This window comes from Hipposideros armiger, unplaced genomic scaffold, assembly GCF_001890085.2.
Source record: "Hipposideros armiger isolate ML-2016 unplaced genomic scaffold, ASM189008v1 scaffold_139, whole genome shotgun sequence".
Classification (NCBI taxonomy): domain Eukaryota; kingdom Metazoa; phylum Chordata; class Mammalia; order Chiroptera; family Hipposideridae; genus Hipposideros; species Hipposideros armiger.
Genome location: NW_017731489.1, coordinates 2,925,543 through 2,985,251, shown reverse-complemented (window position 1 = coordinate 2,985,251; position 59,709 = coordinate 2,925,543). Strand labels below are relative to the sequence as shown.

The following is a 59,709-nucleotide window of genomic DNA, read 5'->3' as shown; positions in this document are numbered from 1 at the left end:
AATAGCAGTCAGGAATGGGTAGGCTATGTTGAGGTAATAAACAAGCAACCCTTAAAGAGAGGGAAAAAGAGATCCCAGGGTCAAGCCCCAGCATATGCCAATCTTTAGAAGTTACATGGAGGCAAAAAAAAAGCCAGGGAAGCCGGTCAAAAAGGGGTTTGGCCAGTGAAATGCAAGGAAAAAAGTAGAGAGTGGTGTCATGGAAGTCTGGAAACGATAGTCTTTCAAACAGAGTGTGTAGGATACTATTGAGAGTTCAACAGGATAAGAACAGAGAAGAACCCATTTGACGTGACAGCATACGATGCTATGGAAATCTCATCAGGGTTCATATTGGTGTAGTGGGAAGAGGCTGAAGCCATACTGGGGCACTTGAAAGGCATAAGGGCAGCAGAAGGAGAAGACAGCATGAGTAAACAGCCACAGAGACAAGCAGACAAGTGCAGTTGTTAGGATCTGGGAGGTGGGGCGTTTTAAAAAATATTGTCAACACTACAGCACTGTGTATGCTGCTGAGAATCTTCCTATAGAGAACTCACAAGTTGTTGATGAAGCAAAATGGGGAGAGAATTCCGAGAGGAACGTGTCTGAGAAGGTGCGAGAACGGAACCCGGAGCACAGAGGAAAGAGGCAGCCTGTCACAGGGTGAGCGACAGTCTCCAACGCAAACGGAAGATGGGAAGATGCGCGCAATATTTGAGGGCAGGAACACGAGGATTAATCTAACAGCTTCTATTTTCTCAGTGAATTACGAAGGTCGGTAACTAAGAGTGGGGGCAGAAAAGTCATCTTCAAAGTGGGGAAGTGAGTTTACCAAGAGACAGGGTAGAACTACAAAGCTGTATCGACAGCCACGTGAAGCCTGGGATCAAAAATGTAAAAAGTCAATCAATCCATGTATGTGGTTTTTCTCAGGTAACATTCACCTGTTCAAGCAAAGCCTCAGAGGAAGAAATGGAAAAGTTCAATGAGAGGTTTTTGCCAGGCAAACACCTTTTCTCTCTGAAGGAAAGGCTGGCATGCATTATCCAAGGTTATACTTGCGCTACACATCAAAACAGTTCAATTTGCAAACTATGAAGTACCTGGCAAATATAAGTGCTCTGCTAATGGATTAACACTTACAATCTTTTATTTTGACTTGGTTCTCAATGTTATATCAATATTTCATTCTGCTCACCAATCTTCCTTCCAATGGTTATCTCAATTTGAACCTATGAGGTGTGATCAAAAAATGTGGTGAATGTTTAAATTAAAAAATTTTATTACAGTGCAAGACACATTGCCACTTAATCCCCCTTAAAATACCCCCCTTCACTTTGAACACACTTATCCCATCATTCTTGCCACTTTCTGAAGCAGTTCTGGAAGTCCTCTTTCGTGTCTTTACCTCATCCTCCATCATGACAACACTCCGTGTCACACATCATTTCTGGTACATGGCAATTTCTGTCAAAAAACATTACAGTGTGTCCTCATCCACCTTATTCACCATCTCGGGCTCCATGCGACTTCTGGCTCTTCCACAAAGTCAAAATGGCCATGAAAGGTAAATGTTTTGAATCGATTCAGGACATCAAGGCAGCCACGACAGCACAACTAAAGACACTCAAGAAAAAGGACTTCCAGAACTGCTTCAGAAAGTGGCATGAATGATGGGATAAGTGTGTTCAAAGTGAGGGGGATTAATGACAATGTGTCTTCTACTGTAATGAATTATTTAAACATTCACCTTATTTTTTTATCATAGCGCGTATATTGTATTTCCTTTTCTATTAGTACATTTTCTTAAAACACTTTAATGAGATGTACAAAAATACTGCAATGATTGCTGCTCTAGATATAGTTTAATATTTTATTTGAGAAAACTAGGTAAAAAGTCAAATATACCTTTTTCCTAGAAAATAAAGGAATTCATTAATAGTAAGGCAACAATCTTTCTTCACAGTAGAAATAAGTTATATATTAATAAAATGTAAGCTCTTAATTTATATCACACTTTATTTTCTATCTTTTATATATCACATAAACTCATTGGAGGAAAAAGACTAAAAATACAGATTTATACCAAAAGAGATAATATATAATCTTCTTGTACCAAAAGAATCACATTAATAGATAACTATAAATCTCAGATAGATGAATAGGTCATGTTCTGTAAATATTAATTTATTACATAAATATTAATTTCATCTTACTACTTTTCAAAATATCTGAACCCAGTCAATTTTTTCCTTATGCCTCAGTTTTCTCCTTTATAATTTAGGGACTTACCTCTTTGGCTTTATCGGAAATTAGACATTTTGTTAATAAGAATTGTCCTCAAAATCTGACCAACAAAGAAAGTCACATGAAACACACTGAGATTTATTAAAAAAAAACAAAAAACAAAACAGTGATTTTGAATATTATTACAGGTAAAGTTCTAAAGTCAGAACTCAAATCATTCTTTAAGGGGCCACCATGGAGACAAACAACAATTAGTGTCAATTGGCAATTGCTACTTGGGCCTTTTCCTTCCAGTGTTAGGGTAGATCATTATTTCTTTGATTTGAACATCAGATAAAATTTGTACTTGGTTGCATTAGAGTCCTCCTTGTATAACAAATATCCATCTTGAACCACTAGATTCATAAGCAGGACAGGATGCCTACACACCTGAAACCCATCGGAAGTGCTAAACTTCCCCTTGAATTCAGTCCAGGGCACACAGAGTGGAATCCACCCTGTTTAAGTTACTTCTCTCTTTTCCCCTTTTTGCTGAGTGTATATTTCTGCTCCTCAGTTTAAGTACACCTAGTCACACTAATAACAGGAAAAAAATCGAATCTTTAGATAAAGAGACATTTATTAGGGCATATCCTCATACTAAATCTTAAACTTTTTATGTCTAGTTAATTTAGAACTAACCTTGTAGAAAATCCCTCAAACGCCTTGTACTACTTTTCCCCCCTGCACACACTAATACTCCAGAATAGCGGGGGAATGCGAACTGGAGGGTCGGCTAGCAGAGAACAGAGCATCTCCACACAGGGAACAGCGCAACGCTAACTCAGGTCAACACACGCCACTTCCACGTTACCGGGGCCAAAGCAGAACAATTGCTGGGACTTACAATCTTATGAGGCAATGACAACTGTAACCATCACATTTCAAAGTCAAGATTCACAGACTAAAACCGAAGAAAACCTTCAGCGTTTGGGAGATGCGATGTTTGGTGCCACAGGCAATAGCATCCTCAGGAAAGAAGCGTCTGCACTTGCTGAGGCAATCGGTGGAGGATGCTCTCTGGATCTTTGTACCCATTGGCTGGATTCATCACGGCAGCATACACTTCACTGTACGCCCTGCAGACTAGCTCCGTAGACTGCTTTATGATCTGCTCTCTATTGACAAACAGACAAAACGTGAAAACACAATCTGAAAATACTAAGAACTGTAAGAAACCTTCAAAATTGGACCCGTGCATCTCATTTTCATAATTATCACAGATACTATTAAAAAATCATTGTGCTGCTACACAAGTTACTTATCTTGGTTTTGAGATAAGACATTTTATATTTACTATTTATTAAATCCTCCCCATTGTATGAAGGTGGCAGGAGGGCAGGGACTGTTTTTTATAGATAGCACAGCTGGGCTATGCTTTTTCAACCATTCTAACTAGCTTTGCATTTTAATTGGAGTGTATATAATTACTTACATGGCTGAATTTAAGTCTATCACCCTGTTTTACATTTTCTCATCTGTTCTCTTCCCTCATTTTTTGCCTTTTGATATAATCGTTTTTTAACATTCTACTTTATCTTGTCTATAGGCATTTTAGACAATTTTTGTTTGTTTCTTCTGGCGCTTGCTGTAAAGTTTATAATCTACCTAAAAGAATATTATATATTTCATGGATAATTTAATAAACTTACACCATCACAACAGTATATTTCTCCCTCCCTCTTACTCCATCTTTTTTTTTTTTTAAATTGGGGTGTTGGGAGAGGGGAACAGTTTTGGGGAGCTGTGGAGGGGACCAGCCAAGTTGTTGTTCTTCAATCTTAGTTGCGGAGGGCACCAGTCACCATATGACTGCCCGTAGGCAGCTCGTGGCCTCTAAGCTCAAGATGCTGAGTTCAGTCTTAGTTGCGGGTGGGTGTAGCCACCATCCTATGCAGGAGTTGAACCAGCAGCCTTGTTGTTAAGAGTGCACGCTCTATCTACTGAGCCATCCGGGCGGCAGCTCAGCTCCAGGTGCCGAGTTCAGTCTTAGTTGCGGGCGGGCGTAGCCCACCATCCAACAGTCTTGTTGTTAGGAGCATGTGCTCTCACCAGCTGAGCCATCCTGTCACCGGTTGGCAGCTCAACAGCAGCTGAGCTCGGGCACAGTATCACTTGCTCATGTGGGAATCGAACTGGCGGCCCTGCTGCTCAGAGCCTGCGCTCTTAAGCTGACTCTTAACCAACTGAGCCACTCGGCCGGCCCCCTCTTACTTCATCTTTTGTATTTTGTTCTCATAAACTTTATTTCTCTGTTAAAAATTCCACAATTCACCATTAGTATTTCTGTTTTAAACCGTCAATTATCTTTCATATTTAGTATTTCCTGTGCTTGTCTGCCCTCTGTATGGATCTGAGTTTTCTGCTGGCATCATTTTCCTTCAGCCTGAAGAACTTCCTTTGTCATTTCTTGCAGTGCAGTACATCGGTGATAAAGCCTTTCCACTTTTGTTCATCTCAAAATGTGTTTATTTTGCTTTCGGTTTGAAAGATACGTTTGATGAATACATAATAAAAGCTGACACTGTTTTATCATTCAGCTTTTTAAAGACGGTCTACTACTATCTTCTGGTTTGCACTGTTTCTAATAAGAAGTCAGTAGTATATAGTATACTTATCATTGTTCCCCACAAATAATTTTTGGTTTCTTTCCTCTGGCTGCTTTTAATATTTTATCTCTTTATCATTGGTTTTTAATAATCTGATTATGGTGTGCCTTGATATGGCGTTTTGCTTGATATGGCTTTTTCTGTTGGAGTTTATTTACCTTCTTAGGTCTGTGAGTTCATGTTTTCCATCACATTTGGAAAAAAATATTTTACTTCAAATTTTTTCAGCCTTAATCTCACTATGCTACTCCAGTTATACACCTACATTAGATTTCCTAATATTATCTTGCAATTCACTAACTGACTTCATCTTTATTCCAGACTAATTTCTTTCTACCTGTGCTTCAGTTTGGACGGTTTCCATACTCCCTGCAAGTTGACTGATCTTCCCTCTTAGCGTGTCCAATGGGTGGGTGAGCCCATCCAGTAAATTTTCAGCAATACATTAACAAGATCATGCACCATGATCAAGTGGGATTTATTCCTGGGATGCAAGGTTGGTTCAATATCCACAAATTAATTAAGGAAATACACCACATAACTAAAATGAAGGGTAAAAATCATATGCTCATATGGATACAGAGAAAGCATCTGACAATATCCAGCATCCATTTATGATAAAAACTCTCAGCAAAGTGGAAATAGAGGGAACAACACCTCAACATAAGAAAGGCCATATATGAAGAACCCACAGCTAACATCATACTCAATGGGGAAAGGCTAAAAGCATTTTCTTTAACATCGGGAACAAGACAAGGATGTCCACTTTCACCACTTTTATTCAACATAGTATTGGAAGTCCTTGCCACAGAAATCAGAGAAGAAAAAGAAATAAAAGGTGTCCAAATTGGAAAGGAAAAAGTAAAACTGTCATTATTTGTGGATGACATGATATTATACAGAGAGAACCCCAAAGATTCCACCAAAAAATTATTAGAACTGATTAATGAATTCATTAAAGTAACAGAATACAAAATTAATATTCAGAAATTGGCTGCCTTTCTTTACACAAACAACAAATTATCAGAAGGAGAAATAAAAAATAATAATCCCATTTACAATTGCATAAAAAAAAAAATACCTACGAATAAATTTAACCAAGAAGGTAAAAGACCTGTACTTGGAAAACTATAAGATAACTAAGAAAAAAACTGAAGAAGATACAAATAAATTGAAGGACATACTGTGCTCATAGAAAAAAAGAACAAACATTGTTAAAATGTCCATACTACCCAAACTATAGATTCAATGCAATCAAAATACCAATGGAATTTTCCCCATAACTAGAACAAATAATCCTAAAATTAATATGGAACCACAAAAGACCCTAAAGCCAAAGCCATCTTGAGAAAGAGGAGCAAAGTTGAAGGTATCATACTACCTGTTATCAAGCTATAGTACAAGGCTATCATAATCAAAGCAGCACAGTGCTGGCATAAAAACAGACACATAGATCAATAGAACAGAACAGAGAACCCAGAAATAAATCCACACCAATATTGTATGATCAATTAATGTATGACAAATGAGGCAAGAATATACATTGGGATAAAGAAAGTCTTTTCAAAAAATAGTGCTGGGAAAATTGGACAGAATGGAACTGGATCAATTTCTTACACCACATACAAGAATAAACTCAAAATAAATTAAAAACGTAAATGTAAGACCCCAAACCATTAAATTCCTAGAAGACAACATAGGCAGTAAACTCTTTGACATTGCTCTTAGTAATATATTTTTAAATGTGTCTCCTCAGGCAAGGGAAACAAAATAAAAAATAAATAGGACTACATCAAACTAAAGAGTTTTTGCACAGTGAAGGAAACTATCAACAAAAAAGACAACCTACTGAATGGGAAAACATATTTGCCAATGATACATCATATAAGGGTTAATACCCAAAATATATAAGGAACTCATATAACCTAACACCAAAAAAACAAGCAACCCAATTAAAAAATGGGCAGAGGACCTGAACAGACATTTCTCCATGAGGACATACAGATGGCCAATAGACATATGAAAAGATACTCCATATCACTAATCATCAAGGAAATGCAAATAAACCACAATGAGATACCACCTCACACCTGTCAGAATGACCATCATAAATAAATCAACAAACAACAAGGGTTGGTGAGGATGTGGAGAAAAGGGAACCCTGGTGCACTGTTGGCAGGACTGTAATTGGTGCAGCCACTATAAAAAATTGTATGAGGTTCCTCAAAGAAATTAAAAATAGAATTACCTTATTACGCAGCAATTCCACTCCTGGGTATTTATGCAAAAAAAAAACAAAATGCTAATTCGAAAAGACACACGCACCTCTTTGCTCACTGAGGCAGTATTTACAATCTCCAAGATATGGAAGCAACGTAAGTGTCCACTGATAGATGAATGGATAAAGGAGATGATGTGATACACACACACAATGGGATATTACTTAGGCATAAAAACGAATGAAATCTTATCATTTGCAACAACATGGAGGGTATTACGCTCAATGAAATAAGTCAGACAGAGAAAGACAAATAACACGTGATCGCATTTACATGTGGAATCTAAAGAACAAAATAAGTGAATAAACAAAACAATCAAACTCATAGCTACAGAGAGCAAATTAATGGTCGCCAGGGAGGGGGGTTGAGGGATGTGTGAAAAAGGTGAAGGGATTAAGGACAAATTGGCAGTTACAAAAATTGTCATGGGGATGTAAAGTACAGTATAGAATATATAGACAATAATATGGTAATAACTTCGCATGGTGCCAGGTGGGTACTAGACTTGCTGAGGTGATCACCTCATAAGATATATAAATGTCTAACCACCACGTTGAGCACTGAAACTAATATAATATTGTGTCAACTGTAACTGAACAATAAACTTAAAAAAAAAAAAAAGAAAAAAGAAAATGGGTGTCACTGAGCCTAAGGACATGTACTTTTAAATTCTGATCTTCTCATATATTGCCAAACTGCAGCCTAAAAAATTGTACTACTTTGTACTCTCAACAACATAGTATGAAAATTCCCATTTTCCCAGCTCCTGTCCATCAGCATACGATAAATGTTTGTCAGAAATCTGAAAGGGAGAAATTCTCATTGCTGTTTTAATTGGCATTTTTTGATAATTATTATCTTCTCAAATCTTTATTCACCATTTGCTTTTCTTTTGTGAATTGTTGAATCATATGGTGCCTGGTTTTCTACTGTTTTGTGCTGATCTGTGAGATCTCATTCTATATTAAGGATAATATATTAAGGATAATTGTTACATAATCTGCAAATATCTTCCCACATTATTGTCTATATTTTAACTTAGTTTAAATTGTCTTGTTCTGCAAAAAACTTCGAAGTGTTATGCAGCCAAATTTGTCCATCTCTTCCTTGTGGCATCTGGCTACATGCCATTCCTTAAAACGCATTAAAATTTCCCCTCAGCTATTATATTATGAGAAGGGTAATGACATGTTTTATATTTACTGATGCTCCAAACAACTCAACATTCAAACACTACACATTAAAATGTGGTTAAATCTAAAACAATTAAATGTATTTGGTTAAAAATGAAATGATTTAAGAAACAAATAACTTGAGACATAGCAAAGTGGAGTTCCTTTTATAATCTCTCAGGTCTTTAGAATCCCGGTTGTGTAGATAGTATGAAATCTTTTAGGATAATAAAACAATATGAAAATCATTTACTCTAACCACACCTAATATGCGAATTCCTTAACTCTATGTCTGAGAGGAAAATGGTCCACCCATTTTCAGCCACTTCTAACCAATATCCAATTCTCCTGCATGTTAAGCCAAAATCTACCCGCTTACCCTGTTTATAGCTGTAGGCCTTCCCTATGCAATGACAGAAAGCTACTGGGCCACCTCTGCGCCAGCACACCCTTTCAGACATCTGAAGTATTGTCTTCAAGTCTGACAGTTCGTTCCTTCTGCACTTTCTAATGTAAATATTTGTTCATGTGTCTAATTGACCCATCAGATTATAATCTCCATGAAGACAGTGCAAATGCCTTTTAAATCTCGATCCCAAGTAACTATTACAGAGAAAGCACTTAATACACAGATGACTGAATAGAAAGGGAAAAAAATGTATAGCTGTTAACTAACTTCCTACTTGTAGACAATTTTGTCGATATTTTTCTTAAATCAAGAGACTCAGATAATATGCTCTGTTTCCTCAAACTATAATATTCTACTGTTTTCATGTGTATAGCTCTCTGTTCTAACCACCTTCCTGATAAATATGAGATGCTGACCTACTTTATAATACATCTCCAGGAACTGCCCAGGTCCAAACCCGTCTTTCACGTGGCTCATCGGCACTGTGCAGCGAGGATGTCACTGCTGTTCTGTGACATACTCCGTGTCATTCCGACATGCTTGTTCATGTAGGGGATTTGGTATTACAGCTATACGGCTCCAATTATATTCATGTTAATTAGAAGAATCACTCACTAAACAGAGATTTGGGGGCTATGTACAAGCAAGGAATAAATACGAACAGGGTAAGATCAGGTCTCTTAGAGGTGCAGAGGCAGGAAAAAAGGGTGGTAACTATAGATCTTCAATGGGAAATCTGCTATTTTTGAAAATGAATTTTTTTCAAAGAAATGTACTTGGTCTTTAAAAACACTTGACTCTTTACGAACTAATTGGGACTAAAATGCACTTACTTCACTGTGGCACTTAGGAGGAGGTTCAGCTGTGGCATCAGCAGGTTGTCTGGGGCTGACAGGTAACGATCAAACTGAACCTAAATGAATCAGAGAAATGTAAAAAAGTGCGGTTATTTGCTAATAGACATCTCAAATTTAACCATCTCTCTTAGGGGCTGCATCTCAGGCAAGAGAGCCCATGTTCCAAATAACAAGTTCTTTGTGAGAAAAATGAGTTATTTCTTAAACACTCTAACTACACTCCCTGCAAGTGTCAACTTTTTAAAGTAGTCAATCTCAGCAATAATTACTTTTAAAATTCCAAATCTAAGTTATTCATCTCATCTCCTTCAACAAGCTTCTGAGTAATAATATTGGGCTGCCGGAAAAGTCATGACGCATTTTTGCAACGAAAAACATAGAAAAAATACGTCATGCCTTTTCCGACAACCCAATATTAACAAGAAGTCATCAGATTTCAAGTCTACCTTACTTTCTTAAACCCACTGTATTTTTGTTAATTATTCATGCATCTATTCATTCAGCTAGTATTTGTCAAGCCCCTGCTATTAGAAAGATGCTGATATTGGTAACATCAGGTAACGTAAATACAATGGTGAGCCGCTCCCAGCACCACAGAGCTTATGGCCTAGTGAGAGAGGTAGTAAACAAATAATAATGTAAAGAAACACATATTTACAAACTGCGTTAGGTGCTACGAAGAAAAAAACCAAGGGACTATCAAGCATAAATCGGGAGGATGGGCCGAGTCTGTGTGTTGGCAAAAGCATCTCTGCAGAAAGGACATTTGGAGTGCGATAGAAGGATAAGCAGACAGTAAGTGATGCGTGTGCAGTGGGGGTTCAGGGAGTGGAGACAGCATGGTGAAGGCTTGAGGTGAGAAGGAGAATGGCTAATAGTTAATGTATAACTTATATGCTTTCTAAAAGGATTTTAGTTCTTACTGTAAAAGCACTAGGGGGCCACGAGGTAGGGGAATAATCTGACTTAAATTTTAAGAAGCTCAATCTGGCAGCAGCAAGAAGAATGGAATGGAAGATTGTCCTGGTAACTGCGAGGAAACCAAATAGGTAGCTACTGCAGCAAAACAGATAACAAGGGCAATATAGGCAGAGAAGAGGAGATATCTGAGAGAATGAGAGTAAAATCATTGAAATCTGGTTAGTGACAGGATGAAGGGAGTGACTCCCAGATTCTGGATCTGTGTAATTAAATTCACGCATTATCACAATTCACAACTGTCGTTTTTAGACATTCATTTAGTTGTGTATTAATAATAGTGGCATCCCTTACTAGGGCACGCCTACTTTCATCTCAACTCTTAGTACGATGCCTAGAGAACAGCAGCTAAGTGGTCAGTAACTGCTGAAATAATAAATGGACAGATGTGCTTATCACTGTGCGTGAAGACCACAGGGAAGGACCTGGGGTGGGGGCTGGGGCAGGGGTAGGGAGAGCTATAGAGATCAGTTTTGCTGAGTTGAAGCGCCTCGGAATCATCTGAGAGGCAACAGACAGTTATAGATAAAATGATCACATACAAAACTCAGTCAAGATTTTCTTTAGAGAGAAATAAGATAGTCAAGTTAATTGTTTTTAAAGTTTAAGGCAAGTAAGAATTTGCAAGGGTTTCAAATATCTTTTGTGGGTTTATATGATGGACTGGATATGTGTCAGGTGGAAGGAGAAAGAGAGGGAGGAAACACATTTATTGGGCACTAAGGTTACTGATCTTTGTATGGACATAATGTCCTCATTCGGGAGGTAAATATCTTGAAGTGTAATTACTGGGTAAAATGGTGAATGTGTATTTGACTTTCTAAAAAATTTGTCTCAATAAATCTAAAATTTATTCATTTTCACTTATTTTTATTTGAACTTTTTAGAATCAAATCTTTGCATTCTAAGAGTTTGCTGTGATGTCTGACATATAGAAGTTATGACTGTTACTTCTGTACATATTGTCTTTGATCATGACACAATGCTCCTTATTTATCCTGTTTAATGTTTTTACAATCTACCTTGTCTGATCGTAATACTGCCAGCTGTGCATTCTTTGCATTTGTTAGGGATCTTGGGCTTCTCCCTTTTATGTTCAGTTCAGTTTAGCTCTGGAAGGTGATAGAGAGGAAAGCCCTAAGAGAACTATTTATTACAGTCAAACCATTGTGGTGGTGAGAATTGAAACACCAGGAGAGAGGACAGCAGTTAGGAGAAAGGACTGGGTTGAACAGGGTTTTAGAAGAATTAAAGAGTTAACCCGAGAACCGCTTAGCGCGCTCAACAAATGCGAATGGCGTTATTATTCATTGTTGGTGTTATTACTACTACTGTTATTATCATAAACCTTCCTAAGGGGACTGTTCCTATGACGGCTAAAGGCGTGGCATCCATCTGATGAACACACACACGTGAAGTACATACTAAAACATGGAAAGAAGCTATAAACAGGGTGGCATGCAGAAAGGGGTGTGCAAGCAAGGTCTGCACTTGAAACGAGCGACCATGTGCAGCTTCGGGTGAGTCTAACACTCAAGAATAATGTACTATTTTAAGACTCAAATCCAATTTCAGGTATCATCTCAGGAGGAAATCAAGAATGGTAAGCCAGGGCTCACGGACAGTCGGTAGGAAGTCTGGAATGAGCTATAGCCTCACTTTGTCGTGTCTCTCATTCCTGTTTCTCCGTGAAGTTAGCAGTAACACTGAAAATGAAGACAGCCTACGCAGGAATGAGACTACCAGGGCACGGTGGAACAGTACTAGTGTTATGTCTCGGTCGGACTGCCTGACTTACAGTAACATATATGCGATCATTATTACTGGACCCAATGTGAATACAGCATGTCAAGCGATAAAAACGTCACCCAGTACAAAACGATCAATTCAGGAAAAATTAAGAATAACGCTCCACACATAGGAAATCTATATTGAAATGCTTTGCTATGCACTTACCATCGCAGCCTTCAGTGCCACAGAATCTAGGTTGGGCAAATTAGCTAAAGAACCCTAAAAAAACAAAGAGAAAAAGGCAAGACCGAGAGGTTAGAAACGTGCCATGCGTTTCAGTTCTTCTATGAAACACGGTCCGTTAGTGGACTGCCCCCATTTGGAAGTGGAGCTCATCTCCAAAGAACTCAAGTGCCACCTCTTTAGCCTCACTTCGAGCTGCTCGCTTTTGTTTACGAGCATGACGGCACTCGGTAATATTGGAGTGGGTGGGAAGCACCCATCAACAATTTAAAACCAGCGTATTTCAGGTTTACTGATAAGCAAGAAAAAAAGGCAATGAAGCACTTAGAAAATGGCAGTGAGACATGGAGGCGTTACGGGTTAAACTTTGAGATTTTTAGATCGTGTAAAAAGACAGAACTGTTCCTGTTGGTAAAAATGTGTTACTACTTTATCAAAACAACAACTGTGGAACTTGTGCTTTTTGAAAGCTTCATTTAAGAGTTCCTGGGCTATAAATATTCATGTTAATATCATTCAAAAGAGTTTTTTGCTTTTTGAAGAAAGATGTATGGTTTTCTAGGGTTCCCACCACTCCCTTATCTATTTCTACTGGAGTTCTAGAATTTATCAAGATCATACGCTGGCTCCAGAAGCATTTATCTTTCCAAAATGAAAGACCATGATCTGCTAAATTAAAATGGGTATGACAGCTATTTATACAGTAATCTATGCATTCAATCAACTGACGGTGATATAGGACTCAAAGTTTTATCTATTTTCATTACTTTTAACCCAAACTGTCTGTGGTAACAAGGACACTTCATATTTTGCGGCACTCTACTATATCCCAGGTAATCATCTAAGAACTATATAAGCATCATTTCACTCACTGTTAGAACAACCCTCTGATACACATATCTACAGACGAGGACACAGACAGATAGGTCCCTTTCCCAGTGAAAAACAGCTATTAGGTGGCAGAGCGAAGATTCAAAGCAGAGCCTAGCTGCAGCCACACTCTAAACTGGTGTATGCCTCTAATTGGGAACAGCCCCGTGCTTACCTGTTCAGGTTTATGTTGCTGTACGGTGTTATAGATATAACTCAAGCCCGCTCTAGTTAAAACATAAGAAGCTTGCTCATTTATAAGTGTGTCCAAGTGCGCTTCGATCTAAAATAAAACACAACAGAGAGAAAACATTTTAAGAGAGGAATAAGGCTGACGAGAGAAGAAGACTGTCTTAAATCTTAGCTCCCCATCACAGGGTCTCCTCACAGAGGCCATGAGGCCAGACTCCAAGGCGCACACCGCCTCAATAATGAAGACCTTTCCTTCCCCTACAGAGAAGTCCTTCCACCAAAGGGGGAAAAGTCTTTCTTTCAAAGGTGGTAACGAAAGAGGATTCCAGGACTAGTCAAGAATGTGAGTTGCTTCTCAGCTCTTTGAAACGCTGGTGACAAGCAAACCGCAAGCAAAGAAACAACCGAAACCACTAATAACAGCAGCAGTGTAAAATAAACTACTTAGGATGACTTCCGGGAAGATGGCCCGACATCCTGACTTCCTCACTCCCTCACGCTCCCAGCTTGCTGAGCTGGCTCAGCCAGTGGACCGTGCCCCCTGGAAGGGCCTGACGTCAACGCTGCTGGGGCTGCGGCGTGAGTTCTCCTGAGGAGAAGGCAGGTCTGCGACAACCAGGGCAGAGTTGAGGAGCCAGGAGAAGGCTGGCCAGATTCAGGTTCAGGAACTGGGGGCCCGACTAGCAGAAATGCGTTGTATGCGTCCGCCCGCTATGCTCTTCGGGGAGGCCGCCTAATACTGATGGGGCCACATCCACAGAAGGGAGCTACCCTGCTGGGCGGAGGCGTCTCCAAGTAGGAGGAAGTCCGCTGCTCCCGTCTTTTACCAGCACCGGTCTGGGAGTCTGGAGGCCTGCTTCTGTTCCTCACCACAAAGTCCCCTCCGTTTGGCCTGTTTGTCAATGGCACAGAACACCACAGGCTGTGCTGCTACCATCTGAATGCTTGCCCTGTTCAAGTAATGCCCATAGCTGAGCCCCTCCTAAACAATTTATACCTGATTTTAAAAGAGGTCAGTAGGTTCTAAGAGTGTTACCTGTTCCTGAGGTAACACCATTGAAAGACACAGGGTACTTTATTTTTTGTAAGTGAATGCCCAGGACAGTACAATTAGGGTCCTTACTTACTAGACTTACTAGAAATCAAAGACAATCAACATGTACAAATATAAACATTTAATGAAAGAGTCACTAATAAGAACCAAATTAGCACCTGAAAGAAAAATGAAAGCAAAGTAATACAGAATAAATATCAGAGAGACAGATTAAAGTGAAGAGATTTACAAAGAAATTAGAAGATAGATTCAGGAGACAAAGCCAACTAAGGCCAGGAGCCTCAGAACATGAAAAGTAACAGACGGAGAAGCAGTAATTAACGAGAACAGAAAGCCTTACTGAGCAAAAGAGAGTTGAATGAATCTTCCGGCTGAAATGGCTCTGAAAAGTCCAAGATGGAAACAATGGAAAAAGAGACACCCCAAAAAATATCCCGAGGAGCTATCTGAACGCACAGGAAAATCCTTACAAGCCTCCAGGTGGACAGACTAGGCGACCACAAACCAAAGAGAATCAAACTAGCCTGGACTTCTTCCTTGAAACACTAGAAGAACCTAAGTGAGAGTGGAAGAAAATGAATACGATGCATAAGGAGTGAAAACCAAGGACCTCTCACACGCGAGGTGAACTGGTGCTTTGGGGCCTGCCGGCACCACACCCCGTACACCCTCGCTCACACTGCTGATTGGCTGGTCCACGCGGCGAGCGCTGGCCCACAGCCCAGCGGCAAGCGTGACGCACTTACGGGGGGGCCTGCCCTCTTGAAACACAGGAAGTGTCTATGGGATATTTAAGAAATGCAGGTAATTGGTGATAAAACAGATTGACAAACACCTGATATATCTGACATCTTAGATTTAGAAAAGGTTTAGACAAATGGCAGAATCTGTAGTTGAATTAGTGATAAATACAGTAAGAAAATAAATTTATTCTACATAAAACAAAGTTATGCAAGAAAGGAGACTTAATCATAGCTCATTATATTTCTTTTAAAAAAAAGGAATTAGAAAATATCACAAACTCATTTCTCAGAAATCCCCAAATCTTTACAAGTAAATTTTTACTACAGTCTCTGCCATATTATTTATATACTTGTGGTAACACAGAACATCCAGGGATTTTTGTGTTTTGTTTTTTGGATTTTTTTAATGATGTCTATCAAAAATAACTATGTCAAAATCAGAACCCACGCATCTGGTAAATTTTATAAAAGGCTTTGTTTTAGCCATTATACAAACTCTTAAGTGATATCACTTGGTTTAAGGACCAGAGTGATTGGTTTAACAGGTGGTAATGTTTTGCCTGACACTGGTTTACACACAGATAAAAGTATATCTGTCCTCTGTAACACCTTCTATACCAGTTACACAGCTTGAAAAATACAGCATATTATCCACAGTTCAGAAACCAAAATCTGCGTACAGAAGAATTATTCAGATTAATCAGAACAGCTTCATCCTCCCATCACATACTACAGTTTGAATACGATATCTTATTCATTATATATTCTGACTTCTCCAAAACAAAACTGAAACACTGAATGTGTGTGTGTACATGTGTGTGACCTTCCTTCTGACTATAACAAGGGATTTATAGGAATTAGGTCTTAAGGCCAGTAACTGAGATCTTATATAGAAAAAGGTTCCATCACAGTGAGCAGTCATTTTATGGCAAAATTAACCTGAAACTGTAGCATTTCCAGACGTTTGTCAGTAAATTCAAACAGAGCTAATGTTGTCTTCATCATATATAGTGAATTGACCATGAAAGTGGCCATGTCAGCTGTGCCTAAATTGCTGGCTGATACAGTACACATCTGGAGGAGAGGATCCAGGATACATGATAAAACCTATAAAAGAAAAATAAAGTTAAATGTAGTCTGTATTTCCCAGTCAGTGATATAGGACTGGGCTAAGGGCACTTCAGAATGAATGCCGAACTAATCAGAAGGGGATTAACTTACAGAAGCACATAAGAAAAAACTTAAGTGGTATAGTAATCCTAACAGTTCTTAAAATGAGCATCACTGATTAAATACTTTTTAAAGAGACGTAGTTTAATACTTGAAGGAAAAGTCAAAGAGAGGGATTGTCAGAACACATGGGTCATAAAATGTCAGAATGTCAACAGGATGGACAACAGAAGAGCAATAAGCAACCGTTAAAAATAAACTTCCAACAAACCTGCACAAAATCAGCCTGACGGGCATCTAACGGCACGACCGAAGAATCGTGAGACGCCAAAACTTCACGCAACAACATGAGTGTCTGATTCAATGCAGAGCTCGGTCCGAGATCAGGTGGGGGTAGTTCAACCTAAAATAGAGTATGGTTTATCAGACACTGTTTATTATTTTGCCACTAAATTTTAACGTATACATAAATGCCAGGTCACCATAAAATAATACATACAAAAGATGCAAAGCATTGGCAGACACATTAGGAAAATCAATAATTTAACAATAGCTTATTTTATATTAATCAGCACAGAAAGTGACACAAGAGTTTTTTGTTAGGTTATCTCAGAATTAATACATTACAATTAGAAGAATTTGTACTTCTAAAATTCAAAACATTGTAAGGAAACTTAGTGGTCTCTGAATTGTAGAATTATATTTTCCTATGGATTTGAAATGGCCTACTGTTTTGTTTTTCAGCCCAAGTCATAAGAAAAAAGCATCCAGAGACCAGCACTTCCCCAGCTATAATATTACTGAGAATCATCACCCACCCTCAGGTCCAAATCTCAAAGTTCTGGATATGCACAGGTTTGTGGTCTAGGAATCCATTTTTCAACAAGGACCCCGGCGATTTTCTGGAGACTGGTCCATGGGCGACACATGTCACAGAAATAGTATAACACTGCCCTGCCCTGCCCTGCCCTTCACCGGGGGTCAGAAAGGAAACTCCTGTGAAGGCATCTGAGTTTAGGAATGTAAGAACTGACCAAGTACTCCAGATGGGACAGCTACTGACTGTTCTCAATAGATTACAAAACCTGTGCCTAATATAGCGAGGCTGTTAGATACAATGGTATGATTTTAAAAAGTTAGCATGGTGATCATGATGCATCCTTTAAAAACTTGAATCCTTAATAATCAAACAAAAATAAAGAAGGATGTGATCATTGGAAACCCATTCCTTTCAGTCCTGCCACAATTCACTGCTTAATTTAAAATATTAGCTCTCACAGGACTCCTTTAGGTTTTTGTTGTTGCTTCTTATTTATTTGGTTTTATGTGGGGGAGGGGCAGGGATTTGTTATCTTATTTTTTTTCATATTTGTAGTATTCAACTCATAGGTGCATAAATTTCATAAGACAAGCTGGACCATCAGAGAGTAGAAATATAAGTCAACTGTTTACAAAAGCATTTAGTAAGAGTTCCAGTTTTCTAATCTGTATGTCATTTTAGCCCTGACCCAAACATAGTAAATCTGATTCAGTTACAAATTTTTGGTCATAGAAAAATGAAAGTGAAACTAGGGTTTGATCCACTGTTACACTGTTCCAAGAACACAGCCCTAGATCCAGTAAGCACCAAATGAATTTTGCTGTTTATAGGAAGAACCCAAAAGAACACTGTATAGAGCGGGAAAAATCGCCACCAGCGGAAAAACAGCACACCATTTGTAAACATGAAAGATACACATTCACACAGTTTAAGAGTTGCATTTTTCAAACATACCTTGTCCATTAATTTACTTGCATGAAGACTCAGGCTACTGAAGAATATTTTTTTGCTTAGCAGATGCATTTCTTCAATGGTAGTCAGCAACGTAGTTGCACTATTTCCAACAATGCCACTAAAAAAAAGAATATTTCAGGTTGCAGAACAGGCTAAAATAATTCAATTCTTTAACTGAGTACAATTCTTTAGAAAGATTAAGCTTTAAATAAAAATTTTCATGTAGAATATAACCTGTGAATTAAAAACAATTACTCCAGTTTCATATAAAAATGACGGGGTTTTTTTTTTCCTTTTGAGTTAGGTAATGAACAACTGGAAAAAAAATTGTTTTTAACACTTCACAATCTTTTAGAAAAACATATGTTAGAACACTCATAATATGCAAGCCCATATTTATATTTTTCCTCTATTACAAACAAATGTATGTCTTGTTTATCCAAGATCTAATTTTAAGGAATCCATTTCATCAATAGCTCTATTGATAAAACATTTAAAATTTATTAATACTGAGTTATTCTTTTAATTAAAAAAACTGTTATACAATATCAATAACACACCTGTAAGTTATAAAGTTTCCCAATTATTATACAGCTGCCTAAATAGCAGTATATTTACACGAATTACAAAAAATCTGATAATATATTGAAATAATTATTAGCACATTCTGTAATTCTCAATACACTATTACAAGGATATTTCTTACATCCAACCAATGGGGTTTCCCATTTTTGCCAGGATGTAAGACAAGCATGTATACAAAACAATTCCTAATTTTATTTCCTAATTCACGTACTGAAAGTGATTTTAAAGTGTTTTTAGGGGGAAAGGCATTTGTCGATGCAAAAATACATTGTAATCCAGTAGGAAATCATAATTTCTAAAGACACAATAACATCTTACTTACTATACCTAGAAATTTTTTTAGATTGCTAAATATAAGTATAATGGTATTAATAAGTAACGGTAGATAGTAAGCAAAAAATACAGCAAATTTACTGGGAACTGATATACTACATATGGTATTTAATAAGAACAAAAACTAATACTATATATAGTATTTCATCTTCATCTTCCCCAGCCTTCCTAATACAGTTATATCACAGGGTTCAGGTACATAAATATTCAACGTTTACATTATTACAAGCACAGAAATCCTATTCAGAGCCGACCAAGAAAGGAAGGACCCCGTCACAAGGGAAGGAGCAGGCTTGTGAAGAGGACGAGCCCCAGGGTGACCGTCACACAGCAGGCCTAGAGGGCGAGCAGTCTAGCTGGGACAAGCACGAGGCCACCCAGAGGGACGGGAGGGAGGTATCGCTTGATGTGCTTGACCACACGCTGAGAAAGTGCAGTCCACTTAACGTGTGGACCTGGAACAGTGAAAAGGGCATAGAAAAGGAAGCCAGGACAGAACCAGGCAGCAACTAACTACAGAAAGACAGGTTCTCCAGGAAAGGAGAGTGATCACAGTGTGCCGGGTCCCACATCTCCTCTTTGGGGTTTACTGTGGCGTTTTGATGGAATTCGTCCTCCAGCAGCTGTAACCTACAGGAGGCACACTTTTCTGAGAACTTGCATAGGTCCTATTTTTTCCTTTTGTTTTATTTTTTTGCCAATTTCCAGTTTTATCTGTGGCTGTCTTCTTGTCTTGGTTGAGAAGAATACCGGAGCTTCCGAGGACTCAGTCCTACCCTGTTCTTCCTACACTCAGCTCCTAAGTGATCTTACTAGTCCTCACGGCTTCAACTCTCAACTAGATCTGCAAACCACCAAATGTATAGTTCTAGCCTTGATTTCTCTGTATGATCTGCTCAGCCAGCATCTCCTGTACGTTCATAGGTACATCAACTCTAACATGGCCCACGTGGAATTCTTCATGACACACCCCCTCCCATCAACCTGTACCTCCCCAGCATTCCCCATCTCAGCAAACGACAATACGGTTCAACCGCTTGTTCACACCAAGAGCCAAGGGTTCATCCTTGATTCCTCACCTTACCCCATATTGTCCATATGTAAGTCCTAGTGGCTGTAAAACATATCATCTCCAGAGCCAACTACTTTCCACCACCTCCAATACTGTCACCCTGGTCTCACGTGTCATCTCTGTTCAGAACCACGAACTGCTTCCTAAAGGCCTTCCTTGTCCCGCTTCTGCCCCATACATTACATCATCCACCTTCATCATCCATCAGCTCAGGCCACTCAAATCCCTCCCCCATCTTCCCCAGCCCACTCAGTGGAAAATCTACACGCGCACCATGACCTCTGTCGCCATGACGAAGGCCTACAGGATCAGCCTTGCCTACCTGTGACTTCACCTCCTACTGTTTTTAATCCACCCCGCCCCAGCCGCTGGCCTTCCTCCTGGTCCTCTGTAACACAAGCTTTTCGCAGCCTCAGGGCCAGAGTCTACCCTACACAGGACACTCTTCTCCAAGACCTTTCAATCCCAACGCCTTCACATTCTTCAGGTCTCTGTTTAAACATCACCTCCACCAAAGGGGCCTCCAAAGACAGCAGCACACATGCACCTGTAGGGGCTCCGTCTGTACTTCCTACTGCCTTGCTCCTGCTTTCTTTTTCCTCAGTGCCCTTATCACACCATCTAAAATGACTTTACACTTGTTTGTCTCCGTCATTACAGTGTAAGTTTAAGCTCTGTCCTGTTCACTGCCGTTTCCTTAGCACCTAGAAGGGTGACATGTATAGTCAACTTTTTAATTGACTAAATGAGCAAATGTGTGAAAAAGTACATGCAAAAATGTATCAAATGATCCAATTTTATCATCCTTGAAATTATCATCTTCAAAGACAGAAAAAGTATAATTCTCAGAGCTTAAAAAACCTACTATCATGTTCAGAATCCAAATGATTTTACTCTTAGCATTCTCCACATTAGAAACTGAGTTGTCATTATGTTCAACTAACAAATTCCATGCAGCACCATCATGGCATCACTGAAGAGATAGTTAAACATTTCACCTCCATTGCTGCGTAATATAGCATTAGCTATGCGTTAGCTGCTTTCAGCTGTTGTTTTCTAAGTACGTATCATTCTCTTCAGTTTAGGAAGTCTATACCATTACAATTGGAACTAATTTACTGCTCTTGAGTTGTGGCAAGTGGTAATAAATTTATATTTAAAATTTTAGAGGGCTAAGCCAAGTCCTGTCTCTGATCAGTTTTGTGGCTTATTAGTTTTGTTTGAAAATCTACCGACAGGATATGGAACCCATCTCTTCGCTGTGAAGTTTGGGTGCTTATTCTCAGCTGCGAGGAGGTACATGACACCACTGCCGTGGTCTCTTGTGCTTTGCAAACCAGTGATCCCTGCGCCTGTCCTGGGTCTGTTAGTTATGATAATTCTGTTGGATTTTAACAATTGGCCTTCTGTTCCTGATATCGTCATGCTGAATACTAAGTATTAATAATTTTTAAGTCATTTTTAATGGATTAATATGGAAACCATAAAAAATAAAGCTTGAAAGGACATTATTTTAACACAACTACACATATTACATCGTCTTATGGTGACATTTATAATAAAGCTCAAGTGTTACCGTCAACAGATACATGCAAAGTAAAAATGAATGCAAATTTTAGAGTCAAAAATTGTATTTTAAATAAGACAAGTGGTTCCTAACCAGATAAAGTAGCTTTTATTTAGACCAGATAAAGCTGTGGTTCTATTTTGTCACTAACAGAAAACTAAATGCTAAAGAATTGATGTTACTTACATCCAGGATAGGACATTTCATTTACTATGCCCTATTCTCAATGTAATATAACAGCTGCTTTAGGTGCCAAGGATCTCTTTAACTAATGCGTTACTATTACATTATAGACTCCTGTTATAAAAGTTGTGTGTGTACATACGTGTGCATTTTGAATAGCTGTGTTTGGAGAAGAAAGGCAAAAGGAAGGGATGGACTCAAAGAACAGCACATATAATAAGCATACAATGATTTCACATGGTTCTTTTATTCATGTGGGGGGGTCTACCAGTTACACTTAGTCATGCAAACAATGACAACAAAACGTCTTACACTGAGTTCTAACTGGAATGAAGAATCACACAGGATTTAACAAGCACGTTTAACCATTCCACTTACCTGATTGTATGATGGTAAAATTTAAGGAGGTTAGAAATTTTATATAATAAAACTGCCCCAGGTTCAGCAACTATGACTTGTTCAATTCGAACCTATTAAAAATGTGAGAAAAATATTAAACATTTCTTAAAAGTATAACTTCTCTTCATTAATCATGTGTTGCAAATAGCATTAAACACGATAAAATGTTACTATTGCAGAAATCACAAAATTCCTTCTAAATAATTTCTGAATATTAAATCATAGGAGTGATAAAATAACAGGAACATTTTAACACAGATATACTCTCCAAAAAAATGATCCGTTACCTACAGAACTGGCTTACGGCAGTTGTGACCAGAAGTAATCAATACAATGATGAAATTATTTTGAGGTTTTCCACCCCTATAGAATGAATTTAATTCAGCATTGCACTGCAAAGCAGTTGTTACGGTACATCCCTAAAACTGATTCTCAGTGAAAATGTACTGCTCTCTCACCAAATATTCAAAAAAATGAAAGAATTCTTATCTTTAAACTATTATACCAGTTTTTTATTATTAGACAATAGGAAAACAGACAAATCTTAAATTAGTACCAACATATTTGTCTAATTATAAACTACCAGGGCATTATCAGATCAAGTTCAAAATTAACTTGATCTGTCTCAAGATTAACGACTAGGAATCTTTTCTAATTAAATTCGATCCCTCACTGATCTTTTCCTTTATATTCCCTAATTAATAAGTAGGATCTAAACCACACTGATCTGTGCTCATTTACGTATCGTACGTGCTCTGACGCTGCTGCTTACGCTGTGTCTTACTCCCTAACTAGATTCTAAACACAGACATGTTTTCTGCTTTTACATCTCTGCAGCACCTGGCAGAACATACATGTACAACAGATGCTAAATAAACACTTTTGAAAGTTGAGATCTCTCTGTACTTTGATTTTGCAATATGTCATAATGCCAACAAATGTGATTTGCTAAAATACAATTTTATAAATGTATGAGTATGAGCATCCAAAAGTCTCTTAGATTATAGAAATGGACCTTTACATTAATAAGTTTTTAATAAGTTTGTGAAACTGATGTATCTGTTGGCATAAGGTATTCGTCCAGCCAACTATCACAATATTATGGATCACAGAGGACATTTGAATTTAATAACCATAATTTTCATATTATACTTTCTTTCTAAATCCAAGGCCTCGATAGGGACTTAAATATTATATTTTAAAAAGTGATGTTTTCTGAACTGTAATGTCATTATTAGGGCCGAATATAAAGGATATTACTTGTAAGCAGATTTGTAACACCATCTCAGCTACCTGGCAACATACCTTCCAGAATTTTCAAGCATCAAAAAAACCCTCTTCATTCCAACTCCCTTGAGAAAGAAAGTGGGAGAAGGGAGGAGGGGCAGAAGGAAAGAAGGGGAAGGGAGGGAGGAGGAGGAAAAGAAAAACAACTTTACTTCCTGTCACACACACAAAGGCTTTGAGGAAAAGCGGCCTTCTTTCAGCTTCAATGAAAACAACAGGAAAAGGGTGAAATGTCGGGAGATTTATGTATGATATACCACGACGGGCGGGTTTGCCACACTCTGTCTAATGAAGGTTACATAAGGGGCCAACCATTTTCAGAAAAAGCCAATAGTTACAGGAAAAACAACAGGAGAGAACAGAAACAAAATAAGTAAAAGGGGTAAAAGGGACTAAGGAAGTGCTGGCAGCAGCGACTGACTGGGAGTCACACCGCTGACTGCAGCGGAGAAAAGTCACTAGCAGAGCTTAGGAGGTGTGATGCGAGGGCGGCCGAGACATGCAGTGCCTGGGACAGTCCGAGCACCCAATGACCACTCAATACATCGTGACTGTGCTCCAAGTGGCTCAGATGATAAAGTCAGAAATGCAAAATAGCGAAATGGGCAGCAGGTATCTATCTGACAAGAATCTCGGGAACAGATAAAAGACAACAGCGGCTCTCCAGCCCAACGCCAGGGAGAGCAAGCTTGACCAAAGGCAAGGGTGAGCCGGCACGAGGACGAGGTATGGGGATGGGGACAAGGAGAGAAGGGAGGGCCGAAAGGGATAGTGACAACCCTCCTTTAGCGTCCATCACAGAAGGCTGCTCAGGAGTGACATCTGTCCCCAAGAACACAACAGCACCCTGAGGGCACCGACTGCACCACGCAATGAGGCACTCAGCTCTACGCACTTTCCAGGCCACCTATCTTTGTGTAAATTATACACCTATTTTCAAAGAACCCACCATGATTTAAGGAGGTCAGGAGCACATAACACACTGAAGTTCTTATTAAAAGAGAGAAAATTCAAATACCGGCAGGTGATATCTCACCTATCTAGAACATTCACATAAAAGAAGGATCGTTTGATCTATGGACGTGAAAAACAAAGATTCATTATATCAATTCTGATGTTTTTAGCTACAATCTTGGGGTAAAGGTACCTGTAAATTCATAGGATTGATGCTGACGACCCTCCTGCGATATATTTGATTTTATTTATATGTAATTTTAAATTAGAGCAATGACTTTTAAAACTAGAAATGACTTGAGAGATCACACCTTAATGCATACATTTACAAATATGTAGTCCACTGCCTATGAAGTTTCACTTTATTAACCCAAAGAAAAGGTTAAATACAGAGGTAAACAAACGCACAGCTTTACAAAGCTATCTCCCACTAGCATTACCACCTTTTCTTTATGCTTCTAACAATCAAAATCTCCGCTGCCCTAAAAAAATTAAATCCTACAAAGTAAAAAGACCTAGAAACAGAAACTTAGCCAAAACATCCAATATCTCATGCCATTATGAAAGTTTAGCTGCTTATCAATCAGGAAGGAAAAAATTTATATTAATGGTATGTAAAAGCGATGGATCACTATGAAAAATATTCCAAATTATAATTGCAACATAAAATATTAAAGCTTTTTTTCCTCAGCTAACAACTATGTCACTGAGAATACTAGTTAGCCAAATGAGGTAACATAGCAAGAAAATTCCTAAAATGATTTAACATGGTCTATTAGTCCTTATAGGACGGGAGGAGTTGTTGGATGAGATAAGTCATCACTGCTGCGCTAAGCTGATGTGTAACTACTGTAAATGCCTGTTAAATATTCTCTGGGATATGAAATGAATGTTTATCATATGGAAAGGTTTAAGGTTTCTGTCGCTTCAGAAACTAAACAGCTTTTTGTTCATTTTACAATAAAAAGATCTTTGCTTGCTTACTTAGAAGAGGTTTCTCTTTCACCTTTTGATACCTTACATTATAACTTCCCAGGGGGTCACAATAATGGCCCACAATTCTTAAAAACACCTTTCTGGGCATGTAAACTTAAAGGAAATGAAACGAGAATGTCTAAGTACATTTTAAAACAATGGCAGACTTCAGCATATAATTTCTTTACTTACTTACTTACTTACTTACTTTATTTACTTACTTTATTTACTTACTTACTTTATCTATCTATCTATCTATCTATCTATCTATCTATCTATCTATCTATCTATTTATAGCTGAGCCATCCTGCCACCTGTTGGCAGCTCAGCGGCTGCTCAGCTCAGGCCAGACTAGAACCGCTGTTGCTCAGAGCTCAAACCTTTGAGCGAGCTCTTAACCAACTGTGCCACTCAGCCGGCCCCCAGCATATAATTTCTTTATAAAACCAGTGAATGTTATTTTAAACATTTTTAACATAACATTTCTTACTCAAACCAGGACAGGAAAATCTAAGGCCCATTCCAACCCTAGGATTCTAGAATTATATTTTATACAATTTACTTAAAAAGAAAAGCTATAATAAGGAACATAATACCATAAATAGAGGGGAGAAAAAAGGTAAGGCAGAAAACATATAATTTATTCACCAAAATGAATAAGAGTTTCATTTAATTATATGTACTTATCAAAATGTATGAAAAATATAGAAAAAGAAACTTATTTTTATTCTCCCTTTTTTCTTTTATCTTTCCAATAACTGCTAGACCACAAAACAAAGAACATTTATATGAGTATAAATGTCTGAAAACCAAACTATGGCAAGTAAATTTTTCATTTGGGAGAAATAAGTAAAATAATTTCAAAATACTTTGCTATTTTTTACAGAATATGCAAATGAGCCCTAAGATGATTAAGTTATAGTAATAATTAAATATGTAAGTGGTAATAATAATATTTACAATCGTAATAACTAAAACTGTCACAAGGTGTGTCATCTGAGATTTCCTTGCCTGGGACAAAATACTAAAAAAAATCTTAGAAACAAACAAAAAACTAGTTTTAAAATTTAGTTCTTGGTAAGAATAAATCGCAAAACTTCTGGATTTCAATTTCTATGTAGTACAGTGAAATCAGTCGATAAGGAAAAGTAAACCAACAACTGCAGAGCATTCTGGGAATATCAATAGAGACAAGTTGCCGTGTGGCACGGCCAGCAGACGCCAGGAACTACGTGCTTCAGCTACAGTTTCCTCAGTTAATCCCGACAGCCCTTGGTGGTCAGCGTGAGCAAAGCAACGTGCAGAAGTTAGGCCATGTGAACACGTGAACACAAGTAAGTGGCAAAGTGGGAATTCTCACACAAGTTTGACTTGAAATTCTATTCCCTGTACTACAAATAGTATTGATAACACATATACATTATTATTTTATCCTTGGATCATCATTACTTATTGTTATAATAAAAACTTACTATACTGAAAGCAACAAAGTAAATGAAATATTTTCTCAGTAAATCTCTGTTAAGGGTTCATAGATTAGTTATTTCAATTTAATAGACTTTTTCTCAACTGATTAACAAATTACTGTGGGAAACAAAATAGGTAAAAAAATAAGTCAATATATGCAAACTGAGAATATTTCCAATTTTCTTTCTTAGAGAGGAAATTGATAATGATTATTTAAAAATGTATCTTATTATCCTGTAGGAACATTAATGTGTTAATTTGACAAAACTTACAGCTTTAATTCAAGCTGGTATCTGTGTGTTTAAATTCCTAAGAATAAGGAGTAATTTAACCAGGTACCATATAACATATATAAAAACAAAGTGTTTTACCTTTAGTGGCCTGCACACACCCTCAGTGATATGCCCAACAACTTCTTGAATATTTTCTTCAACACCTACAATTAGTTATAACATAACTGAAAATTTTTTCCCATATTACACTTTGCTTCACATACGTTCACAAAATTAACAAACAATAATAATACATGTGATTGATGGCTCTAACAGCGAACAATAAAATAACCTTAATAACATTTTATTAAGTTCAATATCTTCTAGGGCATTGCTAATTATGTTAATATCTGAGTCTAGAGCCCTGTTAATTCATTTGACTGTGGATTAATAAAGTGAACATTACTTCTTGGTGAAAAAGTGTAAATACGAGTCACAGGGAAAAAAAGACTATAAAATATATTGACTGAAGGATGTGAAGATGTATTAGCATGTGTGCTACTAACATCTTACTCTAGGAAGTGACACTGACATAAGCTGAGGGTATAAAGATGGAAACCACACCTCACAATCTAATGGAAAACAGACATTTACTAAATATCGAGTATTTGTCAAGCTCTGTACTGGGGACTGCATTTATAATCACCTTCATTGTATAGACAGTGAAACCGAGGCTTAGAAGAATTAAACCATTCCCACAGAATAACCTATTTCATTTATCTCCAATCTATTTTCTTCCCACCTGTTACGCTGCCTCTCATATAAACTTTACTAAAACATCTTTTAAGAAATACATTCTCTTAAACTTGGTAATTAGGGTAACAGAAAACAACTTTTAAAAAGTGCAGACTTTGTGCCAATCTAACATATACGTTGGTATAATCTCAGTATCAAAGAGTTAAAAATGAGGAGGGTTAGTCTGGCCACCCATTTGTACCCTCGCCTCTCCTGCAGATCACGTGCTAAATAAACCAGGATGACAGGGGGCCACACTGTGCAAAACAGAAGTGACACCAGTCACAATAATTCACTTCACTTCCTATCAAAACCAGAGCATTTTAATTACCCATTAACCCATTCTACAAATCTCATCTTAAGGCAGTCACCACAAAGAAGATTTAAAATTCTGGGACAAAAGACTTCAGCGACTCAAAAATAGCCATTTTTCTTTCTTGAAAGCAAGATCAAATATTTAAGTGCATTCAATACATAGGTAATTATTTTAAAAACTTTAAAGCAGCCACACGAGAATGAGAAAAGGGGCTGCGGAGTAGCAATGAGAGAATGAGTGGTTTAATGACCATAAGCCAGTCACTCGGCGTGTTTCCTCTCGACAAAATGAAGGCAGCCCCGCCTTGTGCCCTTACAGAGCTGTGGCATGGGGGACCTGAGACAGCACCCACTAAGGCACGCCAGAAACGCCTGAAAAGTTAAGCAGAGGCAGCCAGGCTTGACGTGGAAGGTCATAAGGTTCCACTATCAAAGCGTGAACAGTCGTGTGACAGGATGACAGTGATGGAGAAGAACGGGATCGGCAGCCAAGGGGGAAGCTCAGAGGAAGAACTCGGGTGCGCACTGTACCGTGGAGGCGTGAAGAAGACAGCGCCAGAGAAGCCCTGTGCGACCTCCTCCTGTTAGGCCCCAGCAGTAGCACAAGGACCCACCTGGTGTGGTCACATGCTTCAGGAGAGCTTCGAGGTGTTCCTTTTCCGAGGCAGTAGCTTGATGGAGCCAAGCCAACATATCTCCCACGTATCTGACGGAACAACTGTATGTTAGTAAAGATTTCCTTCAGGAAAGCACCAAATGCTCCAATACTGTCCAATCACTGTACCTCAGAGGGTCATGGGAGTGCATTTCGATGGGTCTAGGTGTACCTCCTGGGCCTCCTCTGGTAAGAGCATCAATGAATCCACGAACAACTGTGCTTCTTCTGGCTGTTCCAAATTCATCTAAGGTGTACCTGGAAGGACAAGTCATGTGACAGACACTTGTTTTCTTCCCAGTGGTATCAGACTATTCACGCAATTTCTAAGGTAAGACGCTAAAGGAGACAAAGATGGGATGAAGGACGAACCACAGAGATGATCACAAGGTCATCTGGTCACCCTGCTCCCGCCAAGCCAGAGCCAAGCCCAACAGGACCTGCAGAGCAGGGAGAGAAGGCACCAGGAGGAAGCGGGCGGCTGGTGCTGGCAAGGATGGGCTCGCCCTGCAGAAAACGGGGGGCGGGGGAGCGGGCAAACAGACCAGGCACAGAGCTGCAGGTGCTGGAGACGCCAAGCAAAGGGTGCACATTGTTGTAACTGTGTACTTCCGGTGACTGTACAGTGTGAAATACTGTTTTTATCAAGTTTTACACAAATGCAGAATTTTGTTTAAAAACAGAAGAAATGCAACAAATACATGAAGAACGAAGAAAAATCATTATTGTATGTATGACTACATTCTTTAATAATTTATATTCTGAAGGTTTATCAAAGAAAAGAAGACAACATCAAATTTTCACTTCCACTTATAATAAATTTCTTTTTGAAGAAATTTCTATACTTGATTTATCAAAAGTTAATAACGCAGTAGCATGCCAGCTATACACCATCTAACAAAAACTGACTTTGGCAAGTTTCCCCAAAGACTTCAGTAGCTGACATTTTTCTTGAGCACGGTGCGCACACATCTGAGACACCATGTATAGCAGAGCTGTCACATGTTACTTTCGGACTAAAGCTCACAGAGTGCCATCTGGTGGCCGGTGCTAGCTTTGGTAATCAACTGCTCAAAGGTGCATGTCCTTTCTCAATCCACATCTTTGCAGCTGCTGGTCCCTGGGCCTGGAATGTTCTCTCCTCCCTCTGTTCCTGGAAAACGCCTGCACAGCCTTCAGAATGCACTTTACCTACTTCCCAGAGGAAGCTTTCCCAGGGTTCATCCTGCGGCCCTACCACAGACCACGAGCCACGACCTCTAGAAGAGCAGCTCATATGCTCGTTAAAATGGATGTGTTTGTATCCGGTTCCATAAAATAAAGCAAGTTGAGGGCAGTGTCTTATCAATCTTGCATCTCTAGTGCTTAGGACTCTGCTTAACACTCAGCAGGTACTCGGTAAGTAGCACTAGAAGTTATTTTTACACAGCTGTCCCAGCATGTGTGTTCTAAAACCTAATTTCAGGCTACGTAATGTTCCAATCAGAAAGCAGAGTCACGGGGAATTCCCTGACAATACTCCTAGCCTCCGAAGGCACGGCTCAGAGCAGGACTCAGGGACTAGGTGAAAGACGCTGCTCTCCTGTTTCCCGAATATCACTCCCCACCTGGTCTCCGTATTCTCATACCATTCCAGGCATTAAAAACAGAAAAAGTATTCCCTTCTATTTTATATGAGAACTAAAATAATAAAAATAAAATGCAGAATAATAAAAATATGCAAACAAGTTAATAATGCGTAGGTTCTTATCAAAACAGTACCACGTATCTATCTCTTGGCTGGCATAACTTACCAGATCGAAGACCTGGCCCCTTCCTTTTCTTGAATCCTATTCATGGAATCCTGATTTAAATTTTTCATTTTTCATTTCGGGGTAATTATATTTCTCAGTCCTCTCTTTCACCTCCTGCTCTCCAGGGTAGGGTTGCTACAAGGAGTTTTACTTACAATTCCGAGGTAGGTAGTGAGAGGACAGATTGGGGAAAAGCCCCTTCCCTCCACGTAAGTGTAAGCGGCAGTCTAGCTGCAGGAGACCTTGGTTGCCTCAATACTGCATTCTATAGCATTTAATATGCAAGTAATGGATGCTGGCATTGATACACACGAGACAAAAGTATCACCATAAGTTGTAAACATCAAACTACTGCATATGAATTTGATAATAATGAAAGTTAATATAAATGATGGAAGAAAAAGTAGGTTTTTTTGGTTTTGTTTTTTTAATTAGGAAAAAGTCACCAACTTGTATAGGACAGGTCTGTCCTGCAGGGCTTCCACCGCCCGAGTCAGCACTGGAGATATGTCACACGATTCTTGTGTCAACGCTCTGCATTCACCTGAAAAATAATTAACATCATGAGCCTTGTTAAATTAAAATTAGGTTTTTATTATGTCCAGTGTAGATCCACAGTCCAAATTCAATAGCAAACATCCATGAAAACAATGCTTGGAAAAACCTAGAGAATATGCCAATCAGAAACTAGTCTATGCAGTCAACCAAACTAAAAATTTAAGTTTAAGTGTTTATATTACTTGAAATGACCACATATGCTGTCTAGTACACCCCAAACCTGTATTTCATTATTATAAAAAAAAAACAAAAAAAATCCCACTACATTTCTAAAAGAACCAATCAATGGACAGATATTCACTCACTAACTGCTATACACATAGCAGTGTTCAAGGTGAGGAAGGGAATTAAAGCATATTATTATACTGTCCCTCCCCTTAGCCATCGCTAAGCAGTTTACTTAAAATCTTTATATGGGTAACTTATATGTGGTAATAAGATTATAATTTTAAAACTATAGATTTTAAACTTTTAAAAATCTCTACACCAAAGTTTCTTTATTTTACTATTCTAATCTTATCCATAAAATACTTATTTAGTGTCCACTATGTGCAAAGAGCTTCGGGCGTGTTCGGAAATCCCCACCCTCTCGGTGGATGAGGACTCACATCAGCACAGTTTCTGCGTGCGCTGAGAAAAGCACGTGCGTGCGTCAAACTGGAAACTGGAGTCCCTAAGAGTCAGCCGCCCACAGTTCGGAACCACTATGTTAGATGTCATGGGAGCACAAAGAAATCTGGGGCCATGTCCTCACTTCGAGAGAGAAATCTAACTGGAGAGCAAAGACAGACATACGAAAAGTATAACAGAGTAGTGCATTACTGGATGCCCAATAAATACGCCGCACGGATAGTGTTCTGACACGGGGGAAAGTCGCTGTGACTGAATGTCGCCATGGAGAATTCCAGAACATGCAGGACCTACGTTTGGCTTTGGAGACTGAGGTGGGACTTGGACATAAAGTGAGAAAGCCAGACAGCGCTCCAAAGAGGAGTAAACAGCCAACGAGAGCAGCAGGGAAAGAAACATGCTTAGGACATAAAGAACCACCCCCTGAGCCAGATAAACAGGTTTCCCAGAGTGCAGGAGTGTATGTGTTACTGGTAAGTGCACTGAACTTAATCCCAGCTCCCTCCAACAGTCCGCTGGCAGCACTTAGGAGAACATCTGTGCACCTGCTCCATTCCTGCTGCCTTAACTATCTTCCTCGGGTTTAGCTGGCAGTTTTGTGAGCCTACTGAAACATTTTAAAACAAATAAACCATTTCTGGTGGCAAAATAATGGCCCCCAAAGATTCCCTAATTGCTGGAGCTTGGGGATAGGTTACCTTACACGGTAAAGATACTCTGCATAGGGAATTCAGGTGGCAGACCCTGAAACAGGGCGATTTTCCCAGATCACCTAAGTGGGCCCGAGGTAGTCACATACAACTTAGAAGTGGAAGAGGCTGGCAGAACAATCAGATTCAGGCAGGAGAGACTGAAAGTGAGAGACTGACTCGATCCTCCACTGCAGGCTTTAAAGGTGGATGAAGAGGCCACAAGCCGAAGGCTGCAAGCAGCCTCGAGAAATGGGGAGAAGCCCTCAGCAACAGCCAGCAAGGAAACTCAGGCCTCAGTCCTACAGACTCAGGAGCTAAATGATGCCAACGCACTGAACAGAGAGGAAACAGATTACTCCTCAGGGTCCAGGAATGAAGGCAGCCCCCAATGCTTTAATTTTACTGTGGTGAGAATCACGTCTGAGTTCCGACTACAGCACTACAATAATAATAATGAGATAATAAATGTGTTGTATTAAGCTGTTAAGTTTGCGGCGATTTGTTACAGCAGCAAGAGAAAATTAATTCATCATTTATAATATGGGTATATAATTAACAAGAGATGTCTAATCAACTTTAAAATAATCTAGAAATACTGACTTTTTTTTAATTCCCGTCCTTAATCAACATATTGCTTGACTGACAGTAGATGTTCATGACACAAACACAAAGGCAATATATTCAAATGTAAAGTTTTCCTTTTTAAAAATACTTTGATAACCAAAATCAAAATACAATATCAAACTCAGACCGAGTGAACTAAAAACTAGCTCGAGCACTGATGCATGAGTCCAGACCACGCGAAAGAAATCACTTACTCTGAGCCCATCGATAAAGTCTTTCATAAGCTGTTTCTTGAAGCAAAGCCATCTGTTCCATAATTTCTAAACTAAAAACAAATTTGAAGATTTATTATAATTTGAACTTTTAGCCAACAGCTACATCTAAGCACCTAATTATTTCATTTAATTACGGAATGATTTGATTACATCATTTTAGCTTTTTATCATTATTTATGGAATGATTTTTCAATTTTTTATAATTAAATAGCTGTCAAATTTAATACTGTCACTTAGTGATCCAATTGCTGTTTTACTCTAAACACATCAGGCTCTAGCGCCCTCCTCAGCCACAGAAAGATACACACAGATTAAACTCCTATTTCACAAAATGTCAGACAGTTTCAAAAAGCATCTAGAATGGTTTTTAAATTTGGAAATATAAGAGGCAATGAAATTATGAACTGAAAAGGCTACTCACCCTGCTGTTTGTTGGTTTGTGCGCAAGAGAACTTTGACGTCGTTGTGAATCTGTTTCACTCTCCTCAATGCCTTGAAAAAATCCTTTAAAATTAAAAATGAAACTTTAAAATTTCCATGTTTTCAGGTAAAACTATGTTACTCTAAATTGCAATATCACTACAAAGGAAAAACAAATTCTTTCACCTACTCTAATCCTTCCTCCACTGATCTCAACGGTCTCTGAATTTTTATATAAAGTATAACATTTTCCACATTTTAAAACATATATTAATTCAACGTGTACTAGCTGCCAAATTGTGCGCTAGCTGCCAGAGAGAGAAAACTTATAGACAAAAAAACCCAGACCTTAGTAAGCACGTGGTTTAGGGAGAGAGAAATGCAAACCTAAAGATTACCACATGAAGAAAAACGTGCCATGTCCCTGCCAGCTCTGTCACCTGCTCAACTCCCTACACGCAGGTGCCTGGCTCCATTGCAGCCTAGACAGTAGGACAACAGTGACAGCGGTCAAGGCACTCAGTGAGGCCCCCAGCCCACATCAACGCCTCCTCCTGCCCTCAGACCCCCAAATGATGGCACTAGGCGATGGCACCAGGCAGAGGCTTACAGTTCCTCCCAGTTAGGAGAAGGCAAGATTCTTTTCCAGAAAAACTGAATGTCTTTCAAGGAAAAGCAAGATATAAAACCTTTCCCTGTTGTTTAGCGTTTTGAGAGGTTTTATAGTTCTGTGTCAGTTTGGAAAGAATGGCACAGGTTAAAAACTTAATTAGATGAAAAGATAAGGAATTTCTAATTCCAGGAAAGATAAAAGTTGTCAAATAAAGAACATGTAATCATTGTAAAGTCAATGTAATGAAGACAGAAAATGCCACATAACTGCACTGCCAGGTATGAAGAAAGAGAATGTGGGGAAGGAGAGAGAGGGAGAGAGGGAGAGAGGGAGGAGTAATTTCAAATCAAACTTTTTTTTAGATGGAAAAAATAAAGCCTTAAAAAAATGTCTTTATATCATCTGTAACTGCTACGCTTTAAATGATTATAATAAAAGCAAGATACCTCAGTAATGGGTCCTTCTCTTGTACCTCGGAGAAGACTCATTTCATCAGAAGTCAATTGGAACTTCGATAAGAAAGCATCAGCCACTTGGGCTCTTATTTCTAATCTCTGACTGTAATAATAAAAACAAGCCATAAAAATCAAGACCATTATGGATTAACATACCTTTAAAACAAATTATACCTCTCACAGAATAACTTCTTAAAATAAAGGTGTGAAACACTTCAACACCTCTGAGTTTCCTTTCTGCCCTAGTACTGGAAGTTCATCAGGCACGCAGGTGATACAATTAGCTGGTATGATTCTACCTCAGGTACTTGCACAGGTCGGAGGAGTTAATCATGAAAAAGAAAGCAGGTTCACAAACGGTCCCTACATTACAAGTTCCAGCCACGTACAGGTACTTGACTAGCTCACCTTGTAATTATGTTAACTTACAGGAGAGAAATATGCCCATTTTCAACTGTTGTCTTCTCAGTCACTAAAAAAATCCTAAGCCTCTGAAGTTTTCTCATGAAGTACACAACAACCAAAATTCAGGTCTATTTTTTAATTATTATTATTTTAGGTTAGAGATAGAAGTCAAGAACGCATTTACTAATTCCTCATAAATCTATAAAGTTACTTCTGCACTTTTGCCTTCCCCACTTTTTCTGCATACTATGGTTACAAAAAAGTCTTTTAAATTATAAACCTATTTAGACTAGTTGAAAATTAGGAAAAGGAACGCTCTCGTCTGGAATGCAACCTGCACGGACCTAAGGACTGAGCAGGGTCCCCATCTAAAGGCAAGTTACAAACAAACCACCTGAGCAGGACCTCAGCATTCCTGGCTTCTAGACCTTAGATTGGAAGATATATAAATCATGTTATAAGTGTTTCACTGGCAGTATTCACAGGGCAGTAATATTGTATAATCTAATAATATTCAAAAAAGAGTGGACAAAGATAAATATTAACACTACTTGTACAGACAGTAAGATGCATCCGCTCTCTCTCTGTTGTTTGTACTCTGGGGTTGTGAAGTTTAAATTCACAAAGTTCAATGCTCCTGGTGAATAATATAAAAGTTAGGAAGAAAAAGTCCTCTTTGTGGCAGTACCATTCAGCTCATCTCAAATGATGTGAGAAATGGCATATGTCCTTAATCATCTTATTACTAATTATGAAAATCTACCTTAACAGGTTTTATTTTATACTCTTGAATAAAGCCCCAATCGTAATCATACAGGATTTAAAGTCATTATAAACCTTCATAAAATTCCTGAGACTATACAAATTTACCATTTCAACTAAAAACTTTCTGGAGGTTCTTTTGGATCTTTAGAGTATCAGGCACAAAGGAAAATGAATCTCTCAGGGCTGGTCGAGTGGCTCGTTGGTTAAGAGTTGGCTTGGGAGCACCAGCTCTGAGCAGCAGGGCCCCGGATCAGTTCCCACATGAGGGCCAGTGATGCTGCGCCCTCTACAGCTAAGATGATGAACAACAGCTCGACCTGGAGCTGGGCTGCCTGAGTCGCTGGCAATGACGTAGGCTGCAATGAAGCTGCAGTGGGCTGCTGTGAGCTACTGTGAGCAGCCGTCCAATGGCCAGCAAGCGACTGCCTCGCCCAGGAAGAACACAATGATCACAATACCAACATGGGCCAGTGAAGCGACATCCTCCACAACTAGACTGAAGAACAAAAGGACAGCAACTTTTCTGTTCCCCTTCCCCGATTCCTCAACGCTGTTCCCTCCAATCCCCCCCCAAAAAAAAATAAATTAAAAAGAAAAAAGAAAATGAATCTCTCTAGTTTATACTTTCCTTTTGTTTTAATCAAATGTAGTATTACCTATCTTGATTATAACCCTTAATCAATAAAATTCATTCCAATTAATATGGTTGATTTTATCTAAATTTGTCTCATGAAGTAAAACCTTTGAACCACAGACTCTAAATCTGCAAGATTTGGTCCAAGGACATGTTTAACAATGGCCACACTGTGGAAGCAAGGGTTTGGTTTCTCAAGATGACAACGGTTAAAGTAGTGACGGAAGAAATTCTAATATATCTTAAAAATCATATTACTCTATAGTTTTACCATATATATTCTTCCCAGGTAAAATTTCACAACCATTCTGGCAGAGAGTTACAGTCAGATGGTCCAACAGTTTGGTTTGGGAGTATTTGTGCAATCGAATGACATTAGCAGGACCTACAATGTGTAAAAGCCTTAAGCCAGGGTCCAGTGTGACCAAGGGTACATGTGATGCAGACCTTGCCTCATTTACATCACAAGTGAAGTATGGTAGCTTTTGGAGGGGTGTTAATATCTAAATAAAAATTATAAGAAATAAACGTTAACATAAAGCATACAAATGGTTACTATAAATAACTTCCAGGGTATCTGAGATGTGTTCATGTAATCACTGTGTATCGTATATTATATAATATATAAATAAACATGGTAAATACATACTGTGGACTAACTGCAGCAGATAAAAAATATTAGATATATCTGTATGTACTAACAAAATGATCTATACAGTATTGTATAGGTACCAAAAGCAAAATGTAGAAAAATTATTACAGCAATCTAAATTTATTTTAAAAAAACTATACACACACATACATGAATTTTCACATGTATTCATATAGTACCTGAATATTTAAAATAAACAGATTATTTAATCTTCATACTGATTCCTTCGAACCATCCAAAAACATGTTTATGAATCTTGTGGTGCCTTTTTCCCCTAAAAATATACCTCTGTTATATGTTAACTCTACCTTCTAGGCTCAACTTCACTAAATAATTTCAAAATAATAAGAAAAAGGCTAACAGAAAAAATGAGCATAAGATATAATAAAAAAAAAACTGAAGAAACGTAAAGGGCAAAACAAACTGAAAAAATGTTGATTCACCAATATGCAATAAAATGTAAATTAAAAGTATAATACCATTTTTCATCTATGAAATTGGCAAAGTGTTTAATGAGAATACCTAATGCTGACAGGGGTTTAACAAAACAGACATTCTTATATATTGCTGATGGAAGTATAAATTAGTATACAACCTTTTTGGAAAGAAATCTGGACAATATACATTACCATATATTTTTTTAAGTTTCTACCATTTGATTCATTTGTTGTAATTCTAGGACTGTATCTTATATCCTAAGGAAACAATCTGAAATGTACTTAATAACTTAAAAACATTTATCAAACCATTAATTTTGCTAATGGAAAGAATACAATTATTTAATAATTTAAGAATGCTTAAATATATATTGGTTTGCTCACAAGACAAAATATAATGTCATCATTAAAATATATAGTTATTCTAAATAAAACTTAGGAAAATGCACATAAAATATAACTACACACATACTCACTCTGGGAGGAAATACCACAAAATGTTAATAATGGCTACATGTGGGCGGTGAAATTACACCTGATTTTAATTTTCTTCCTCAAATTTTATACATGTAAATGAGAGAAGAAGAAAGAAAAGCTGCCTGAAACTCCCCAGTCTTCATACATAAGCTTCTGTAATATATTTTTACACATATATTTGTGTAAAATCAACAGTTTGATATTTTTGTGTTAACCAAACTGAAAACATGAATTCGAGTAGTTTGCAACAAATAACACATTTAAAGCTATTAACTAAATAGTAAGAAATAAAGAGAGAGCATGAGAAAGTAAATAGCACACTGAGGAAAGCTGCTGCAATTAGGCACAGAGCAGCCGAAGCCTCCCGGTCACCCGAGTCCCTGTGTGCACAGCCTCCTTTGTCTAACGGAAGGGGCGTGACGGGCACCTTGATGCACGGCAGGCAGTGCTCGGCACCTACGGGAGTCATTTCATCACCACATCAACCCTGTGGCACAGACATTATTGCCTTTTATCAGATGTGGAAACTGAGGCTGCGGGAGGTCAAGAAATAATTAAACAACAAAATTAGAATTCTAATGAGCTCTTACCCAATATTTAAATTAGAATTCAGGCTTTTGTCTTCATAGCCTACATTCTTTCCACTTGAACATATTATATCTCTAAAAGAAACATAAGCATTCACCAGAGACTATTTCTCTGAGTCCAGGAAGAAATTTGGCTGGTGGGCCTTTACAAGAGGCAACAAAATGTATAATCAGTAGTGATTTCAATAGTATTAAAAAATACGGAAGTATGTTCATGTGATACAGCCTTTTCTGATCATCTAAAAAATGCATCTGACTGTCAACTAAATATTAAGGAGAAATGTTAAGCTGCAGTTCTATGAAGACAATTCTACACAGAACTTGACCTATTAGAGCATTAGCTGTCACAGTGACTGATCTCCTTCAAACTCAGTTGGAAAAATATTCATGTCATTTATATATCTGTTTGAATGAGGATATTATGTTATCCAAATAAGCCCACAGAATTTCTATTTTTAAAGCTAATTGCTTGTTAAACAAAATTTCTTATAAAAAGATACTATTTAAAAATGGAAAAAACAAAAACCTCTCTGCCAGCTCACAGGAATCTGTTGTCATAATATCTGCTATGTAATTTTCCTAAGATGTAGTCACACAAATGTCCACTTGGCACAGCACAGCTACACCCCTTGGGATACCAGACTGTCACACATTTTGCACTTTCCAAAAGCAAACCAGGCCAAAACGCTTTCATAGGCTTACTGAATAGTGAACATAACCTTGCTTAAATAGTTAGAGGATACAGGAATAGAAGCAGGATGTTCTCATGTTGCCTCCTGCAGACACTAATCAGAGTCACATATGCTACAAGCTCCAACACAATGCTTAGTGTTCAGTTTTTATTTTGCATTCCTTTGCTGACATGAGAATAGCTGCATTCCATATGCACACACTCAAAATTTTTTCATTGAATCTACAATGCGTTAGGAATTGAGAGACACAACAAGAATAAGAAATTGTCCTCAAGGAGCTCAGTTTAGTAGGAAAAGAGAGACAAACCAACAGTAAATTACGAGACTGTAGAACACACTACCATACATGAATCCATATTGTACGCACCTTAATTCACACATTCATTCCATCAACAAATATTCTCACTCAGGCAGATGTATAAATAATATGTTTTTCCAACTGGGTTTGAAGGAGGTCTGTCATTGTGACAGCTGATGCTCTAATAGATCAAGTTTGATGTAGAACTGTGTTCACAGAACTGTAGCTTAACATTTCCCCATAATATACTTATTTGTAAGCTTCAAGAATTTACACAATTAACTCTTGATTATACCAGAGAAAATTAATCATAGTTACAAAATAAGAGACAATGATTGTAAAAAAAAAATTACTAAAAATCTAAAAAACACCTACATTTTAAAAACCAATCATTTTATAATTCCATAGCAAACAATATATAACATATTGTCACCCCAAAAAAAGGGATAATCCCTCAACCTCAATATGAAATTTAATGTTCCTAAACTATTGTTTTATGTTTATTTTACTCTTGGAAAACAGCTTAGAACCTTACACATTATATCAATTTGGAACCATGTTTTTTATTATTTTAACTTTGATTTGGCATCGTCTATAATTTTCTTCCCATTTAATCTCCAAATTAATGAGGCGGTAACTATACCAAAAAAAAAACCTTACCTTTCAGCTTGAAGTTTAGTGGTTTTTACTATTAAATCTTGAGTCTGTTCCTTCGCTGCCTAAAATTATAAACATACCTAGTATCAGTACATTTCAATTTTATTATACTTCAGAAAATTAATACTACAGCTTACTGGAGTTCAGACTTACAGCAAATGAGATCACAGTCCAGACTCAGAAGTTTATTAAACATCCAAGTCATAATTGAAATAGATGTTTCAAGGCTCATCCCCTACCTTTACCAAGAGGAATTCACTCCGAGTTCTCAATACACACGTGATGTTAAGGCTTAAAAGAGTGAAGGGGGTACCAGGATACTAAGGAACTGAACAGTTCATGATGCTTTTTGTGAAACAGAAGGGCTGCCAGAGCCAATTCGGAATGAAGAATATGGCCTCAGTTAGGCACATGCTGACATACCACGAGGCCTCTAAATGGAACTACAAGTTAAGTCACTGACATGCTGTGGCGCTCACCAGAAATGCCCAAGATGGAGATAAAAACAAGAGCTGAGATGTACCAACGACCCCTCACGCAGGGTTTTGGTGAAGATCAGAGATGATGCCCCATCTAAGGATACAGGGCTGCTCATGACCAAGTTTCAAGTTTCATACTAAGCAGTCATCCCTCCCCCAAGCCAGAACTGCAAGGGTCAGCACTGAAAACTTGAAAAAAAAAGTATGTTCTATCCAAGAGCAGACAAGTATTTATTTATAAATTGGGTTGAAACAAAAGAGAAGGTTAGTCAATCAGATTCTCTCTGGAAGACTTGAATGTCAGGCAGTGAGCACTGAGCGGAGAAACAAGTGGTTGGCAGGCAGACAGAGACGCAGGGTCCATGCCCTGAGGGGACCGTCAGTGCGCCGCAGTTGTATGCAGACAAAGCCACTGGTAAGCGGAAATTAGACCCAAACACAGAAAGGGGAGGGTCAGGCGTTAAACAGGATACCAGAGAAAACACGGGAAGGTACTGGGTCATTTTCAGGCTGGAACACTACAGAAGAGAGCCGAGCTTCGCTGCTAAGGCTTGCAGAGCTGCATTAGATGGAGAAAGCCCCCTGACCACCAAGTTCTGGGTTCTCAGAGGCCTAATCCTCCCACAAACTCTCAGATTGTCACTGAAATGTCTGTCTTCCTGCTGCACACCATGCTTCAATAACAGAGCCCCGCCCATCTCCAGAGAAGCTATTTTGAGTCTGTTCCTCACAACCAAATTAGCTGCTTAGAAAAGAGTAGATACTTTTAAGAAAACAGATTTGAAGTTAGATACTTCAACAGATCACGAATATTTAAGGGATGCAGCTGGCCCCCATGGTATTCTTCGAAAATTATCCCTCTTTGAATCCAATAACTTCTTCAAATGCGTATTTTTCCTAATGTTATTTTGCTTTAAAAATCCACCTCCACCCTTTATCTTGCCTTCTACAATTTTTAAAAAAATATAGTATGTCCTCAATTCTAAAACATATTTACATTTTAGTATTTGTGAAAAAAAGAGTGCTTCACAAAATCAATCATAAAATGCTTACTAGCTTTTTTTTCGCCTCAGTCGTTATTAAATTGAGGGTAAATCTTACAAACACCATCTATCACTGAAATACAGTACTTGAGTACAATGTTATGCAATAAAAATTTCTGCATATTTCCAGACTCTTCTTTTATAAACTGTGGTAATGATTCCAAAATAATGTTTAATAATACTAGTACAGATTATCATCCTAGAATAATTTCCAGTAGATTTATCTTATATCTTAAGGGTGATTATTTCTCATTAAATAAACATGTGACTCTAAATGCAATTTATTAGAGTAAAACCACAGCCAAAGGGATAAACAGCATAGCATACAAAAAGCTACTGATTAAATTTCTAAATGTATCTCATAACAATAATTTCTAAAATGTCCTAAATCCAAAGCATTTTAGAAAATATTTACTAATGAAATTAGTCCTTATAACACCCTGTAATGAAAGAGGGGGGAGATGCCAAGAAATACTTTCTTTATGAATGAATGAATTAAAAACAGAATACTAGAGTTGATAGTATAATTGAGTACTATTAAGATTCCAATAACACTATATCCAAATAAATTAGTACCAGCGGATGAACAAAAACTTTGAAAATCATGGACCTAATCCCCAGTAATCTAAGAGTCAAAAATGAATGTATCCCTCAGATGAGTGAAGTCACATGGGTCTTGTCCTTTTCCGTGTCTTATCTCACTGTGAGAAGTGAGCACACAATGCAACACAGATGATGTATTACAGAGTGTACACCTGAAACTTGTATGTTATTAACCAATGTTACCCCCAATAAATTTAAATAAAAATAATGAATGTAAACAACAGGTGGTATATTTTAAAATATTCAATAAAAAAAGCTATGAGGAAATCTTTTGCAAGTGATGAAAATGTTCTATATCTTGATTAATGATGATTGTTTCATAGGTGTATGAAACTATGAAATGCATTGATTTGTACACTTCAAATGGATGCAGTTTATTATTGTATATAAATTATTCCTCAATAAAGTTGATATGAAAAGAGAAAGAAAGAAAAGAGGCTTATGCTGTTACAGGGAAAAAGAAGATTGGATGTGCAAAGAAAACCCAAAGGACAAAACAGAAGGTGACACGCTGTGATTTAAAGTATTTTTAAGCTGTTTTGAAAATAGCATAGAGTAAAACTACTTTACTTTTTATACTTAAAAATAGGTATGATAAAAGTATCGTTAATGATAAGAATTAGAAAATAAGAGGTACTACGTTGAGAACAGAAGAAACTGCATAACCTAACATAAAATATAAAATTAATATTACAAAACAAATACAAGAGTATAATCTATAAAACCTAAAAAGTATAGTTTGAGAAAAGGCATTAAATCATGGAAACCTGAAAATGAGAAAAGGAAATAAAGAAAAAGTTAAAGAAAAAAATAGTCAAAATCAACTACTAAGCAACAAAAGTAATGTGCAAAAAGGTGTGAAATGGCAACAGTAATTAGCCAAGTTTACATGATTATTTAAGTATTGTATAATTGACAAAGATCTAAAGATTGGAAAAACAAACATGCCAATAAATACTGATATATTAGTAAGACTATAAAAACTTAGACAAGACTAGGAAAGCTAAAATATTAGAAATAGGAAATTGACTAGTTCTGCAGACAGATCACACAAGTACCTACAATTATTTGTGGAATATGCATAGATTAATGATTGTTCCTAGAATTATTGTAGCTGAGAACCTCAGAGGTAAAAGTCTGGAATAAAACCGTGAAGGTAGTAGACATAATCATGACTGACTCTTAGGAAGAACCTATTCTATTCACTATTCCAGAATTATATAACTGAGGGCGATTAGGTTAAATGCTAACTCTACAGGCAAACTAGAGGTTTAGAGTGTTTTAATAAACAGACTCTAAGTAAAATTACATATATTTGCCTGAGTTGTTTTTCAGGCTGAGCATGAATCATAATTAAGCTGAGTCTTTATCGGGCATAGCTTCAGTCTGAACTTACTCCTAAGGCTTTCGAGTAAGGAAGTCATTTCTGCTGGACTTATGGGATATTACGGGATTGAAAGTATATTAAAATTTTACAGTTAACTCTGTACCAGCTAGATCAAAATATAAAGGCTTCTGAAGCTAACAATATTAGTAAACCATCACTCAAAGAAACACAAAGCCATTTACAGTTTGAAAAAAAAAAAAGGCATATTTATGTTCAAACTTCCTACAAGGCAGGATGGAGTAGATGGCCATACACTTTGTAGACCTACCTCAGTTTTTGAAAGCTTACTTTGTACCAGGAGCTACACTAAAATCCAGCCATTACACAGTACCTGTAGGCGACTTGTCATGTCTTGACAACAGTTGCTCATTGTTTGAACATCTTCATTTATGCTTTCAAGTTCCTGAAGAGGAGAAAAGTAACATCATTAAAAACATGTTAAACAGATTTCTCTTCTTATAAATAAGCCAAATCCTTATTTTCAACCCAAGATTTTCTTTTGCCAAAACATGACAAAAAATTCCATATTTAAGATTCGAACTGATTAAAAAAAATAACATGTAGTGTTAGAAAAGATGTAAAAAAAAGAAACCTAGTATGTTCTTTGTAGAGGGTGTGACAATAGGAGACGGCAAATGCTTTAAAAATATTAATACCTCTTTATTCAGGAATTCTAATACTAAGAATTTATTCTAAGTAGTTAATCAGAGAAGTGTACAACAATATACAAAGAGGATGATCAACAGAGTTGCCTAAAACAAATGGAAAACGTGAAACATTTCCAACCACACCATGGAAATCTGTGCCTATATCAACACTGATTGTGCGTGCATGCATGTATGTGTGTACGTGAGTGTGAGTGTGAGTGTGAGTGTGAGTGTGTGTGTGTGTGTGTGTGTGTGTGTGTGTGTATTTACTGGCATGGAGAGATGTCTATACAAGGTTAAATTCGTACATACATTAATAGATAGTGTGTGTGAATATATGTGTGTGTGTATGTATGTTTACTGGCATTGAAAGATGTCCATATAAGGTAAAAACAAGTGCTATAAAACAATATATAACATGTTCACATTTTTAAGAAAACTATATATGTAAGTGCAGAAAAACATAGAGAAAGGCCTCTATGCTTCTGGAATAAGTACTTCAATTTTCTATTTGAACATGGTGCATAAACAGCAAATACGCCAACTTAATTCACGAAACTACTTAGCACAGAGCCAGGCATACAGTAAATTCTCAATATATGCTTAATGAGTAGCGTTTACATACTTCCTTCACTTCCTTGAAAATGCTTACAAATTCTTCATTGATGGCTAAACTTCTGCGTTCAATATCCCCACGTAAATTTCTTCGAGTCCGCAGGCTATTTTCAACAAAAAAGGTTGAAAGTGCCTTGAGAGCTTCCAACATCTCCTACACAATTGAGAAAAGAAAAAAATTACTGGGACTGATTTTCAAATGTTTTCCTAGCCTCAAGCTAAAATTTAATGAAATCATTTTCAAGTCATTTGTTTCTACTAGACAACACATAAACTACTGAATGGCCTTCACATCACTAAACAGTAAACTTATTTCCGAAACACAGTACGGATATACTTACTGTGTACTGTGGCATATTTACAAGGTAATTCATTGCAGAATTGTGGGATGGCAAAGATTGGAAATAACCTTGGATGACCATCTAGAGGGGACTACTGCTTAAAGAAATGATGATATACCCATTTTAAAATGGTGGGAATTCTTTATGTACTTACATAAATCTTTCTCCGGAAAGGTATATAGAAGAAATTAGTACCACCGGTAGCCTGCAGGCTAGGAACTGAGTAAATGGGGACAGAATTTAAAGAAACCTAAAAAGGAAGGCCTCTGACATGACTTTTGAACTTAGGCCTGAGTGGTAAGAAAGAGGCACCCATGGGGTAAAGCCATCCCCGGCAAAAGAAACGAGTACAAAGACCCTAAAACGGCAGAGAGGCCCGTGTGACGAAAGCCATGGGGAACCACTAGAGGTTTCAAGCAAAGGAGTCATGTAATATGTTTTGTAATGTGTAAAAGTTTATTCTAACTCTGTGAGGAGAACAGACGGTAGAAAGGGGCAAGGAAGGAGGCAGGTGATACAAGCAAGATTTCAGAGTAGCTTAGACCAAGATGACTGCAGATGGAATGAAGACGTGGTAGTTCAAAAACATTTGTTTTCAAGGTAGAGCCTATAGGATTTGCTAATAGATTGGATGTGGGACGTGAAAAAAATGACAGGAATCGAAAATTACTCACACGCTTCTTGACTGCGTGGGTAAATGGTGATGCTCTTTACTAACCGTAGGGGGAGAACCAATTTGGAGAAAAAGAGTTATAGCGATGTTAAGTTTTTATGATGTCAGTCAGGTATCCAATTGGAGGTGCTACACAGACAATTAATTGTACAAATCCGGAGCTCAGTAGAGATGTCAGAAACAGGGTTATAAATTTGAGAATCATAATGCTTTCTGCTTTTTAAAACCACGAAAGTACGAGTTCTACTACAGAGAAAATATGGACAGAGGAGAGCCCAATATATACAACAGCACCCTAAATCCTACAGACATAAATTCCTACACCTCAACTAACATAAAATACATTCTAACAGGCTTACCCTCTGAACTATTGGCTACATCGACAAAAACAGTAAAGCTATTTAAATTCAATCTAATACTTGAGAGAGCAAAAATATCTTTACAACTACAAATATTTATTGTACAAAACTACCACCATGAAATAAAGCTATTTGTTTTGACCACAGTCCTGAAACGTCCTAGGGCCTGGCGCAAAGCGGTCGTCAGCGAATGCTGCATAAACAAAATTGCACAGACGAGGGTGCAAATTACAACTCCACCAATTACTAGTTGAAGACATAACTTAGTTCCACTCTCCATGCCTTATTTTTCTCCTGGGTAAAAGGAGATAATGTTAACTTATCAGAGTAGCCGTAGTAAGAGAGATACTAAATGTCAATATTAGATACCTTACACACTTAGTAAATTGTATGATAAAATGATCAATGAGAAATAGTAAGTGCCTGGCTCTCACTGAACCCTCACGACGAGCCTGGGAAAGTTACGAGTGGTATTCCCAACTGAGAAATGACGACACAAAAGCTTAGAGAAGTGAAGGGACTCACTCAAAACATAATGCCGATTTGTAACCGATTTGGTGGTTACATCTAATAAACGGTAGCCCCAGAGCCTATCTTTCTTACTCATTACATTATGTTACTTTTTACACACAAATTCTTACTGACAGCTTTTTTTCAGTTACCTACAAATTTATCTCTACAGCTCGCACGTCTACATATATAGTTTTTCTTTATGCTACCTTGGCAAGATCAATTTACCCAGCGATTCAGTGCTGCAGACAAGACCACCAGCTGTGACAGGAGCTGGGAAAGGCAATCGAGTTGCAGGAGGTGCTTGGCTGAGATGTGCACCGTTGTTGATCTCGTCAAGAAACACAGCTCGAGCCCACAAGTTACCCAGACCGTGCTTAGCTGACAACAACAACAACGAGTAGACATGTCCTTTGAGCCAGGGGCAGGTTCTTCCGGATTACATTATATAAAGTGTAATGTAAGCAAACTAATATAAATAAGAAATTAAAATGTCACTGTGTAAAATAACTGCCTGTTTTAATTGTTTTCACTCGTCTGTGGACACGCTCCATGACGCCTGGCCCCGTTCCCGGTTCCTGCAAACCGGATTCGCGCCCCCTTGTCGTGTCAGTGGCTTCTGCCTGGGTGTCTCGTCCTGCCTGAGCTCCCCCAGCTCGGACCCCCAGCACCTCCGCGGGTGGAGGCACCCCACCATTTGCCTCCCGAATCGCGTCTTCCAGGAACCTTTCTAAAGAGCAGGAACGCCCCGGAAACCTCTCTGCTTTCCCAGGGGCTCCCGGCCTCCCCGCCCACCGTCCCCGCGAAGGCACGGCCGCGGATCCCGCGGCTCCGGGGTCCCCTCCGCGGCGGGCAGCAGAGACTGGGTGCCGGACAGACGCCGCCCCCGGCCCGGCTCAGCCCCCCGTTACCTTGTCATTGTCCAGCCGCGTCTCCAGAATCTTATGCAGCTTCCGCGACAGCGGGTTGTTGGTCTGCGCCGAGGTCCCACCTGCCCCATTGCCGAGGCCGATGGCAGCCCCGGACGCCGGCACCGCGACGACTTCCCCGCCGCCCGAGGCCATAGCGCCCGGCGTCTAGCTCCAAGCGGGGCGGCAGCCACCCAAGCCCGGCAGCGCGAGCACTGCGCATGTGCACAGGGTGCCGCGCATGCGCCCCTCGGAAGGCCCTGCAGGACAAGTCTCAGGCAGGCTCCTGGAAACGCCACGGGTTCCTGGGAGGAGGGGCACAACCCTCAGAGGGGCGAGGAGGCTGGGGGTTCTAGCCATAACAATAAATCAAGAAACAGAAATAAAATCATAAAAACTAGAGTGAGCAAAGAAAAACACATGATTTGTAGGTGACATAAGTGTATCTCTAGAAAGCTAAAAGGATTTACAGAAAAGCTATATAATTTATTATTAACCTTTACTTTCAATATTTTTATCAAAATCCCCCAAAAGGACAGAAAGCTAGGAATTCAGTGAGCTTGCAGAACAGATTGTGCGGCTCTTTACTGCCCGCCTGGCAAATATGATTTTGCATATAGCAGAGTGTGGTAAGGACTTGCTTCATCAGTTACCAATGAAAAGCCTATCTAAAGGTGATTAGAAATCCAATATTGAAAAAGACATAGGAAGAGATGACGCCACAGCTGAGTTTTATTAAACTTCTAAAAGACTATTCGATTCCAATGTTGAGTTATTCTAAGCCAGGGTTTCTTAACCTTGACACTACAGTTGATTTTTGAACAACGCAAGGGTTAGGGGCCCCAAACCTCTCCCCACAGAAGTCAAAAATCCATGTGTAACTTCCGACTCCCCAAAAACCTAAGTTGTCCCTGGGTATCTGTGGAGGATTGGTTGCAGGACCCCCCCCCTCACATACCAAAATCGTGAATTCTCAAGTCCCCCATATAAAATGCATACAGATCAATGCATACAGCCAGCCCTCCAAATCTGAGGACTTCCAGCCACAGATTGAAAACAGTACAGTATTTATTGAAAAATATCCGTGTATGAGTGGACTCCTACAGTTCAAACTGGTGTTGCTTAAGGGTCAACTGCACTACTGACATTATGGACTGGATAATTTTTTGTTGTGGGGGCTGTCCTGTTCTTTATAAAATGCTTTAGAAAATTAAGGCAACCACATTTACAAACATTTTTTAATATTTAGGAGAATATATAATTTGCATGACACTAATATAAAAATTTTAAAATAATATACGAATTAAATATGTAAGTTGTACTTAAATAATTGGAGAAATTGAATAGCTTAAATTTAGAAACTAAGTGAGTAGCAATTAACAATCACTAGATTTGTAACTAGATTTACTTAATATATGTTATATTTAAACTTGCATTAAAATTTTAATATAGCAACTACTAATGAAAATGAATGCAGATGTAAGGATTCTTTTCTGCATACAAAAGCTATCCTTATACATTAAAAAAAAATCAATTGTCAAATGATAATTCTCCAAAAGGGTATTGATGTGTTGTCACCACAGAAAGGGAGACAGACACTTGACAGCCCAAACAAAAGTTACAAATGTCCAACATGCTGGCTCTGAAGCCATACTGGACAACCATCCCTTAGGCTTCCACGAAGCCCGTTAGAAAACCACTGGTGAAGTAGTAGGTGACCTGGCCTTGGAGTCAGAAAACCTGGTTTGAATCTCAGCTCTGCTCCCATTATGACACCGTTTGCCTCCAGTTCTTAATTTCCTCATCTGCAAAACACTATGACACCACCTGGGTTATTGAATAATGAGGATCTGATGAACTAAGATGTATAAAGATGTATTATACAATATGTAATGTGACACATATTTGGGGCATTAACCTGAGCTATTTCACACCACCATAAGTGACACTATACAATATTCCTTCATTCCAGTCCATATCTTCATACTTCATTTCCACATTCTCGGACAAAACTTATGTATTTTCACACATTATCTAACCCCTTTGATTTCCAGTTTCTTCTGACACACACATGTATGTACGTGCACATAAATACATAGTTTAATAGTGAAATGTAAGCCTTCATGTACTTTCTGGAGCTCTGGTTATGTCCTCTTTCCTTATATGGATGCATGTAATCTCTAGTAGAAGCAAGCTTCTATTGGGTTGTTGGAAAAGTCATGACACATGTTTGCGACAGATGGCACTAGTTCATTTTTGGAAGTACTAGAGTCATTCACATCTATGTTATTGCTATATCATTTGATAGCTGACAGTTCTAGCTTAATTCTAAAAAAAATTGAGCAATTTGGTTAAGTTTTGGAGATTTTACAACAAGTTGATGATGGAAGACCAAACTGTGCATTTTTGCCATATTTTGCTGTTTTACTTCTATAAAGGGAAGAATGCACATCAAGCTTGTGAAAAGTTGCATAAAGTTTATGGTAACAATGCTCTACAAGAAAGTCAGTGCCAACGATGGTTCACGAAATTCCGTGCTGGTGATTTTGATCTCAATGACGCTCCTCGGTCAGGGAGGCCTACCGAGGTTGATGACAACAAAATAAAGGCATTGATCATGTCAAACCCACATTACATGACACGAGAGATTGCAGAAACACTGACCGTCCATCATTCAAGCATTCACAACTACCCGAAGAAGCTGGGATACGTAAGTAAGCTTGACATTTGGGTCCTGCGTGAACTCAAAGAAGTTCATTTGACGGTGCATATAAACATCTGTAATATGCTCATTAAACATGAGGAAAACGATCCTTTTTTGAAGTGACTGATAACTGGCGATGAGAAATGGATTGTTTACAACAATGTGGTGCACAAACAGTCTTGGTCCCAATGTGATAATTCACCTCAAACGACATCGAAAACAGATATACATCAGAGGAAGGTTATGCTCTCAGTGTTGTGGGATTTTAAAGGTGTCGTGTTTTTCGAGCTCCTACCAAGGACCAAACAATCAATTCAAATGTGTACTGTTGGCAATTGGACAGTTTGAACTAATCCATCATCCAGAAATGTCCAGAGCTTGTTAATTATAAAGGAGTTGTGTTCTATCACAACAACGCGAGACCACACACAAGTTTGATCACTTGTGAAAACTTATTGAAGCTTGGATGGGATGTGTTGCCACACCCACCATATTCGCCTGAACTTGCACCATCAGACTTCCACTTGTTTTGCTCTCTTTAAAACTCCTTGCGCGGTATAACGTTCAATTCAGATGAGGCTGTAAATCAGCACCTTGTTCAGTTCTTCGCCAATAAAGACAGGTCTTTCTATAAACGAGGAATTATGAAGCTCACTGAAAGATGGCAAAAGGTTATTGAACATAACGGGCAATATATCATTGATGATCTTTGTTCTTTATATAAATAAATGACCTTTGAAAAACAGACAAAATACGTCAAGGCTTTTCCGACACCCAATAATAGTGTTTACTTGCCTGCGAGTGTGGTCCCAATCTTCAGGGTTGCCAGCTGGCCTCTTTCATTTAACACACACCATATTTTAACACATACCAACTTTAATCACTTGGGAGTAATGTCTTCTATTTAAATAGCCACAGTTAATGGTTTCATTGTTCAACTTCTGTGCTGCAGCTTTAGCATGTAAACCATAGATTTCCCCTTTTTTCTATTTGGCCTCTCCCTGTTGCCATTCTGCATGGGCCTGACAGCCTTCTGCTTTTAATTGATTGCTATTGATTTTCTTTGCAGAATATACGAGCCCTTATATGGCCTCTTAGCAGTATTAAGCAGTCCACCTGTCATGGGGGATCTGACTTCTGTTGAACTCTTTCTGCTCGAGCTTCCCATATGCATTGTGCAGAGCCTTGGCCATCCTGTCCCTTCTGCCTGGAACACGTTCCCTTCTTCATCCCTTGGCTAGCACTTACTCATGTTTTTAGGTTGCTCAGGAAAGAGCCTCACCTTCCAAAAAAAACGTTCCCAGGCAGGCTAGATGTTCCCTCCCTGTGCTTGCAAATCACCCTACAGGTGGTATTCGCATTGCACTTTTCACATTGGGTATCATTTCCTACGTGTTTTTATTATTCTCTTTAATCTGTGAGCTCCCTGAGGCTAGAAACCATCTCATTCATCTTGAAATACTTGGTACCTTACACAGTTTCTGAATGTAGTAGGAGTCGAATCAGTATTTGTTGAATAAATTAAAAATGAATATGAATAATGGCTAGGCTGATTTATTTGAATAAATTATGACCTAAATTGAAGAAAATGTATTCTATTCTAAACCAAACATGCAACATAGCATTTCTATTTTTCACAATGTCCTCACCCTTTATTTAAGTACCCCAGGGAGAAACTCATAGTTACTTCTGGTTCATCACCCCACACACACTTTCCCTAGTAATGAATCATTTATTAAAATCATGTAGACTTCACCTCCACAGTATATCCACTGCATCTAGCTTCTCTTTCCTATTTCCTTCCTTATCTTCCTTATTCAATCCCTGAATTATCTCAACAATCTATTAGCCATCTCCTTTCTTTCTCTTTACAGTTCATTATAAAATAGTCTCTTGTATAGCATATTGCTGCCATTTTTTTTTTCTTCAGTACACTTCTTGACATAATCCTGATGTATTGACTTATCACTTTCTGGCTCAAAACCTTCAATGAGTCATTATTCCAAAATGTGAAACAGTAGTCCTCAAACTTTTAATAACTATCACCTCCTCTCAGGTAAAACATTTTGAGAATGTACAGTATACACATGTACACATATTTACAAATATGTGTTTAATTTATGATTATATTTATATATTATACACATTCTTAAACAGGCATAAAAATGTAAAAGGTTGTGATCAAGAGAATACAAAAATATTTTGGATAACTTTATTAATGTTTCAAATACCTTTCAGTTCTCTAACTTTTCATCATTAATATTATACATGTGTATTTTACATATATGCATAGGATTTATAAATATTATACATGATGGTTTTATATACACAGATTTTATATGTATTTATTAATTTTTATATGTATTTAATAACTTTGGTTAATATTTTTTGAAACAGCAACTGAAGTTGCTGTTTTTGTTCTAAGTTCAGTTTATTTCACTTTGTTTAAGGGCTATCATGTCAACAACAACAACAACAACAACAACAAACTCTCAAGGTTTTACAAAGGCACAATATATTTTATAATTTTTATGGTTTATTATAAATAAAATTGGATATCTCCATATTTCAAATGTCACTTTTTAGAATAGTATTTCTTGCCAGATCTCATCAGATTATCCCTGCTTTTGTCTTGTAATATGCCTGAGGAGTATCTTGTCCTTAGAGTAGTGTCAGCTCTGACACTCTTACTTATTAGTAATTGTATTATTACTATTATCTTCAATCTGTGGGTTCTCTGAAGGAATCTTTTTAAACTACCTGCCATTTGGTGAGGATGAGTTTAGTTAAAATTAGATGACATAATTTATAAAACCACCTAACTGGGCCCCTGAATCTGCAAACTCACTGAAAAGTGGCATGTTGCTGTGAGCAACTCCCTGAAAACTAGCAAAACATGAAGGGCCCCCCAATCTCTCAGCGCCTTCTCTTCCATCAGGATGCCTCCCTTACTGTACACACAATGGGACATGTGAACTTGAAATATACAGTGAGGGCACCAGAGTCAATCACTAGAGTAAATTTTAGTCATGCTTAATTTCTTTCATTAAGGTTGAGAATTAAAACTGAGTGAAATTGTGCCATCCCCTCACACCCCAGTGCGTTCTCACACATACCTCCTGGGGTTATGCCCCCCTTAGGAGAATGCTAGTGTAGACAATCAAACCATACAGTGGTTTTGGCTTCCGCGTGCTCTAAAATGTGACCCCAACCCGTCCGAGAAATAAACCCCTACATTTCACTCTCACTGCTGCACTATATTGATTTTATGTATTTTAATCCCTTGTCTCTAAACACGTCTGGTGGTTTTCGTCCCCCCATGCCCCTGCCTTCCCCTCTGCCCTCCCTGCTTTCTCCATAGCTTCACCTATCAGGTTTCTCTTTCTTGAAACCTCCTGCCATTTCATTATGGATCCTTTTTATCTCATCTGAGCAGAGTCCCAGAACTTAAAAGTTCTCTTTGTCACCTGAATTAGTGATAATTATGCGCATGTATTTATTATTTCTTCTATGAGTAGACATAAACACCTTAAGGTGCTGGGTCTCATTAACTTTTATGTCCCTAATTATCCTGCAAACTTCTTGGCACATAGTAGGCATTTATTAGGATGCAGTGTGATACTATAAAGCAGGGGTGTCAAACTCAATTAAAACACGGGCTGTTTGGTGCAACAGGCAAGATTCACGCGGGCCACATCACATTTACAAATTTTGTTAAATTTATATTCTGAAGTGAGGATTCAGAAATATGGATAGGATAATTAAAACACTATACAATTGCTTTTATTTAAACATTTATTTTATTTAATGTATTTATAAAACTAAATTTATTCTTTTTTACCCGAGTGCTCTTTTTAACCTTTTCGCTATTGGGATCTGTTTACATTACGTGACACTGAGAGTGGCAGACATATCGCTTCCAAACGTCGCCGAAACTGAGTCAGCGCATTTATACACGCCCACAGGCCCCCAGGAAAGGCACTGGGCCACATGTATACTTGTCTTCAGTGGTTAAAAGGTTAATGAGGGAATTGTGTGTACGTATTGCCTCTATCTCCCCTAAGCGCTATTTTCTTCATAACAATTTTTTCTATTTTCATTTTATTTCAGAGCATCGTGGGCCACAAAAAATTACCTCGAGGGCCGCATGTGGCCCATGGGCCACCAGTTTGACACCCCTGCTATAAAGCAATGTGGGCTCAGAAATAAGACAGGCCGGACTCAAGAAAGAAGGATCAGCACATTTTGTGAAAATTTTGGAAAGGAAGACCCTTCTGTTGTTTAGAGCTGTGCAGTAAGTGGATGGTTCTGCAGTCATTCCCACTGGGAGGGGTGAGGCAGGATTGAGCCAACAGTCCCCCAGGGACTACAGAAGACACCTCTCCATTGGGCGGGGCATCAAAGTGAAGTTCCTTTCAATGGCATGAGTCTATGATTTGGAGCAGAAAGAAACACCAAATCTCTAAAGGCCATTTCCAAGGAGAATGCGGTTATATTTTAAAGCCATCTGCTGTATCTCAATTATACTGACCATTTTCAGCTTTATTTATTGACTAACACATATGTAAGATACTATTTTAAAAACAGGAAGTTATTTCAGCTTTTGATAGATTTGGTAATTCTTTTCCATATTAGTTCAGTAATTGGGTATGAACAAGCTTATTTTAGAGGGCTGGCTGTCCTGCTGATAACAAGAGGTATTAAATCTGTTAATTTAGTGTGATATCATCCATCCATGCTCTGTAGGTAATGAAAAGTTACGTAATTTATTGCCGGGCTAGTTTTACCATCTTCCACACCCAACTTTTACCATTTAGCAATCAGGAAAAAAAATGTTGCAAACATTGTTTGTGTCTAGAAGGACTGTTAATATCCTACCAGCATAAAAGTATAAAACACACAAGCACACACACACTCTTCTGTGCTGCTAGAAATACTCAGTATTAGAGGCTCTTCTGAGAGATAATGTGGCAGGACGTTTTGTCATTAAAGCCGATCGATGCTCTTGAAAGGTACATATACTTACTTGTGGTGTTCTCATAGTCCAGTTTGGGAAAGACAAAGATACGCTACCGGATTAAGGAGAGTGAGAGTGCAAAGTGACATAGGACCTTGAAGTTGCTTAAAAATAGGAAGACATACCTGTGATGCACAGGGCAGGTCACAGTCACTCAGGCATTTCGCATGACTGCCCCATGCAGCACCAGCTTTGGGTCCTGATGAACCTCGGCGCTGGGAGCACAGCCCGTCAACAGTCAGAACTGGCCCTTTAGAATGTTCTGAACTCTGCCACCTTTGGACACCTTGAGGATGCTCACCTGGAGGTTTGTATGGGGTGAAGTTTTAGTGCCTATCAGTGAATCAAATCAAGAATACAAACCACTTTTCCACTTTGTTTAACCGATCCCTTTATATTATGCTTAACTACCATGTTTGCTCAATCCTCTCTCCTATTTAACCTTCCCCAGTACAGTGGAAGGGAAAACTAATTAACCCAGAATTTAGCAAATTGTAGTGTAAGCTTTTTAAAAGGGTTGATTTTTGAACTTTTGCAGAGAACCACTGAGTCTCATGAGCGTGAGGAGGAGGAAGCTGCATGTTACAAAGGAAAGGAGAAGAAGGAAGGAAGGAAGGAAGGAAGGAAGGAAGGAAGGAAGGAAGGAAAGAAAGGAAAACTTTAAAAAGGAATAAAGACCATGCTCCCTATGCAATTTTTACTAGTAACCAATTTTGAGCCTCTAATACTGTGTGGTTCTTGGACCAGGAATGTCAGCATCACCTGGAAACTTGTCAGAAAAGCAAATTCTCAGACACCGTCATCCACTGAGTCAGAAACTTTGAGGGTAAGGCCGGGCCACCTGTGCTCTAACGCTCCTCCAGATGACTCTATGTACACGAAAGTCTGTGTTCTCCTGTTCTGGCTTCAGTTTGTGTGTTTTTCAGGGAAGTTATATCCACAAAACGACAGACACAAACAGAGCTTCACTTTCACAATAATTTTCTTCTTCTTCTCTCTCTCTCTCTCTCTCTCTCTCTCTCTCTCTCTCTCTCTCTCTCTCTCTCGTTCTCAGAAACCTAGGAGGTTGTGGAAAAAAAAGTAAATGAAACGTGGAATTTGCATATGGTTATTGCATACATGTCTCATCAGCTTCCTAGCTCATAGTAAGACACCTTGAGGCTACAGAACATGTTATTCATCTATACACCCCACCACAGAAAGTAGTGCAAGGCCTTATACAGTCAGTAAATCATTGTTAATGAATAAATAAACTGTGCTTTCATAAAAATAAATGTTCTGTTTGGAATTTACAAGCACATTCAGTTAGGATGTGGGCACATGTTCATCTGATGTCATAGACATGACATGTGTTTATAGCTTAAATATACAGGACGTTCACGAACACAATCAAGAAAACACAATTCAAATTAAGTATCATACTTATTTGGGATCAATAGCCTCATTTTCTTCCACTCAGGAAAATCAGATTCTTAGTTCAGTCCCAGATTCTTAAAATATATTCAGTAAACCATGGTTAAAGACGCTAGTATTGATATCAGGGCTATCGTGCCTTTAGGTGAAGATCTCACTAGAACATTTTATGTCATTCCTGGCAACCTAAAATATGTGCTGTTCAGAAAATTGGAAAATATTTGCTAATAACTGACCTATGAGAAAGAGTACATTATGTGTTATTACTGAAACCTGATGAAAATTCAAAATGATAAGAAAGACCATAAAATCAAACACAGATGGTTAAATGCAGTTTTTTCATTATCGCAGATTTATGGCTCAGTATCAATACTTGAATTATATGTGTGGTGCTCAGTTGTTAAACCATTTCTCTAAAAACTACAAATTAATATTAATGGTGAATTCAACGGCATCCAGCAGCAGCATGTCACTGTGCTGGAGTAATCACTGATTGTCATTTTAAATATTAATGCAATGCATTTTTTTTTAATCACCTTAAAGCAGTAAGTGTGTAGAAACAGCAAGACCTCGGGCAGGTAAGACTATGTAGGAGATTTGATAGCAAAGCTTCCAACAGTGACTGGTTAGCAAACTATGAATTGCTCTCTAGCAATGGGCATATGATTATTATGAATGATGACATCCTTTGTAATGATCGCTGACCTCTGGGGTTACTTGCTTTGCAGTGCTTGGTCAGTCTGTTCAAAGCGCTGCCTGGTGTCAGAGATGATGTGGTCTGAACAAGAAATTCAATCATGAGGCCAAGGAACAGAGCCACCCAAACCAGCTGGCACTTTGTACCAGGGAGAGTAGAGCAGAGAGAAAAGCTTAGGAAGGGGTGATAACAGGTGAACAGCACGTTGATGTGAGAGGCCTGGTACAATACGGACTGTGAATTATTGAACCCAGTCCTACTCCTGATGTCTGAAAGAACGAAAACAACAGCTCTAATAACCTCAGAGTTCTGAAAGGGAGGCTCTTTAATCAAGGTGAGATGATTCCAAAGACTAATTAACAGAAATGCTGCAAACAAAAAGTGTCCAGATCCTGTCACCTCTGCCAGGGGCCCCAAACCAGACCTGATCTCTGTTTGGGACCCCAGACTTACAGAACATCTCAGATGAGTGATGCTATTACAGGAGAAATCCTCTGTTTCTCTTGCATAATTCCAGGCCGGTTCCCCAGAGTCCCATCTATAAAAACTATTTTTTTTTAGTAAAGGATGGGTAATGTTATTACTTCTGTTATTAACAATAGAGAGCTTATAAATCGCCTGCCTCTGACAGGAAATCAACATCAAAATAAAAATTACTTATAAATACATGTCTACAGATTTTTGCCATGCTTGACACAAATTTATGATGATGAATTTTTAAAATGAGAATTTCGTTTCAGGTCATTGAATTGATGTTCCTCATTTCCATTTAACTTTAGAATGCGATGTAAAACTTTTGTAAACTCTAATGATGCTAATATCACTTTTTCCTTAAAGTGAAAAATGAAGATGCCATAAAATGCCGTTGAGTTCATTTTAATTCCACACATTAATTAGCCTTGATTTCTGAAGAAATACATGTCAATTTACAGGGTAATTGTCTTACAAAATAGAAAGCAAACTTAATTCTTTTTTTAAATTATAATATCCTTCAAAGGTAAGAGATAATTTAAATTAAGCATAACAAAAGAACACGTAGGTAATTGGCTGTAACTCCTTAATAACATTAATGATTTAATAATGAGATTTTTCCCTACCAGAGACAAGAGAATAAAATGCAGATATTGGACAGAAAAATTAATGCATATTATTGAGACTAACATTTCCATCTGCTTCCAGTAGGTGCCAACAACATATCCTGGTAAATCAAGTACTTTGTCCCCAAATGCATCAGATAATATTCAAATTGTGATGAAAAATAAAACTATTCATGCTATTTCCACCTTTAAAATGTTGTATTTCTACTCGCTATGTCTATGTATATGCCATTTTGAATGTCCGTGCACTATGTGGAACTTTGATTATTAAATGGGTGAACGTTCTACATTAAATGTATTTTGGGAGCAAGGTAGAGTAGAAATTGTTAATAAAATTAATAATAATGAGAATATTAATGTGAACATATTTTATACATTTTTATGTAAATTTCCATTTCATACAAATAAATATATACACAAATTATACATTTTTAACTGATAATATAATTAGGGAGAAAAATACC

General features: G+C 38.1%; 1 protein-coding gene across 1 annotated transcript; it reads right to left on the bottom strand.

The window, feature by feature from the left end:
* Positions 1-2,341: 2,341 nt before the first annotated feature.
* Positions 2,342-48,564, bottom strand: COG6 (component of oligomeric golgi complex 6). Its single transcript, XM_019650319.1, has 19 exons — positions 48,321-48,564; positions 45,537-45,680; positions 44,596-44,667; positions 40,756-40,814; positions 35,140-35,251; positions 34,082-34,164; positions 33,640-33,710; positions 31,392-31,485; positions 29,278-29,406; positions 29,108-29,199; positions 27,543-27,607; positions 22,468-22,559; positions 18,350-18,467; positions 16,847-16,978; positions 16,345-16,512; positions 13,592-13,699; positions 12,529-12,582; positions 9,571-9,650; positions 2,342-3,386 (listed from the first exon to the last, which is right to left on the bottom strand). The coding sequence occupies exons 1-19, from the start codon at positions 48,471-48,473 to the stop codon at positions 3,239-3,241; spliced, it is 1,974 nt and encodes a 657-aa protein (XP_019505864.1). The 5' UTR covers positions 48,474-48,564; the 3' UTR covers positions 2,342-3,238.
* Between the last annotated feature and the right edge of the window lie 11,145 nt (positions 48,565-59,709).

What these genes read in the sequence shown, in the direction of transcription:
- COG6 (XM_019650319.1), bottom strand. Translation starts at nt 48,473, where the DNA reads ATGGCCTCGGGCGGCGGGGAAGTCGTCGCGGTGCCGGCGTCCGGGGCT. An exon ending in ACAAACCAACAAACAGCAGG is followed by an intron (nt 33,711 to 34,081) that starts GTGAGTAGCCTT and finishes ATTTGTTTTTAG; the next exon opens with TTTAGAAATTATGGAACAGA. An exon ending in AGCAACATAAACCTGAACAG is followed by an intron (nt 12,583 to 13,591) that starts GTAAGCACGGGG and finishes TTGTTTTTTTAG; the next exon opens with GGTTCTTTAGCTAATTTGCC.